Source organism: Delphinapterus leucas, chromosome 4 (genome assembly GCF_059928025.1).
Source record: "Delphinapterus leucas isolate spDelLeu-1000000601 "Yukka" chromosome 4, BTC_Dleu_Yukka2, whole genome shotgun sequence".
In the NCBI taxonomy this organism is placed as follows: Eukaryota; Metazoa; Chordata; class Mammalia; order Artiodactyla; family Monodontidae; genus Delphinapterus; species Delphinapterus leucas.
In genome coordinates this window covers 129,925,664-129,997,752 of record NC_143132.1, presented here as the reverse complement: position 1 = coordinate 129,997,752, position 72,089 = coordinate 129,925,664, and the positions used below count along the sequence as shown (strand labels likewise).

Sequence of the window (72,089 nt, the reverse complement as noted above, 5' to 3'; positions counted from 1 at the left end):
TGGGGTGCAGGACTCTGCAGTGGGAGGCTGGCTCAGAGCAACGCCACGTGTGCAGCTCCGCAGCTGTGCCGCCCGGGAAGACTGCAAGGGGAAGAGCAGAGCAAATGCGTGTGTGGTGTGTCCTGCTGGTGACCACCTGGGCTGGCCCTGCCCAGAGATGACTGGGGAGGGCAGCCCACACTCCCCAGCTCACAGCTCTGCCCAGCACCCTGGAGTCTGGGAGTGGCCCCACCCTCTAGAAACTTCTGAGAAAAAGGGACTCAACAGAGGTGGAGGGAGTGGTGGCTGGCTCATGGTCATTACGACAAGGAGGCTAGTCTCAGGAGAAGATTGCAAATAAAGATGGGAGATGGGGCTTCCCTGGTGGCGCAGTGGTTGAGAGTCCGTCTGCCGATGCAGGGGACACGGGTTCGTGCCCTGGTCCGGGAAGATCCCACGTGCCGTGGAGCGGCTGGGCCCGTGAGCCATGGCCTCTGAGCCTGCGCGTCCGGAGCCTGTGCTCCACAACGGGAGAGGCCACAACAGTGAGAGGCCCGTGTACCGCAAAAAAAAAAAAAAGAAGGGAGATGTTCCAAATGGGATCCTAATGGCCTTGCCTCGGGAAGACTTCAGCTGAAGAAGAGGGTGCAGTGTCTAGGGGAGAGGCACTGGTGTCCAGCTCTGTGCACTCTGCTTTTCTGGCTCCCTGGTGGGAGGCCCTGGCTCAGGCCACCAGGACATCCTGGGCAGGGCCATCCACGACTCATGGATGCAGAGCCCAGAGCCAGGGCATGCGGTCACCCTGGCTGCCTTGCTGCCTCATCTGGGCTGCAATGGGGGCTAGCTCAGAAGCATGAAGCTCACATACCCCAGCCCCGTAACTGAGCTCCAGCTTGGCTTCCCCGGCAGCCCTGGCTCTGTGCTTCAGGACTCAGGGCCGGTCCCTGGTACCCACTGGCAGCTCTGTGGAGTGCCTGCCCAGCCCTCTGCCCCGGCCCCCGTGCCCAACACATCAGAGTTTTCAGGGTCTCTTCTGATCTCCAGGGCTGGCACTTGCCAACCTCCAGCTGGGCGTTGGCCTCAGAGCCACATGCTCCTGGATCAACATTCCATCACTTACTAGCTGTATTCCCTGGGCAAGAGACTTTATCTGTGCTACTGGTTATTGAGTTCTTATCTCTCAGCTCCAGACCCACCCTGTGGGATGCTACAAGTCAGGTTTATGCCCTGCCAGGGACTCTCTAGGCTCTGCCAAGAGGGGACACCAGAGGGAGCCCGCCAGTCTGGAGAAGGAAGAAGGGACCTGCTCCCTGTTCCCACCAGCAGTCGCCTTGCACTCCAGCAGCAGATGCTGGTTCCAGTTGTCTGTGTCCTCCACAGGCCTCCGTGTACCTTCAGGGTCTGTGTCCCACCCTCAAAGGCCCCTCCTCCAAGTGTCTAGGTCTTTATAACCCCCCGAGTCTCACCTTTGCTCCCCCAGCCCCGGGAGCTATTACCGATATCGAGCACCTTTTCATGTGCTTAATTGCCATCCTGTATTCCCTTTAAGGTATCTGTTGAAATCTTCTATTTTGAAAAACTGGATTGCTTTCTTGTTGTTGAGTTACAGGAGTCCTTTCCACATCCCTGCTGTTACTACTTCTGTGATATCTCTGTGTTCCCTTTTGTCTTTTTAGTTCTGCAGTTCCTGGTTAACAATGCTTACGTGAAACTGGCTTTGTCAAAAAGACATTTTCCATCTCCTGATGGACACACCTGTTCATTCTTCAGAGTCTGCATCCGTCCAATGGGGACTCCACGCACACAGGTGGTCATGAGGGCTCAGTGACGAGATGCCTGTGAAGGGCATCACGGACCAAGGTCTGGCGCCCAGGGAGGACTTGGTTTGGGTGCCTGAAGGCTCAGCAGCCAAGGGCCCCCAGTGCAGCGCCCTGTGTCTGTTTTAAGCTGAAGGAAGAAGGAGAGTGCTCTCTTGGGTTCCTCTCATCTGACAAAGAGGCAGTTTTTTTCCAGCCAGGAGCTCTTGTGAGAACTGATGGAATAAAAGACAGACCCGGACCTGCGTGTCTCTCCACCGTGGAGTGGGGCGGGGGCCGAGGGAAACCCGCCTTCTTACCCAGACCGAAGCCACGTTTAAGAAGGGCCTCAATGAGAAATCAAAAACTTCTGACCTTCAAATGCACTGATAAGAAGCAAAAAAGCAAACTATAGACAGGGAACAATGAACTCACTAATAAGTATACAAACAACCTAAAAAAATGGGCAAAAGATTTGAATAGCTACCTCACAAAAGAATGTATCTGAATAGCCAGCAGGCACATGAAAAGATGCTGAATATCAGCCATAGAGAAATTCAAATTAAACCACAGTGAGATATCACTGCATCCCCCATTAGGATGGCTAAAGTTAAAAAGACTGACGATACCAAGTGTTGGTAAGGATATGGAGCAACTGGAACGCTCCTCCTTTGCTGATGGGATGCAAAAAGATACAGCCACTTTAGAAAACAGTTTGACAGGTTTTTATTTTTTTGGCTTTTTTTATTTTTTTGGCCATGCTGCACAGCATGTGGGACGTGGGATCTTAGTTCCCAGAACAGGGATTGAACCCCTGCAGTGGAAGCGCAGAGTCTTAACCACTGGACTGCCAGGGAAGTTCCAACAGTTTCTCATAGAGTTAAACAACACTTACAAAATGACCCAGCCATCCCACTCCAGGCATTTGCCTGAGAGAAATGAAAATATCTGTCTCTACAAAGCCTTGTATGCAAATGTTTGTAGAAGCTTTACTCACAACAGCAAAAACCTAAAAACAACCCCAACGTCCATCAACAGGTGAAGGAATAAATTGTGACATATTAGTACAATGGAATACCAAGTCAGCAATGAAATCAATGAACAACTGAACACAGTAACACGGATACATCTCAAAATCATGCAGAGGGAAAGAAATCAGACACAGAAGATTACACACTGTGTTCTTCCATTTATATGAACCTCTAGAAAAGATTAACGGAGTCTCTAATGATAGAAAGCAGACCAGCGGTTGCTTAGAGCCAAAGTGGAAGGGAGCATTGACCGGGAAGGGGCATGGAGTACTTTAGCGTGATGAGAATGTCCTGTACGTTGATTATGGCGATGGTTACGTGGGTGTATAAATTTGTCAAGACTCATCACAATGTACACTTAACATGGGTGCATTTTATTGTGTCTCAATTATACCTTAAGAAAGTTGATTTTAATACTGATTTTTTGTTGTTTTTTTTTTTTTTTTTTTTTTTTGGCCGCACCGCGAGGCATGTGGGATCTAGTACCCTGACCAGGGATCTAACCTGTATTAGATCTTCCCTGCATTGGAAGCGCAGAGTCTTACCCACTGGACTGCCAGGGAAGTCACACAGAAAGTTGATTTTAAAGATATCACTCAGGCAGGGACCCATCACCAGAGAGAGCCCCTAAGTAGCACCCCTCACGTACTCCTCACACCCCTGTGCTGGGTATCTCTGGGTACCCTCTCCCCACTCCATCCTGCTCTGTGTCCGGCAGGCTGACGAGAATGGACTGCATGGACAGCCCCTTGCCAGTTGTCTTCCTATTAACTTCAGCCAATGACAGGCACCAGCAGATTCGAAGGAAGAGGAAGGTTAGTAGGAGTATCTCTTCCTCTAGCAGATCCTGTAGGTGCTCCTGGACTGTAGGTCACAGGCCCCTCAAGGCAGTCCTGTCTGGACCACTCTCCCTTCCAGGTTCTGGTGACCCTTCCATACTCCCACTCTTTCAGCGTCTGCACCGTCCCTGAGGAGGCCCTACACTTGTGCACAACGTTTGAATGGTCCATTGGTTAAACCCCTTCAAATCATCCTAATTCGAGTGTGCCATACCTTGCCTGCTGGGATCCTGACTCATAGAGCACATGATCTTTTTGGTAAAACAAATCAGAGGCTCTGACACTGGCAAGAGAGTCTGGGAAGCAGGTGGAGGTGGTGAAAGCAGAGCCAAGGGGCCCTAAATTTCCTGTTAATGTGTGAGTTCTCATGTCATCGCCCACTGGAGTTGACCCCCAGTCTTCTTCCAAAGCCTTGGCCCAGGCCTGGAACCAGATTCCTTCCTTCCTTCCCTAAAGGGGCTGTTCGTTTTTAAATTAGTCAATACCAAGGGACATTAGCAGGGAAACAGGACACAAGAGGCCTGAACCACGGCGGGTGACACAGAGCAGGTTGAGAGCCCACAGCAGCCATCACCTTTGTGTTACTCAATATGGCAGCAGTGGTTCCCAGCTGCCACGGTAACAGCCACTACTATGCCCTTGAAGCTCGTCTGGCCGTCTTACCTACATTAGCACATCTTTTCCTCTGCGAACACTATGACTGAGGCACCTCTATTTCCATTTTTTACACATAATGAAGCTGAGGTTCAACAAAATCAAGTAGCTTGTCCAAGGTCATACCACTTATAACTTGCACGTCCAGATTCGAACCCAGGTCTCAGTCTGAATCCCAGTACTCTTTACTGCTGCCCTTCCTTACTAATCTTGGGTTGTAAACACTCAGACTTTGTCTGGATGGTGCCCCCACCTGTGGAATCCAAGGACCATAAGGATCTACCTCCTGACCGCCCCCGCCCCCGCAAATGCCTTGATGAAGCCCAGGAGACCCAGGCCCTCCTGAGCAGAGAGGAGGGGAGGCGGCTGGCCAGGCCATCGGTCCACCCGGCCCTCCACTGACCTTGCCGTGCCACACAGTGCAGCAGAGCCCAGAGAACTCACCTCACTGGGCAGGGCACTTGTCCTTGGCATGGGGAGCCCCTCTGTGTTCTAGTTTCTTGGAGGGGTGTTGAGGACACATGTCGGGCTGCCCAGGTCTCTGAAATGCCTTCTGAGGGTTGTCCCAGCAACAGTACTGGTCCCTGGCCTCCCCTTGCAGCTGGAGGCCAAGGCTGACCTCATCTCATGCACCTCCATCCTCATCCCCCAAATGCCCAATTGCATGCTCTGGGATTATTTTTGGCACGTATAAAACATCATGTAGAGTTTATGGGATATATATAAAGTGACCACCTTTGTACATTGCCAAGATTTTAGAAGCCCTGTGTGAGCCACCCTCCTTGTCCCCTAGATCAAGGTGTCTCAAGGGCAGCACTGTGAGATTTGGGCAGGATAATACTATGGGGGGTGTGTATGGGGGGAGGGGCCTTAGCAGCATCCCTGGCCAGTAGCACGCTCCCCTGTCCCCCACAGTTGTGGCAATCAAATGCTTCTCCAAGCACATGGGGGGCAAAGTCACCCCAGCTCAGGACCTCTGCCGTGGAGGAAGCCACTACTCTGACTGGCGACAGCCACAGCTTTGCCGTGTAGAGTTGTAGCACCCACGTGTGCATCCTTAAAGCAACGTGGCTTTGTTTTGCTTGTTCTAAAACTTGGTCAAAGTGGAATCATGCATGTGCTATTCTGTGTCTGTGTTTGTGAGATTCGTCCCTGCTACTGCTTGTACTTGTTGCCACCGTGCATTTTCGTAGCTGTGCAGCCTTGCATCGTGTGACCCTGCCACACGTTACTCACCCACATCCTAGCACTGGTGGCCCTGGGGGCTGTTTGGGTCTCAGGCTATGGCGAGCAGTGAGACTGGGAGTGGCCTCGTGCAGCCCTCCTGGTGCACAGACCTGGGCATAGACTTTCTCCTACGACCACAGGGAATGGGCATCTCCAGTGGTTTTTGAGTAGTTGTACTAAATCAGCTTCCCACTGGCAGGGTGTGAACGTTCCTGTTGCTCCACGTCTTTGCCGACGTTTGCGATGGCCAACTTTACCATTTTTGCCAAGCTGTTGACGCACGTGTGCCTCCTCTATTATCCTGCACACCCATTGGTCTGCACACCATTGGGAGCCTGCCCCCCATGCTATCCTGAGTGACCCGAGCCTCCCTCTGTCTTAGCTCTTCCTACCTGCGTTGCATCTGCCTCATTTCAGGTCCTCCCTCTCTCAGGCCTGGAAGCCCCACAAAAGCAGGGATGTGTCTTCATCGCCGTGTCCCCCGGTCCCACGAGAAGTCTGTGTGTTGGGTGAATGAATGAATAATTCGGGGGGGGGGGTTGTCCATGTGTTTGGAGACGCTGCAGCCCAGTGGAGATAAAGAATGGGCCAGGGGGGCTTCCCTGGTGGCGCAGTGGTTGAGAGTCCGCCTGCCGATGCAGGGGACACGGGTTCGTGCCCCGGTCCGGGAAGATCCCACATGCTGCGGAGCGGCTAGGCCTGTGAGCCATGGCCCCCGAGCCTGCGCGTCCAGAGCCTGTGCTCCACAGCGGGACAGCCACAACAGTGAGAGGCCCGCGTACCGCAAAAAAAAAAAAAAAAAAGAAAAAGAAAAGAAAAGAATGGGCCAGGGCTCCGTGGAGGAAGGCAGAGGCTCCCCACCCTTTAACCCTGCCCCTCCCGGTGGGACACTTGGCCCCAGCTGCACTTGGGGCTGAGGGAACAAAAGCAGAAGCCCCCCAAACCCTCCTTCTTGTAATTGTCCTCTGCTCACCCCCATCCCCCAATATACTTTGTCCTGAAAGCCACTTGGGGTCCCAACAGGGAAGCAGCAGACAGCCCCACCTTGGGCACCTGCCCTGCTTCCCTCAAGTGGCTGGACTTCTGGGATGTCTTGGTTGGGCAGGGAAGGGAATAAGCTGGTGGTGTGATTGAGGCAGTGTGAGCTAAGTTTGTCTGTTTTTCTGCTGCACTTGGGGGACAATGACAGTGACCAGATTCCCATCATAAGAGAGGGTATCCAGTGTGGTTTGGGGAGGGGCAGACAGATGGGAGATAGAAGCTGGCAAAGCTGGTAGCTTGGAGTCCTGAGAGTGTGGGAACATATAGGGGGAGGCAACGGTGAGGGAGAGCCTTCCTTTAGACAGAACACTTGGGGGACTGCCAGCAGCCCAGCCTGGTGCGGCGGAGGGCGGGGTGAACAGGTGGAACTGGAACTGGCCCACTGTGTGTCCACTGTGTGCCTGGCTCCATATTAGGTGCTTTGCCAGCATCATCTTGTTTTCTTATCTTAAAGATGAGCTAGGGTTGGCATCTTCCCATTGTGCAGGTGAGGACTCTGAAACTCAGAGACAGAAGTAGCTTGTCCGAGGTCTCTGCTTCCACAGCAGAGCACGCGCTCCAGCCAGGGCTGTTGCCCGGACCCGGGAGCCTCCCCACTGCATCACACACTCCATGAAGGCCAAAGTCACGTTGAACCCAAGGTGGATTAAGCCCAGTGCGCAGGACCCAGAGCAGAGGATGATTTCAGCTTCCAAGAACCCAGGGAGCCTCTCCAGGACCTGGGGGTGGAGGAGGTGTGCGAGCCAGAGGGGAGCAGGGCTTAGAAGAGCAGGGGAGTCCTTTAGAGATGAAGAGATTCCACTGCAGTGGGAGTGGGTATGGATGCGGGGGGCGGGGAGGGCCTTGGGCGTTTCAAGATAAAAAGCCTTTTTGGTTGCCAAAGTTACCGTCCACCATCTTTCCAGAATACCTCCCAGCCTGTACTTTCAAAGCATTTACAGTTTGAAGCCCTTTCACCCAGATGACCCCTGTAAAGTCTTCCAAGGGAATACAGTTGCCAAATAAAATACAGGAAAATTTGAATTTCAGGTAAACATCAAATAATGTTTTTTTTTAGTGTAAGTATGTCTCAAATATTGCATGGGCTATACTTGTACTAAAAGATCATATGTTCATTATCTGAAATTCAGATTGATCTGAATTTCAGAGGAGGTGGCGTGGGCTGGTGTCACCCCCATTTTATTCACAAAGGATGGAGGCACAGATAAGTTGTGTGGGGCACAGCTGGCACTGGCACCGCGCACCCTGATTCCAAGACCGGGTCCTTTCCACTCCACACAGCTGCCACCTCTGAGAGCTAATTGCCAAGTGGAGCTGCAACCTGACATCTGGGGCATGTGTCAAACCACAACAGAGCCTGTCTTCCCTTTTATCAAGAGCGGAGCGGGGAGCTGCCGGAGCCCTTGGAGGGAGGGAGAGGCCTCACTTCAAAGGCCTCCTCGCTGAGAATTCCAGCCACAGCCTTCCAGGTTTGCTTTTGGCTTCATTTCTTGGACCCGCTCGGCTCTGGGGACTAAGGTTTTACTTCTATGTAGTGAGAACATATTGCTTCTTTTTCCCACTGGGGGGAAAAGTACCACCTTCACTAAATGGTACCAGGCCCTTTTCCAAATTATTTTACATCTATCTATTAATCTCCACAGTGACCCCATGAAGCACCTTTGTGTACTGTTGTCCCCATATTACAGATGGAAGAATTGAGCGCAAAGCTCGTAGGGGGCTGTCCAGGGCCCATAGAAGGCTTCTCTGCCTCTTTTCTGGATCAGAGGTCTTCCTGGCTCCCCTGGGCGGGGGCGGGGGGGGGGAAGCCATGTGCCATGGGGAGTTGCTCCCAGAGCTCAGAACAGAAATCTCACTAAGGCGGGACCCAGCAAACCAAGTCTCCCATTGTCCCACATTCCACCGCCTTCCTCTGCCTTCTCCATGAATGCATGGAGAGAAATGAGATTCGACCTTCCCCCCAAGGACGGAGTCCTCAAATGCATCCTCAGGCCAGCCCAGCTCCTTCCCTTTCTGAAGTCCTTGTGTTGCTGGGGGTTCAGAGTTAACATTCAAGGGACATTTCACCCAGAGCCACCAGCAGTGATGGGAGTGCTGGGATTTCAGAAAGATTATCAGCCACAGGCTGGGAAAGGCAAGCGACTTCAGGTGCCCCCTCTCCTCCCCAACAGAAGAGCCCACTGCCCCAGACCTCTGGCCAGCCGAGGCCTCCTGACCCACAGTTCCACGGCTCGGCGATAAGGTTGCTGTGGAGGAGATACCAAGGAAGTAGGTCCTGCAGAGCCTTCTCCTTCTGGTGGGTAGCAGAGGAGATGAAGCCCAGAGACGTGGGCACATCTTGTGGCCCTGTGGTTTTTTGGCTTTCCCTCAGAGCAGAGATAGCCCTGTCCTTCATACATTTCATCCCCCGCCCCACCGCTGTGTGTGTGTGTGTGTGTGTGTGTGTGTGTGTGTGTGTGTGTGTGTGTGTGTGCGTGCCGGGTTGGTGCTGCCATGGGTTCTGTGACCAGCCCCTCTCTCTCTCTTTTTTTTTTTGTGGCGGTACGTGGGCCTCTCACTGCTGTGGCCTCTCCCGTTGCGGAGCACAGGCTCCGGACGCGCAGGCTCAGCGGCCATGGCTCACGGGCCCAGCTGCTCCGCGGCACGTGGGATCTTCCTGGACGGGGGCACGAACCCGCGTCCCCTGCATCGGCAGGCAGACTCTCAACCACTGCGCCACCAGGGAAGCCCCAGCCTCTCTCTTTGAGACAGCCCAGATAGGCCTCAGCTGGGCTCCCTGCCTCGCTGGGAAGCAGGAGGGGAAGCCTTAGGGACACTCTCCGTGGTGTCAGTGCAGATGGAAAAACGTGTGTGAACAGCCCTGTGTCATCCGTCAAGTGCCACCTGCCTTGACCCGGCCAGTCCCGTCCTTGGGCAAACCTCGACTCTCAAGCCCATTTCAATACTGTAGTCAGGAAAAGTTAGAGGAGGAGCAGTGCTTCCAAAATCACAATTAAGAACAGGGTGAAAGCACGCTGATTTCAGTAGCCTCCAGGCTGCCTTCCCATCCTCTCATCCCACTGCTGCCAGAAGGATCTTTGCAAGGGCTGCCCCTCTTGGGTAGAAGTTCTCTGATGGCTGGAGGACTGGTTCAGCTTCAGCAGTCAGGCACTCAGGTCCCCCTCTCAGACTGCATCCTCTCCTTCCAGCCTGTGGACCAAGCCCCACTCACCCCGCACTCTGCAATCCCCGTGCTGCTGGGAACCCAACCCCCATCCTTCGTCCCAACCGCCTGGCTCAAGGCCCATCTCTCCCTTCCACCCTCCTCCGGCCTCCCTGGCCCTTGCTGCCCACACCAGCTATCCTGTACATGTCCCAAGGCTGTCCAAGTTTGTTATCATTTTGTGATAAGCACCTCACACAGGTGCTCAGAGCTTCCCAGTGGACAAAGCACCTCCACAAGACACGCTCATTCCTCACTGCAGCCCTCCAACGCAGGGCTTCCTCTCCCCACTCTGCAGACAAGCCTCAGAGAAGCTGACTGATTCTAAATCACCCAGTTTGTGAGGCTGAGCTTGCTTCCAGGGCTGACGTTTCCTGACCCACACTCTCTCTGTTATCCCACATTGAAAGGTCCACAGCCAAGCCGTGTGGGCACAAGTGGGGTCCCTCAGTGCCAGATGCGAGGAGAGTTGGTCCTCTGGTTCTCCTGAACAGGCCCGTTTAGAAAAGCAAGTCTCCCCAAAGACAGGGTTGCAGAGATTTATCACCAAGCTTCCAAAATTAGAAAGAGGGGTTAGCATGCCTGGATGTGGGCTTTGGGCATTTAGGAGGTAGACTGGTCTCTGTAGCAAGGTTTCTGTCTCCCCCAAGAATGGTGCTGCTGTCTGCTCCCTACTTCCTCCTCCATCCTCAGAGACCCAGTGTCTCTCTCTCTGCGGGAAGAAGGGAGGGTGAGGATTCTCTCTGCCCACAGGGCCGTTGGAAAAGGAACCAAGAAGCTGCATGAAAAGGGAGGACACAACTATATCATTCCGAGAGAAGGAGAACAGGGAGAGGGGCCGCCCTGGCTTTACGAAGGACCAGGTGGGAGAGGGCTCCTCCAGGGCTGAGCCAGCCGGCAGGACCCTCATTGCCTGGGGCCCGGGGGCTGACAGCGGTCCCACAGCACCACCTAGTGTCGTCCCAGAATAACACGTGTCCCTTCACCCTGCAGAGGTGGGCGCTGGACAGGAACCCAGAACACGTCCTACCGGCCACGTGAAAATCTGGATCTACACGAATGAAGAGCACTAGAAATGGCATATATGGGTATGTGTGTATCTATCTCTATCTATCTATATGTATATTCTTATTACTTAAATATCTTTAAAAGGTAATCGTTGGGAGAGTTTGGCTGTTTCCTACGAAACTAAATATATTCTCACCATATTACCTAGCAACCATGCTCCTAAGTATTTTCCTAAGTGAGTTGAAACTTATGTCCACACAAAAACCTGGATATGAATGTTTATATTGGAATGCTTGATTGGAAGCAATCAAGATGTCTCTCATTACGTGAATGGATAAACAAACTATGGTACATCCGTACAATGGAATTATTTTTCGGTGACAAAGAGAAATGAGCTATCAAGCCACAAAACAACATGGAGAGATATTGAATGCATATTACTGAGTGAAAGAAGCCCATCTAAAAAGGCCACATACTTTATGATTCCAACTATAGGACATCCTGGAGAAAGCAGTGGTTGCCAAGGGTTTGGGGGAGCAGTAAAGTTTGACAAGCTGGAGCACAGGGCATTTTTATGGCTGTGAAACTATACTGAATGGTACTGTAATGGTGGATACCTGACCTTATGCATTTGTGAAAACCCATAGAATGTATAACACAAAGAGTGAGCCCTAGAGTAAACTATGAACATTAGCATTTTAAAAAATGTATCAAGATTGTTTATCATTGGTAACAAATGCAAAATATTAATAACTGGGGTGGAGGTCAGGAGAGAGGGTATATGGGAACTCTGTACTTTTTAGGTTTTGTAAACCTAAAACTGCTCTAAAAACTAAAGTATTAAAAATGTAAAGGGTAATTGACTGTTTAAACAAAAATAGTAACCACCCACTCTGGGGTCTAGAATATATGTATGTAAAATATATGTATATATGTCGATATATATGTGAAAGGTATGATAAAATAGCATAAATACTGGAGGGGAAAAAACAGAAGTATACTATGGTGTGTAATATCACACCAAATGTGTTATAGATATATACTATCCTAAAATAATTACTAAGATAAGAGTACAATAAGCCAACAAAGGACATAAAGTAGGTGATGAAAAAAAAATGAACACTTTGGGAAAAAGCAGAAAATTAAGGAAAAGAGATCATGAACAGTCTGGACAAATAAAACCTAAACAGGTTTCTGGTTTAGCATGTAAGGAGCTTAGAAGTCATCACTCTATCCTAACAATTAAATGGGTGGACAAACTGAAAATCAGCAGACCTTCTTAGGTCTGTCAGAGAAGTGAGGTCACAGGGCAAACTGCTACCCCCAAATTGGAGAGACAGATAGGTGGATACATAGAATCACAACTTCTGCAGGAACTAGCACAGAGGTGGGAAAACTTGAACTGTAATTGACAAATTGCTGGAGGCTCAGTGTAGACTAGTATGAGGGTTAAAAACACTTAGGGATATGTCTGACAAAAGATATGATCTGTACATTGGAAGCTACAAAACATTGCTGAGAGAAAGTAAATAAGATCTACATAAATGGAGAGATAAACCTTGTTCATAGATGGGAAGACTCAATATTTTTAAGACCTAAATTCTCTCCAAGTTGATTTATTGGAGAGAATAGGTTTAATTTGACCTGAGATCTTAGATTTGATCTGAGATATGATATAATCTCAATCAGAATTCCAGGAAGGATTTTTATAGAAATTGAATACCTGATTCTAAATTTTATAATGGAAATGCAAAGGACATAAAATAGCCAAAACAACTTTGAAAGAAAAGAGGACAAAACTGGAGAACTAACACTACAAGATTTATCATAAAACCACAGTAACGATCAGCATAGTATTGACATAAAGATGTAAAAGTAGATCAACACAATAGAACAGCTTCCAGAAATAGAACCACACATATACAGACAACTGACTTTGGAAAAAGTTGCAAAGGCAATTCAGTGCAGAAAGGACAGTCTTTTTTTTTTTTTTAATTTTATTTATTTTTCTCTGCATTGGGTCTTTGTTGCTGCACGTGGCCTTTCTCTAGTTGCGGTGAGCGGGGGCTACTCTTCACGGTGGTGCGTGGGCCTCTCATTGCGGTGGCTTCTCTTGTTGCAGAGCATGGGCTCTAGGCGCGTGGGTTCAGTAGTTATGGCCCGCGGGCTCTAGAGCACAGGCTCAGTAGTTGTGGTGCACGGGCTTAGTTGCCCCGCAGCATGTGGAATCTTCCCGGACCAGGGTTCGAACCCGTGTCCCCTGCATTGGCAGGCGGACCCCCAACAACTGCACCACCAGGGAAGCCCCAAGGACAGTCTTTTAAACAATGATTCTGGAACAATTGGCATATATATGCAAAAATATACTTCAATCCATACCTCATTATATATATATATATATATATATATTTTTTTTTTGCCATGCCACATGGCTTGTGGGATTTTAGTTCCCCTACCAGGGATTGAACCCGGACCCCCTGCAGTGTAAGCATAAAGTCCTAACCACTGGACCTCCAGGGAATTCCCTATATTTCAAAAATTAACTCAAAATGACCATAGACCTCAATGTGAAATATAAAACTATGAACTTTCTAGAAGAAAACATAGGAGAAAACCTTTGTGACCTTGGATTAGGCAAAGCACAACCCATAAAAGAACACAGTGATAAATTTAAAATTTCTCCTTAAAAGATACTGTTTTTGTTTTTGCGGTACGTGGGCCTCTCATTGTTGTGGCCCCTCCCGCCGTAAAGCACAGGCTCCAGACACGCAGGCCCACCGGCCAAGGCTCACGGGCCCAGCCACTCCGCGGCATGTGGGATCCTCCCAGACCGGGGCACGAACCTGTGTCCCCTGCATTGGCAGGCAGACTCCCAACCACTGCGCCACCAAGGAAGCCCGAAAAGTTAAATATACACTTGTCATATGTTTCAACCATCCCACCCCAAATATTTTCCCAAGAGAAATGAAAACATACATCCAAGCTTGTACACAAATATTCATAGGAATTTTATTTGTAGTAGTCAAAGGCTGGAAACAACCCAAAAGTCCCTCAACAAGTGAATGGATAACAAATTGTGGTACATCCATATAATGGAACATTATTCAGCAATAAAAAGGATTAAACTGACATGACAACATGGATGAAGCTTAAAATAATTATGCTTAGTCAAAAAGCCCCCCAGAATTCATGCTTATGATTATAATCTGAAGATTATAGAACTCTAGAAAATGCACACCAGTCTGCAGGGAAAGAAAGCATGGTTGCCAGGGGGAAGGGTTGTGCCAGGAAGAGTGGGAGGAAGGGATGGGGTGATGGACATGCTCGTTATCTTGATTGTGGTGATGGTTATATGGTGTGTACATAGGTTAAAACTTACCAAATCATATGCTTTATATGCGTGTAGTTTATCGTACGCCAATTATACCTGAATGAGCCTGTTTGTTTACTTGTTTATTTATTAAGAACAACAAGACAACTGCACTGGAAATTGTTAAGGTCAGGGATATGTGTATTCTCTTCTCATATGTTCCATGGAGGCTATGCCAAGCCTGGGTGTGCAGAAAGTGGCCAACAACCATTTGATTACTTTCATCTCTACAAGAGGTACCAGCATAGAAAGAAAACTCATTGAGCAGGGATGGTTGTTCATGTCATTTAGTTGATGGGGATATTATTATTCACTGATGTAGCCAAAGTCACAGTGGGTGAGGGGAATTGGTGTGGTCACCCACTTCTCTGGACTGCTAGTTCAAGTTAGTTCATTTCCATCTGAAATGTTTGCAGCCCTGGATGGTTTTTTTTGTTTTATTTGTTTTTTGTTTTGCGGTATGCGGGCCTCTCACTGTTGTGGCCTCTCCCGTTGCGGAGCACAGGCTCCAGACGTGCAGGCTCAGCGGCCATGGCTCACGGGCCCAGCCGCTCCGCGGCATGCGGGATCCTCCCAGACTGGGGCACAAACCCGTGTCCCCTGCATCGGCAGGCGGACTCTTAACCACCGCGCCACCAGGGAAGCCCCCTGGATGGGTTTTAAAGAGACAGAACGGATGCCACACAGCCAGGGAACAAAATAAGATGAGACAAGAAGGATGATAATGGTGGTGATGAGAGTCATAGTAATAATATTATCTACCACTTGCTGGGCACTGACTATGTGCCAGGGCAGTATCTACTTCATGGCTGTTAACCCTCACCCTGCTCCTAGGGGAAAGGTGGTATCATCCCATCTTGGAGAGGAGGAAGCCAAGGTGGTGAGTAGCAAGGGCTCATATAGCTAATAAATTGTAGAGTTAGAATTTGAACCCATATCTGTCTGATTCCAAAGCTCTTACCATTAAACCGCCCCATTCCCAGGCCAGCATAGATGTGTGAACACATGCATGTCCATCTATGCATACACAGGACCACACACACACACGTTCAACACACATACACATGTGTACACACATACACACACATTTGAATACACAAGCACACTCACACCAATTGACCACCACCATATACATACACATATGCACAAACACATGTCCCCTGGAGACAAACAAACATGCACATAAACATTTGTGTGATGCACACAGCCAAACACCCACTGCATGTGCACCTACACACAGACACACACTTAGGGCATCCTAAGAACATACTTTCTGTCCTTTCTGGCTTCCCATTAGTAGTGGCCAGTGCATCCCACTGCCAGCTTCTCCCAGCCCAGGCCCCAGGAATCTTCAGGAAACTGCAGTCCTGAGTCTAAAGTGAAATAATGCTCAGGCCTCTGATCTGGGAACTGCATGCAAGTCAGGGCAGTCAGATGCATCACATTTTCTCATGAAAGAAATTTCTGATGTGCTTATTAACCTTTGAAAATACCAGCTCTCAGTCCCAAAGACTTCCTGAGTCCAGATCAAACTGAAAAATAACCTTGTGACAGACCACCCGGTTCTGAGCTGATGGGAATTACTTTCAACCCAGGCCAGCATGTCCCTCAGACAAAATGTTCCACATACCAAACCTGACAGCAGCCAGCTCTGGGGAGTAGGGGAGCCAAGTGTCAGCTATGATAGATCATGTCCACAGTGCCTGTGACATGGGATGATTGCCCTAGGCCTGCGTCACAGTGGGGGCATCTGGGATGGCAGGAAGGAGCCGGCCCAAGTGCCTTTGACATTTATGTCCCTGTGCTATAGGGCAGAGAGCCTGCCTGTCATCATAGACAGATGTAGCCTTAGCCTTGGGCAGTTATTTTCTGTTTTGAGTGTTCAGTTTGGGGTAGAACTGTAGTTCAGTAGGTGTTGTCAGAAGAAAAGAGACAGAGTGTCATGTGGAAAATTGGGGATAAGCTGATAATTCCAGGGTTGGAAGAACTGACTCATTCACCGCACCATCTCGTGGTGGAGGACAGTCTCCCTGCCTGCTCTCTTTTGGGCCACATTCTGGGCTCGGAAGGCAGTCTCTATTATTTTCACAAGTCTCAGTGTTTTTCCTACCCCAAGAAACACAAGTGAAACAGAGCTTTTCCATTGTAATAGCTGCCAGGGACCACAGAGTTTAGCCTCATCTCTGCTTTGAATAAATTGGGTGGCCTTGGTCAAAACGCTTAATTCCAGAGCCTCAGCTTATATATAGAAGGTGGGACTATCAGTGCCTGCCTTGTCTACTTCACCAGTCTGCCATGAGGACACACAGGGCTAATGAGAAGACTGTGCTCTGAGTGATCAGGAAGGACTGCCCTGCAGTGCTACAGACCGTCCCACTACTCGGTGGGCTGCGTGGATTCAAGTTCTAGCATCACAGCCACGTGCACAGCCCCCAGCAGCTACTTCAAAATTCTCACTCCTGCAGCTCCCAACACAACCCTACCTCTTCTCAGCCAATGACTTTGCTTTCCATTGCTCAGAGAAGAGAGAGGCCAAGAGGCAGGAAGGCCCTCTGATTCTCTACTCAGAACCTATCCACACTCTACCCATCTTTAACTCCCTGCCTGCTGGTTCAGAGGCCCCTTCCCATCAATGGACAGCATCCCCACTTAGAATCTTATTTCCTGATACTTCCTTGGGGACCTCCCCTTATCACGTATCCCTTCTCGCTTTACTCTTTCTCTTGCTACTGGTCCCTTCTCGGCGCACAACGGGGCTTTGACCAAGGAATTTGTGTCTGTAGGAACCTGTTGGGGGTTTGGACCATGAACAGGAACAGGGGAGAAACACTCTGGGTGAGGACAAAAATGGGGCAGGTGTGGCCCTTGGGAAAGGCTTCAGAGATAAGGTTTTGAAGACTCTATGGAAGTTGCAAGGGTGTTGATGAAAATTGCAAGGGTTCTTAGATTGTCCAGACTGTCACCCTTCTCCCTCAGTCCCTGTTCTTTCTGTCTCCGTCCCTCTCCCTGACATCTATCCTCATACCCTCATCTTGAAGAATTAAAATCCTAGTCCCTTTAGGGAAATAATGAAAAGTTCAGACTTTGTAAAATCACTGGCAGTTGAGTAATTGAAACATCACTTTTGTTTTACAAATAATAGGACTCATTCTTGCTGCACAGAGCTAGGCATCCCTCTCCCAGATTTGACCTGATGAATCCTACCAGTAGATGCAGCCAAGTTGTCTTGAAACTGTCAGTCGGAGGACCAGCTCTCTCCATTTCCCAGGGGTAAATAGAACCCCACCCAGGCCAATCAGCTTCTTTCACCAGAACTTGAATTTGATGGCAAGCATGTAAAGTCATCCCTCAGAATCCGTGGAGGATTGGTTCTGGGACTTCCTTAAATACCAAAATACAAGGATGCTCAAATCCCTTACATAATATGGCATAGTATTTGCTTATTGCCTACACACATTCTCACTTACACTTTAAATCATCTCTAGATTGCTTATAATACCCAATATAATGTAAATGCTATATTAATAGTTGTAAATACAATGTAAATGCTTCGTAAATATTTGCTGGCACATGGCAAATTCAAGTTTTGCTTTTTGGAACTTTCTGGAATTTTGTTTCTTTGAATATTTTCAATCCACAGTTTGAACCCATGGATGCAGAAGTCGTGGATGTGGGGACTTCCCCGGTGGCACAGTGGTTGAGAATCCACCTGCCAATGCAGGGGACACGGATTCGAGCCCTGGCCCGGGAGGATCCCATGTGCTGCGGAGCAACTAAGCCCTTGCGCCACAACTACTGAGCCTGCGCTCTAAAGCCCGCGAGCCACAACTACTGAAGCCCGCGCACCTAGAGCCCATGCTTCACAACAAGAGAAACCACCCAATGAGAAGCCCACACACTGCAGCGAAGAGTAGCCCCCGCTCATCACAACTAGAGAAAAGCCCGCATGCAGCAACGAAGACCCAACGCAGACAAAAAAAAAAAAAATGTCGTGGATGTGTAATGTGTGGTTTCAAAGGGCCAACTGTAGTTGGAACCATGTCATTCTGACAGCAGCCTCCTGGAGAGGTTTCTCTTCAGTTCTTGCCTGGAGCTTCCATCCTTCAAGTCCTTCTTGAAGCTTGGCTGTTCAGCTTCCCCTTTAACTCTGTGAGATATTAAGCATCCTTCCCATCACTTCCATCTCTGTTTTATAGGAAAGATTTCAGTCGCCTGTAACCAGAGAATCTTAACTGATAAGCATATACCTCTGTAAAGCTCTCCCTCTGAAGATCTTCAGAAAGCCACCGACTTGGCTACCACATGACCTTCTTGTACCCTCTTTGGAAACACTAGGCATTAGATCCTGAAAGTACTTTATCCTCAGAGTCTGCAAGATAAGTACTATCATCATACCCATTTTTCAGGTGAGAGACTGAGGCTCTGAAAGATGTGGGCATCTGCTGAGGATTAAAGCTGGGACCAGGAGACTTGGTCATCCTATTAGTAAAATTTAGTGTAGCCCAAGAAAAGGAGGTTAACAGAAGGAAAGTGGGAGCATCTCTGGCCAAGATAGCACCTTCCTCCATCTCTCTCTTTCTCAGGCCTCCTACTCTGCCATTTCTGCTTCTGCTCCGTTTTCCTGCCTTCCTCTGTAGACTGGCTTTCTCTGCTCACTTATTAGTGAGCACATTGCTGAAAAAGGCTGTTCCAAACCTAACTCTAAATAGTTACTCACTTCAAGCTTCTACCATCAACTATAGTTTCTGTGTTTCTTAGTTTGAAATATTGAGATAAAATCTGCTTGGTACCTGGACAGCTGGGGTCAGCTGAAAAATGTCCACCCTCCTGAAAAGATATTTATTTCCTAATCCCTGGGACCTGTGAATGTTATATGGAAACAGGGTCTTTGTAGAAGTGTTAAGGATTTGAAGATGGAGAAATTACCCTGGTTTATCTGGGTGGGCCCTAAATGCAATCGTATGTATAACCTTACAGATTGAGGCAAAGAGAGATTGGGCACAGACAGAAGAGAAGGTGATATGAAGCAGAGATTGGAGTGATGCAGCCATAAACCAAGGAATGTTTGCAGTCACAAGAATCTGGAAGAGACAGATTCTCCCCTACAGCCTCTGAAGGGAGCACAGCTCTGCTAATACTTTGACCTGAGTCCAGTACTACTGATTTTAGATTACTGGCAGCCAGAACTGTGGGAGAATAAATTTCTGTTGTTTAAAGTAACCAAATTTGTTATGATTTGCTACAGAAGCTGCAGGGAACTAATACAGCAGCCAGTGGATTCACTTCTCCTGCGTTAGGTGTCCACTCATTGTCCAATCAGTTATATCCAGGGGGATGTTAAATGAACAACCACAGAGGCCTATCCTCTGGGAAAGTAGTTGGTATATTCTCAGAGAAAGGACATAGCTGGGAGACACTTGCATGCATCCCACTACCACTCCCTGACACCTTTTATCCGATAGGTGTGAGAGGAAGTGTTGGGACACACTGGGCAGCGGTCATGCCTGACTGCATCACCAAGCCTAGGGCTCTCTCCTTCCCTGCCTGAATAGGGAATGAGTTCATAAACAGAGCTCTTACTGGGCAGTGGGTGAGGTGAGGTTAGAAGATGAGTCTATCTGTCTAGCTAATTCAAACAATCGTTTACTTAACACCCTTCTTTAGCCAGGTGTTGGGACAAGTTAGTACAGGCACCAGCCTATAGTCTGGTGGAGGGCAAAACCTGCACATCCTGGACAGCTGGGAAGAACTTAATGGGATCCTTTCATTGTTCAGTTAGTCATTTACTCAACAAATGTCTGCTGTGTACATATGTACCAGGCTAGGTGATATTATAATACAGTGTATAAAGTCATTGTCTCCATGGCATGAGAAAAATAAGCAAGCAGATAAATGAGCAAATTAATTGAGCACAAATTGAGAAAAGAGCTACTACAGAGGACACTTAAGATTCCAAGACAGCAAACGGTGCGTGAGTTGATGGGGAATGGTGGTGGCAATCAGAGCTTGGAATCAGGTGTTATTTGGCGGGGTTGGTGGGGTGGGGCCCCGTGAGAAGTCTGAACTGAGAAGTCGAATGGGCAGTTGGATTTAAACCTGGGGCTGGGAGAAAAGGTTTGGGCAGGAAATTTGTTATTGAGAGCCATGGAAACGAAGGAAAGGTCTAGGAAAAAGAGCACATAAACACCTTCTACTTGTGAACAAGCGGTTTACAAGAAACAATCTATTGCTTCATAAGCAGAAATTTATTGTTTTATAAATAGAAATTGCGTAGCTTCCGGCAGCCTCCTCCCTCCTCCCTCTTCCACACTACATTTCCCAGAATGCCCTAAGAACCGCGCGAGACCCGGGATCGCTCTCAGACGCTTCCGGCGTGAGTGGCCCGGATAAGTATGGCGATCCTCGGAGCGTTTGTGTCGTTGTTCACCCCGCAGGCAGGTTCTCGGGTCACCTGGCGAGTCTGCTTCCGGGCCCGCGCTCGGCCCCGGCCCGGTTCCCTGTTCCGGTCCGTGCCCGGGGTCTGCGGGGCTGGCACGCCATGCCGTGGGCTCGGCTCCGAGGCGGGTAAGTGACCTGCGGGGCGTCCTCTTGGACGTTCTCCTTGGATATCTAGAGCCTGCTTCAGGCTGGCGAGACCCACACGGGGGCCCCGGCTCTTCCTGCAGCGCGACCTTAGACCCAGTCGGCTCTCTCCTGTACCCGCGGGGTCTGTAGTCTACCGCGTTTGTTCATTAATTCCTTCACTTAAGCGTCAGTGCCTGGGCTCCGCTCTTTGTAAAGCACAGAGCTACGTTTAGGGGATACGGTGGACTAGGACTGACATGGGTTTTGCCCTGAGCTAACTGGCGGCCCAGTGGGGACTGGCAGTACAGTGTGACCCGGACTGTGATAGGGGTCGCAGAGAAGAGTGGCACTCAGACTAGGTTGAAAAGGCAAGGAAGGATTCCTGGAAAATACGGCCAAAGCTGAGACCTGGTTAATCGTGTCAGGGAGAAAACAAGAAGCATTCCACGCGGAGGAAACAGCATAAGCAAAAGTCCAGAAATGAGACCGAACACAGGTAGTTTGGGAACCCACTTTGGAGGCAGGATTGATGAGGCTGGTTATGACTTTGAATCTGGATATTAAAGGAGAAATCAATGTTACTTCTCAAGTTTCTGACTTGAGCAGTTGAGTGGAGAGTAGTCCCATTTACACCAAGACAGAGAAGATTAATTATAGGGCAGTTTTTTAGAGGGGAATGAGAGGAGGAGAAATGGGGGAGAAAAGGCAGGAGTAGATGAGGTAAGGAGATGGGAAGGGAAGCAAAGTTAAACGTCTGTTTTGGACGCATTAAATTTGAGGTGCTTTTGAGATTCAAAGTGGAGGTGTTGGGTATGCAGTTACATAGACATTGAGAAGTACTGGAGTAAAAATGTTAACTGAAGCTGGCGGAATGGGAGGGACTGTCTGAGGGGAGAGTAGTGCTGAGCACGACTGTGTGCCAGGCACTGTAAGAGACCCTGGGTGCCAGAGACCAGTACAAAACAGGATTGTGGCCTTGGGAGAACACAGAGTCTAGTGGGGACACGGTGCAGTAAGCAGATCACCTTAACTTTTTTTCTAAATGGTGTTGAAAGCCATTGGTGAGTTTTAAGTATGGGAGTGACCTTGATTACAGTTGAGATAAAAGTTTTTTTCCAGTTTTATTGAGATATATTTGATATACAGCAGTGTATAACTTCAAGGTGTACAACATAATTTGATTTACATATATCGTGAAATCGTTACCCCAGTAAGTTAACGTCCATCTTCTCATCCATCTTCTCATACAGATCCAAAAAAAGGAAGAAAAAGGTTTTTTTTCTCATGATGAGAATTTTTAGGATTTACTCTCAACAACTTTCATGTATACCATACAGCATTCCTAGAATTTATTTATCTTATAACTGAAAGTTTATACCTTTTGACCGCCCCGCCCCCCCAGCACCTTGCACTTCACAAAGGTCATACGGTATTTGTCTTTCTCTGCCTGACTTATCTTAGTGTAATGCCCTCAGGGTCCATCCATGTTGTCACAAATGGCAGGATTTCCTCATTTTTTGTGGCTGAAAAATATTCTGTGTGTGTGTATTATTTTACATATTAAATTTTAAACTTCTCTGACAGCCATGATTTTCTACTAGGATGTGATCTTTGGGATGCTTTTCTTCTCACTAATAATATTCTTTCTTAGTAACTGTAAAGACAGGATGCTATCAGGAGTGCCTACTCTAACAGAACCACCTTTTACATGTTTTTAAACTATCATTCTGGAAAAATTCAGAAGTATCTGTAACAAAATTATATGTTATTCACTATATTTTACACGTGTGTATGTATATGTTTATGTGTATATAAAGATGTGAGGTATATAACATATCTCACTCTTGTGTACACATAAACATATACGTATGTATGTAAATATGTATGTATGTAAATATGTATCGTTTATCAATCGGTACTTAGGTTGTTTCTGTGTCTTGGCTATTGTAAATAATACTGCTATTAACATGGGGATGCAGGTAATCTCTTCAACATAGTGTTTTCATTTCCTTCAGATATATTCCCAGAAGTGGAATTGCTGGGTCATATGGTAGTTTTTTTTTTTTTAGGAACCTCCATACTGTTTCCATAGTGGCTGTACCGGTTTACATTCCCACCAACAGTGCAGAGGGGTTCCTTTTTTCTGCACATCCACACCAGCATTTGTTATCTCTTGTCTTTTTGATGATAGCCATTCTAACAGGTATGAGATGATATCTCATTGTGGTTTTAATTTGCATTTCTTTAATGACTAGTGATGTTGAGTACTTTACATGTACCTTTCATACATCTTCTTTGGAGAAATGTCTGTTCAGGTCCTTTGCCCATTTTTTAGCTGGATTATTTGGTTTTTTGTTATTGAGTTGTATGAATTCTTTATATATTTTGGATACTAATTCCTCATCAGATATATGGTTTGCAATTTTTTTTGCGTTTTGTAGGTTGTCTTTTCATTTGTCGGTTGTTTCTTTTGCTGTGCAGCAGCTTTTTAGTTTGATGTAGTCCCACTTGTTTATTTTTAATCTTGTTGCTTGTGCTTTAGGTGTCATATACAAAAAATCATTGCCAAGACGAATGTCAAGGAGCTGTTTTCCTGTGTTTTCTTCTGGGAGTTTTATGGTTTCTGGTCTTACATTTAAGACTTTAATTCACTTCGAGTTAATTTTTGTGAATGGTGTAAGCTAGGGGTCTAGTTTCATTCTTTTACATGTGAATATCCAGTTTTCCTAGCACCGTTTATTGAAGAGACTGTCTTTTCTCCTTTGAGTATTCTTGGTTTCTTTGTCAAATATTAGTTGGCTCTATATGCATGAGTTTATTTATGCACTCTCATTTCTGTTCCCTTGGTCTATGTGTCTGTTTTTATGCCAGTACCATACTGTTTTGATTATATAGCTTGAAATCAGGAAGTGTGATGCCTCCTGCTTTGTTGTTCTTTCTTAGGATTACTTTGGCTATTCAGGGTCTTTTGTGGTTCCATACAAATTTTAGGTTTGTTTTTTCTGCCTCTGTAAAAAAATGCCATTGGACCCTCGATAGGGGTTGCATTGAATCTATAGATGATGTTCGGTAGTATGGACATTTTAACAATATTAATTCTTCTAATCCATGAACACAGGATACCTTTCCATTTATTTGTGTCTTCTTTGATTTCTTTTCAGCAGTGTTTTGTGGTTTTCAGTATAGCAATCTTTCACCTCCTTGGTTAAATTTATTACTAAATATTGTATTTTTTTAATTAATTAATTTTTTTTTTTGCGGTACGCGGGCCTCTCACTGTTGTGGCCTCTTCCCTTGCGGAGCACAGGCTCCGGACATGCAGGCTCAGCGGCCATGGCTCACGGGCCCAGCCGCTCCGCGGCATGTGGGATCTTCCCGGACCGGGGCACGAACCCATGTCCCCTGCATTGGCAGGCGGACTCTCAACCACTGCGCCACCAGGGAAGCCATAAATATTGTATTGTTTTTGATGCTTTCTTTTTCAGATAATTTGTTGTTAGTGTACAGAAATGGTATTGGTTTTGGTATATTAATTTTGTGTCCTGCAACTTTACTGAATTTGTTGATTAGATCTAATGGTTTATTGATGGAGTCTTTAGGATATTTTTATAGATAAAATCATGTCATCTGCAAATAGAGACAGTTTCCTTTTCAATTCTGTTGCATTTTATTTCTTTTTCTTGCCTGAGTACTCTGGCTAGAACTTCCAGTACTGTGTTGAATAGGAATGATGAGATTGGACAGCCCTGTCTTGTTCCTGATCTTGGAGGATGTTAGCTGTGGGTTTGTCATATATGGCCTTTATTATGTTGAGGTGTGATCCTCTTGTACTTAATTTGTTAGAAGTTTTTAATCGTGAATTTTGTCAAATGCTTTTTCTGCATCTGTCAAAGTAATCATGTTTTTTTCCTTTCATTCTATGAATATTGATTGATTGACCTGAGTATGTTGAATCGTCTTCGCAGCCCAAGAAATAAATCCCATTTGACCATGGTGAATGATCTTTTTAATGTTATGCTGAATCAGTTTGCTAGTATTTTATTGAGAATGTTTGACCTGTAGTTTTTATTTATTTATTTATTTATTGTTGGGTCTTTGTTGCTGTGCGTGGGCTTTCTCTAGTTGCAGCGAGCGGGGGCTACTTTTCATTGTGGTGTGCGGGCTTCTCATTGTGGTGGCTTCTTTTGTTGCGGAGCCTGAGCTCTAGGCTCACGGGCTTCAGTAGTTGCAGCATGTGGGCTCGGTAGTCGCAATGCGCAGCCCCTAGAGCACAGGCTCAGTAGTTCTGGTGCATGGGCTTAGTTGCTTCGCGACTTGTGGGATCTTCCTGGACCAGGGCTCGAACCCATATCCCCTGCATTGGCAGGCGGATTCTTAACCACTGCACCACCAGGGAAGTCCTGGCCTGTAGTTTTCTGTTAGTATCCTTTATTGGCTTTGGTTAATGCTGGCCTCATAAAATGAGTTTGGGAGTGTTCCCTCCTCTTCGATTTTTTGGAAGAGTTTGAGAAGGATGGGCATTAATTCTTTAAATGTTTGGTAAAATTCATCTGTGAAGCCATCTGGTCCTGGGCCTTTCTTCATTGGGAGAATTTTTTATTGCTGATTCAGTCTTTTTACTAGTAATTGGTCTGTTTTGATTTTCTATTTCTTCCCGATTTTGTCTCGGTAGATTGTATATTTCTAAGAATTTTTCCATTTCTTCTAGGTTGTCCAGTTTGTTGGCATATAGTTGTTCGTGCCTCTTACGATCCTTTGAAATTCTGTAGTATCGGTTGTAATGTGTTTTTCAGTTACAATTTTGTTGGTTTGGGTCCTCTTTTTTCCTTGGTCTAGCTAAAGGTTTGTCAATTTTGCTTATCTTTTCAATGAACGAACTCTTTGTTAATCTTTTCTGTTGTTTGAATTACATTTTTAAGAGATGACTGTGATTGTTCTGTGGAGAACGGTCAGAATGGAGGCAGGGGGATAGGTTAGGAGGCTAAGGCAAGAGATAGGATGGCCTTGACTAGAGTAGTGGCAGTGGGAAATGGAGGATTAAAGACCGATTTATGAGGTGTAACAGGCAGTATGTGTTGTGTCAGTATCCTTTTTTGTAAAATGGGGATAATCGTAGTATTTGTGGGGTTGTTAGGAGGATTAAACGTGCCAAGTATGTAAAGTAGTTAGTACCGGCACATAGTAAATATCTAACAAGTGTCAGCTGCTAACATTACTCCTGCTGTTGGCTAGATGTGGAGGGTAAAGGAGAAATCAAGAATGACTGTAGGCTTCTGGCCCACGTGACCTATTGGATGGTGCTAAGGATAATAGGAAAAGCAGGTTTGTGACAGGAGAGAAGTTATGGGTTCTGCTTTGGCAGTATTGAACTGCATGTGAGATATCCATTGGGTAGTTGGATGGAAGATGATCTTGGCTGGAGATTCAGATTTTAGAGTCTCCAGCATATAGAAGTAATTATAGGACTTTAGGAGATCATCCATCAAGAATGTGAGAAGGGAGAAAAGAAGAATGTAGTTCAGAATCCTGAGGGACACCAGGACGCCAGCATTTATAGGACTAGCAGAGGAAGAGGTGGTTGGGAAGGAATGGCTTTTTTTTTCTAATGGAAATGGAGGTTGGGCAAAGGGATAGGCAAGCTGCATAAGGCAGAGCTGAGATCTTAGTCTCCTCCTCTTCTGTCCAGCTTTCTTCTATGATGCCACATGACCTCTTCAGTGTCATGTCCAGTGACCCAGGCCTCTTTTTCCTAGCTGGATCCCCTCAGCCTAGAATTTCCTTCCCTTTTTCTCTGCTCTATTCAGGCACCTGGGAAGCCTTCTTTGACCCTACCATGCCCTTCTCTGCTCCCAGGCTATGTTTAGTTTCTGCCTCTGTAATCACACAACCCCCTGTACCTTCCTTGTATGTAGCACTTGCTCTAAGGAATGTAATGGAAGAGTGGAATTGATCTAGGCTCTGGCATCAGATAAACTGCAGTTTAAATCCTGGCTCTATCATTTAATAGCTAGTTGTCTTTAGGAAGACTCCAATATCCGATATCCTGATTTACAAAACTGGGATATCAGTATTTTGTGGGTTGTTGTAAGCATTCCTGAAAATGTATGTAATGAGCGGCATATAGGAGACAACTCTGTAGATGGTAGTAACCATGATTGTTGTTAATGTTGCATTAGCTACTTTTTTCATGTTGCTTTCTTCACTAGACTTTCAGTGCCTTTTTGGCAGAAACTGTATCTTTATCATAGTGAATGCTCAGTAATTTTAAATGAATGAATGAAGGAATCTTGTAGGTATTAGTATTATGCATACTGAGGTAGACCTTGTGTTAATAATTTTTATTGTTGACTTTTCCATTTAGAGGTCTTGTTGGTTTGTCATTTTTGACATCTTATTTACTAAAAATTCATTTTAACAGAATCTGGTAGCTCAAAGATCAAGAAACCTACCTTTATGGATGAGGAAGTCCAAAGCATACTCATCAAGATGACAGGCTTAGATCTGAAGAAGATTTTTAAGCCAGCTATACAAGAAGTGAAGCCACCAACTTATAAGCTAATGACCCAAGCACAGTTGGAAGAGGTATGTGAATGTAAGAATATTGGTATAATACCTTCCTTTAAAGGATTAAACAAGATTTCCAGGACCCCTTCAGACGCTGGTAGCTGCTCTTCCACAGGTGCTAGTGAGGGGGAGTTGCAGGCACAGAAGTGAGAAAAGAAATGTGAGCAGGCAGGCAGAGAGGAGCAGGGGGTGTGGCCAAAATTAGGCAGACTGGGCGTGTGGTCCAGGCCTGGCTGTCCGGCAGAGCCGCCTCTGCTCCAGAACCAGCTTGATCAGCCTCCCTTTGTGCTGCCTGTTCCAGCTTCCTTCCTAGAGGAACATTTGTTGTGAGTACTTTGAGGCTGAGGCTTTGGTGAGATTATGAGATCCTTCTGGACAGTGTCCAACTCCAGGCAAGGGTCCTCCTGGAGTCGTGGGTATTGAGTGCTTTGTGGAAAATGCTTTGATGTATGAATATGTGAAGAGCAATAGCTCTTCTTTCTAATTCAAAAATAATTAAGAGTCATAGCAAAAAATTCAAATACCCAATAGCGTATCACACGAAGGGCCCCTTTCACCTCTCAGAGGTAACCACCGTTAACAGTATGGCATGGAGCAGTGTGCTCAGTGGTTAAGGGCAGGGGCTCTGGAGTTAAGTTGCCTGGGTTCAAATCCTAGTGCTGCAGCTTCTTAGCAATTTACTTAACATTTGTGTACCTCTATTTTCTCTCTCATAAAATGACATAACAGTAGCACTTAGCTCATAAGGTAGTTGTGGGCATTAAATGAGCCAAATATAATACAAAATATTTAAACATATAGTAAGCACCCAATAAGTGAAATCCTTTGTCCTATTTCGGGCAGCTTTTGTGGCCTGGCTCTGTCTTTGAGCATCCCTTTGCTGTTTTGAGAGTGGTTAAGCCTGTAGCTAGTGCTCTCAGCCACACCACAGAGGCAAAGACCAGGGCCCAGGAGCCCAAGTTTGGCTTTTTACTCACTTATTCATGGCTACAGCTTCTTCTCTTTGAAGTCTTTAGCATTTTTCATTAGTATCTGCTTTTGTCAGGTGATCCTTTTGGTCTGTAACCTTGCGGCTTTCCCAAGAAATATTTTATTTCATTAGGCTACAAGACAGGCAGCCGAGGCGGCTAAAGTCCGATTAAAAATGCCACCAGTTCTGGAAGAGCGAGCGCCAATAAATGACGTGTTAGCTGAAGATAAGATTTTGGAAGGAACAGAAACAGCCAAATACGTGTTTACTGATATATCATATTGCATACCACACCGGGTAAGTGTATGTCTAATTGCAAAATGATTTTTATTTGAAATACTGTGTAGAGATGGGCCTGAGGGACGAGGGTCAACATCGTGTGACCCAGCTGTCTCTGAATCTTCCAAACCAGAATTTCTGCGACTGAGTGAGACCTGGCAGACACAGCATAAAGAAGAAAAATGCAAACCAGCACCATATCATCATGTCACCATTTCCTTACAGATTATGAACACAGTATTTCCAGATTGACTGCAGAAAAAGAGACAGGTGTGCTGAGACAGAACAAGACAGAAACCTACCCTCAAACCACAAATAGGAAAGTATCTTCAAGGCAATATAGGAGAAGGGAGATTCTGCCCAAGTTAGACTGATTTCCGTAGCTGAAGCTTTTTAAGATGGAAATTCTTGCTGATGCCCAAAAAACTCAGACTTCCTGAAGGATTTTCACTGTTCAGAATTTGCAGTAAAAATGGCAGGTTTCCCCAGATAATTTTCAGGCACCACTTCATCTGTTGTAGTTTTTATTGTCTAGCTCCTCTTCCTCTGATTGCCAGTTCCAAAAGAACACTCTGGCACTTACAAAATATATTAGTTGTTGTTTGAGCCTTTTCAAGTAAAGAGTAAAAGAGTAATTTACAGTTCAGCCCACAAGATGCAGTAGAATATTGCATAGTGATAGGGCTGGGAAAAGGGCCACCCTGTACTAATCTTTTTATCATATGTGATTTTGGTTAGAAGACATGATTTGAGCAATGTCCATGTCTGTACATCAATCACCTGTATATCTGACATAATGAACAGGGATCAGTTTCATTTTTAATTAGAGTTTTTGCTTTTATATATGTTTGCAGTGCTGTGCAGGCTGGTTGTGGGAGCATTCTATAACCTGAGAGGGAGAAAGGAACTTGGAATTCAAATTACCAAAATCCTTTTGAGGAACAACTGTGTTACTTTGCCATCTGCTATTTTTTTTTCTATTTGCAGTGCTTGATGAAAGTTTTAATTATATTATCCTCAGAACACATTCAGAGACCCATAACATCTCTCAAGAGTTGAGTGTCAGTACCATCTGGTTAATTTAAACATTAATCAGATGGGTCTCATTTATCTGCTATGTGCAAAGCTCTGTGTAAGTCACTCTGGGTGTTGCAAAGAATTGTAATCCACAATTCCTGACCTCTTCCAGTTCTGTAACAATATTAACAATATCTGAGAGGTGTTAAGAATCCTGCACGTGATAAATTGCCAGTTGGGTGGTACACACAGTGGGTGGAATTCAGTGGAGGAAGCAGTCCTGTGGCCTGGGATTTGGCAGGCGGACCAGCCAGTCTCTGACACTTTTGTCTCGAGTATGAGGCATCGCAGAGGTGTGGGATTAAGACTCCACACCTTTGGGTTTGTTCCTTCAATCCCTGGGACTTTAAACATAAATCATAAAGTAGTAAAGTCTGTCTGTGTGAGACTTTAGGATGGGGAAATGAAATAATTCAGAAAGGTTTTATAGCACTTCTTTCTTCTGAAATGTATTTAGATGAATCTCAGGTCACCTTTTTTTAGTTGAACCGTTTTATGTATTGAACCCACTTGACGGCTATAGATCACATTTAGTACATACTTTGATTTAGGTTTCTGCTTGTCAGAGGCACGGCAGTGATCAGTGAAGGGAGTGTCAAATCTCGCCAGGTCTTTGAGGCTTACAGTTATCATTGAAATCATACAGATGATTGCATCTTATGTTTCCCGGTTGCATTTTATATTGTTGATTGCAAGTTATTCTTATAATGGTGCTTAGTGAGACACTGGAACTAAAAATTAAGTCCTCACGGACTCATCCTTGACTACGTTTTCTATTTCAGGAGCGTTTTATTGTTGTCAGAGAACCAGGTGGCACACTACGCAAAGCCTCTTGGGAAGAAAGGGACCGGATGATTCAAGTTTATTTCCCAAAAGAAGGTCGTAGAGTTTTAACACCAGTAATTTTCAAGGAAGAAAAGCTTCAGGTAAGGTGATTTTGGTTTCATAGAGGTAGTGCTGATGGTTTCTTTGTTGAACAGTTGGCTCTGGTGCTGCTGGGCATTTTGCTTTGATAAACAGACATTTCTAATGATAAGGAGGGTTATTTATCTTGTAATTGGCTTAGGTAGGATTTGAATCCAGGTGTGACAGTTACGAAGCCTGTGTTGTTTCTGCATCCCTCTTGCTGGGCACAGATGTGGCCTGTGTGTGGATGGGCAGGTCCGGCATGGCGTCAGGACAGGCATTGCACTCTCATGTTCTTCTCATCTAATTCTGCGTGTGTTGGTTTAGACCATGTACAGCCAGGACCGGCATGCTGATGTCCTCAATCTCTGCGTTGCCCAGTTTGAGCCAGATTCTGCTGAATATATCAAAGTGAGTATATTCTGCAGTTTCTAAAGTATGGGCTTAAGTATGGTTATGAGTATGATTTTTTAATCCAGCACAATGAGTTCGGTTATAAGCTTTGATACAGGGGGAAGAGAAGGGAAATGCCTGAACACCTATCAAGTGCCTGATGTACACCAGATAGATATTTTCATCCTCGCAACCCTTGACTGAAGGATGAGAGAATTTAAGAGAGTTAAGTAACTTGTTGAAAGTTGCACAGCTAGTCAGTGGTAGAGATAAGACCCAAGCTTGATGGCAAAGACTATTCTTTTTTCAGTTAATCACACAGGAAAACAGTTGTTCACAGAAATTTGCCAGAATGCAGTGTATGTATCTTACAGTTCAGTTTAATAAATAATCATATAGTACCTTCCATGTATAAGGTATTGTGGAGGTGTAGGTTATGGCATGAACTAGGATAGGGAGCCCTGTCAAAGTCCACAAATGATTGTGGGGAAGAGTGCTAGTTAAGTATACAGATAATTAGCACTGTAGGTCTAAGATGTTAGGTGCTAAGAGAAGGTTACAACCTGCTCTCAGGCGTCATAGGGCTCTTGAAGAGGGTTCTAGAAGGGCAGGGAACATTATGGCTGGTGGAGTTGGGTGAGGAGAGGTGTTTCAGGTAGAGGGGAAAGTATGAACAACAGGCAGGAAACAAAGTATACTTGAGAAATGGCCAGTCATCTGGTTTGCTTGTACATGCAGTGTATAGGTAGGGGAGTGGTTCAAGATTAAGCTAGAAAGGTAGATGGGGCCATATCACAGGTGACCTCAGATGCTAGGCTGATGAATCTGGACTTCAGTCAGCAGCCTTTTGAACACAAGAATGCCCTCATCAAAGTCCTCATTTAGGAAGATCACTCTAGAAGAACTGAAGGAACATTAGTTAATAAGTTAGTGTGGGGTAGTTGATTGGATAGGGAAAAAAGGGAGTGGTGGCCCATTATTTCCAGTGGTCCATATATATATATATATGTAATAGGAGCTTCATAAATAGTGCGTGGCTGGGCTTCCCTGATGGCGCAGTGGTTGAGAGTCCGCCTGCGAATGCGGGGGACACACGGGTTCGTGCCCTGGTCCGGGAGGATCCCGCATGCCGCGGAGCGGCTGGGCCCGTGAGCCATGGCCGCTGAGCCTGCATGTCCGGAGCCTGTGCTCCGCAAGGGAAGAGGCCACAACAGTGAGAGGCCCGCGTACCGCAAAAAAAAAAAAAAAAAAATAGTGCGTGGCTGCTGAAGAGTAATTGATCTGGCTATAAATGTTTGGCAGACTTGTTCCAGGCCCTATATACTTTTACAGTAGAGGGCTGGTCTAAATCATACCTGCTGGTTAGTGATAGTGGAGGTCGGTATAAGTAGACCTCGTTTACTGATACTTTCTTAGGCAGCTCACATGCTAGTAGATGTATACCCAGTAATGCTGCTCACTTCTATTTATTTTCATATTTCTGAAAAGTTGCATTTTGTGTGGATAGATTCATCATCAGACCTACGAAGATATAGATAAATATGGAAAGTATGACCTTTTACGTTCAACAAGACACTTCGGTGGAATGGCTTGGTATTTTGTAAATAAGAAAAAGATTGATGGTTTACTGATTGACCAGATTCAGAGAGATTTGTAAGTATGATCTTAGTAAGTAAAGAAATTCTTATTATCATTAAACTTGTATTTAATCTATGTTATTTTTCCAGTGATAACAATGTACTGTCCAGTGATAGATTTCACTTACCTCAGTTTGTTTATGGGTTTGTTTTTCCAGTATAATCCAGTTTTCTCAGTCTTTGCTTCTGTGTTGTGTAAACAGGGCTGGATTCTTTGAAAGAGTAAATGGCTTTGGATCTGTACTGTATACCCTAGATATTGACTTACCCCTGGCCTTACTGGTGCTCCTGGATACCAGTGAATTTTCCATATACTTAAAGGGGATTAAATAGGAAATGTAAAGAAGTAGACATAAGCTCTGATGGGTGCTTTTCAGTAAAAGTCATTTAATTTATGAAAATACTCTTGCTTTTGATCCTCCTTGTTTTTGCAAGATTTTTAAGGCATTAAAAAGGTTACAGGTTTTTTTCAAAGTTGCGTGAAACAAAGAATGTCTGTTGTATTTTAGCATTCAACTGGTGTGCACCCAGCCTTCTAGCTGAAATAATACTTTACAACTTGTGATGAACTGAGGAGAAGATTATTTTCGAGTATCTTTCCATTGGCTGAGTTAGAGAAAGGCCAAAATAACAAGGAAAAGAAACCAACACGGCTGTAGTAAGAAAGTCACCAGAGAGCTTAGTGATTATTGCCATCTTGAATGTAAGGAGTTTTGACTCAGACTATCCTCCGTGTAATCTGAACCGTTCACACAAAGGTAAAGGCATTTGGAACTAGAAGGTTCCATATTGTCTAAGAATTACAGCCCATGTGGAAACAGTGTCATTTCTCATAGAAACATCATTCCTAATGGTAAGTGATTTCCAGGCTAGCCCTCTTCTCCAGCATATGTAGTGTAATCCAATTGAGAGGGCAGAAATATACCTTCATCCCACATAAGCAAGAGGCTGCTGGTGGTCATGAGGATGCTCAAAAATGACTTGCCTTTAGGTGCATTAGCAGTGACATCTCCTGTGAATGAATTTTCTTATAAAGCTCCTCAAATGTAAATATTCTGAAATTATTTTATTATAAAAAGAATTTAACTTTTTTAAATTTTTTGCGCTACGTGGGCCTCTCACTGTTGTGGCCTCTCCCGTTGCGGAGCACAGGCTCCGGAGGCGCAGGCTCAGGGGCCATGGCTCAGGGGCCCAGCCGCTCTGCGGCATGTGGGGTCTTCCCGGACCGGGGCAAGAACCGGCGTCCTCTGCATCGGCGGACTCTTAACCACTGCGCCAGCAGGGAAGCCCGAATTTAACATTTTTTATAAGAAATTAGAGCAACACAGAAATGTACTTGTGGACTTCCCTGGTGGTGCAGTGGTTAAGAATCCACCTGCCAATTCAGGGGACACGGGTTTTATCCCTGGTCCAGGAAGATCCCACATGCCGAGGAGCAACTAAGCCCGTGCATCACAAGCCTGCGCTCTAGTGCCTGCGAGCCACAACTACTGCGCCCACTTGCCTAGAGCCCGAGCTCTGCAACGAGAAGCCACCGCAGTAAGCCTGCGCACCGCTGTGAAGAGTAGCCCCTATTCACCGCAACTGGAGAAAGCCCATGCACAGCAATGAAGACCCAACACAGCCAAAAAGGAATAAATTTTTTTAAAAAACTGTATTTCTTCGAAAATTAAGGTTCTTTATCGAGGAGTACTAATATGCGATATTCTAGTAATACTCATCACACATACGCTTTACCTCTGAAGCAGTTCATTTGCATACTGGGAGGGAACGTTGAGTTCCCTGAATTTCCTGATCTGCTTAAGTAAAACTTCTGTGGGAATGCCGAACAGGACAGTTTGCTGCAAATCCCAGGCTAAACAGTAGAGGGTGCATGTCCTCAGTGAACGGAGCCCAGGCCAGAATTGAGATTCTGCACATTTATTTCAAACTGAAGTTCCACTGTTGGTTTTGAATTGAGATGCCTTTAAAATCTTTACATGTAAATTTATTTTTTTTTAATTTCAAATATGGGCTGGGTGTGAAGCTAAATTATTCTGTGAGACACAGGCATCGTACTGTAGCATGAACGTAAAGAAGCCCTAAGCATGACTAAGATATAGAAACCCATTTAAGCTCTTTATGGGTTCACATGGTTATGCTCTAAAGAGAATTACTGTTATCTTTTGTTGTCACGTTTATTGGACTATTAGATTACAACAAACACAACAGATTTATACTGAACATTTAAAAAATATTTTTCCTCTGGAAAGTTTTACTTTCTCACTTCTGGCTTCTTAGTTCTACCAAGACATGGCCTTTAGGGTGGATGGGCCTTGGAACGAGCCCAGAGCATCTCTCAAAGGTCACCATGTCTTGAGAAATTCTTTACCCCACTCTAGAAGGGTTTTTATTTTTCCTTTAACATCTTTATCAGAGTATAATTGCTTTACAATGTTGTGTTAGTTTCTGCTCTATAACAAAGTGAATCAGCTATATGGATACATATATCCCTATATCCCCTCCTTCTGGCATCACCCTCCCACCCTCCTTATCCCACCCTTCTAAGGTGGTCGCAAAGCACCGAGCTGATCTCCCTGTGCTATGCGGCTGCTTCCCACTAGCTAGCTATTTCACATTTGGTAGTGTATATATGTCCATGCCACTCTCTCACTTCGTCCCAGCTTACCCTTCCCCCTCCCCGTGTCCTCAAGACCATTCTCCATGTGTGTGTCTTTATTCCTGTCCTGCCCCTAAGTTCTTCAGAACCAATTTTTTTTTTTTTAGATTCCATATATATGTGTTAGCATACGGTATTTGTTTTTCTCTTTCTGATTTACTTCACTCTGTATGACTGACTCTAGGTCCATCCACCTCACTACAAATAACTCAATCTCGTTTCTTTTTATGGCTAATATTCCACTGTATATATGTACCACATCTTCTTTATCCATTCGTCTGTCAGCGGACACTTAGGTTGCTTCCATGTCCTGGCTATTGTAAATAGAGCTGCGATGAACATTGTGGTACATGACTCTTTTTGAATTATGGTTTTCTCAGGGTATATGCCCAGTAGTGGGATTGGTGGGTTGTATGGTAGTTCTATTTTTAGTTTTTTAAGGAACCTCCATACTGTTTTCCATAGTGGCTGTATCAGTTTACCTTCCCACCAACAGTGCAGGAGGGTTCCCTTTTCTCCACACCCTCTCCTGCATTTATTGTTCATAGATTTTTTGATGATGGCCATTCTGACCGGTGTGAGGTGATAGCTCATTGTAGTTTTAATTTGCATTTCTCTAATGATTAGTGATATTGAGCATCTTTTCATGTGTTTGTTGGCAGTCTGTATGTCTTCTCTGGAGAAATGTCTATTTAGGTCTTCTGCCCATTTTTGGATTGGGTTGTTTGTTCTTTTGTTATTGAGCTGCATGAGCTTCTTGTATATTTTGGAGATTAATCCTTTGTCAGTTGCTTCATTTGCAAATATTTTCTCCCATTCTGAGAGTTGTCTTTTCACCTTGTTTATGGTCTCCTTTGCTGTGCAAAAGCTTTTAAGTTTCATTAGGTCCCATTCATTTATTTTTGTTTTAATTTCCATTTCTCTAGGAGGTGGGTCAAAAAAGATCTTGCTGTGATTTATGTCATAGTGTTCTGCCTATGTTTTCCTGTAAGAGTTTTATAGTGTCTGGACTTACATTTAGGTCTTTAATCCATTTTGAGCTTATTTTTGTATAGGTGTTAGGGAGTGTTCTAATTTCATTCTTTTACACGTAGCTGTCCAGTTTTCCCAGCACCACTTATTGAAGAGGCTGTCCTTTCTCCATTGTATATCCTTGCCTCCTTTATCAAAGATAAGGTGACCATATGTGCGTGGGTTTACCTCTGGCCTTTCTATCCTGTTCCATTGATCTATATTTCTGTTTTGGTGCCAGTACCATACTGTCCTGATTACTGGAGCTTTGTAGTATAAAGTCCGGGAGCCTGACTCCTCTAGCTCCATTTTTCTTTCTCAAGATTGCTTTGGCTATTCGGGGTCTTTTGTGTTTCCATACAAATTGTGAAACTTTTTGTTCTAGTTCTGTGAAAAATGCCAGTGGTAGTTTGATAGGGATTGCATTGAATCTGCAGATTGCTTTGGGTAGTAGAGTCATTTTCACAATGTTGATTCTTCCAATCCAAGAACATGGTATATCTCTCCATCTGTTTGTATCATCTTTAATTTCTTTCATCAGTGTCTTACAGTTTTCTGCATACAGGTCTTTTGTCTCCTTAGGTAGGTTTCTATTTTATTCTTTCTGTTGCAGTGGTAAATGGGAGTGTTTCCTTAATTTCTCTTTCAGATTTTTCATCTTTAGCATATAGGAATGCAAGAGATTTCTGCATTTTGTATCCTGCTACTCTACCAAATTCCTTGATTAGCTCTAGAAGTTTTCTGGTAGCATCTTCAGAATTCTCTATGTATAGTATCATGTCATCTGCAGACAGTGACAGTTTTACTTTTCTGATTTTGATTCATTTCTTTTTCTTCTCTGATTGCTGTGGCTAAAACTTCCAACCTATGTTGAATAATAGTGGTGAGAGTGGGCAACCTTGTCTTGTTTCTGATCTTAGCGGAAATGGTTTCAGTTTCTTACCACTGAGAACGATGTTGGCTGTGGGTTTGTCATATATGGCCTTTATTATGTTGCGGTAAGTTCCCTCTATGCCTACTTTCTTGCAGGTTTTTATCATAAATGGGTTTAAATTTTGTCAAAAGCTTTTTCTGCATCAATTGAGATGATCATATGGTTTTTCTCCTTCAACTTGTTAATATGGTGTATCACATTGATTGACTTGCCTATATTGAAGAATCCTTGCATTCCTGGGATAAACCACACTTCATCATGGTGTATGATCCTTTTAATGTGCTGTTGGATTCTGTTTGCTAGTATTTTGTTGAGGATTTTTGCATCTATGTTCATCAGTGATATTGGCCTATAGTTTTCTTTCTTTGTGACATCTTTGTCTGGTTTTGGTATCGGGGTGATGGTGGCCTCTTAGAATGAATTTGTGAGTGTTCCTCCCTCTGCTGTATTTTGGAAGAGCTTGAGAAGGACAGGTGTTAGCTCTTCTCTAAATGTTTGATAGAATTCGCCTGTGAAGCCATTAGAAGGGTTATTTTTATATACCCTCTCAGCTTTGAGGTGGCAAATGGTAGGAAGGTATTGACTGTGTGAGAGCACAGAGATTATTTAGTTTGGGGAAGGCTAAGTTTTAAGGTTGATAAACATTGTTTATAGGTTTCACAAAAGGTAAGTACAAACTGTAAGACTTGAGCTTTTTTGTTATGGCTTCATCATAGATAGTTGTGTGACCCTAGATAGGCTGCTGAGGTAGAACCTGACTTTCCTTTTGTGTGGTATGCATAATTGCACATTTGCTTCCCTAGGATGCTGATTTTTAACTGATGGGTTCCTGTGAATACGGGAGGCCTGGGAGTCTTGCCTTGGACTCCTAAAATGCTTCATACAGAGGCATCTGTCTCAATGAACATTTGTTAGCAGATGTCACTGCAATGGTGGCACTGAGCAATCCCCATGACCACCAGCCTCCGGCTTATGTAGGATGAAGGTACAGTCACACCCCCTGAGTTGGATTATGTTACCTGCTGATGATGCGGGCTGGCTTGGAAATCATCTACCATTAGAACGCTGTCTCTACAAGAAATGATGTTCTGCTTCCAAAAAGGATACAGCCACATTTAGAATACATTCACTGTCATAAATTGGGCCCTGCCTGTATTGACTCCTGCCCTACCTATCTCAGAGTTGAAATGAAGCCTAAATTAGACAGTATTCCTGAAAGTGCCTTTGAAAATATGAAACTGAAGGCCATAAAAATTTTTTTCTGGCCCAAGGGAAGTTTGAAATGTAATTTAAAGTTTGGCACATTTTATAGGACTGTGAAGCAAAAGAAGAAAACAGTACAAACAAAAATTTAAAAAGAAGAAAACAATAAACCTTTTTAACAGTAAACCCTTTCCCTCTAGAGTCGATGATGCCACCAGCTTGGTCCAGCTCTATCACATCCTCCATCCAGATGGCCAGTCAGCTCAAGAGGCCAAAGAGCAGGCTGCTGAGGGATTACATTTAGTTAAGGTAAAGGGACTTTTTTCACATTAGCTACTGTGTGGTGACTGAGTTGGAAAGAATTTTTAAGTGGGTCATATTTAACGGTAACTAAACAGATTTGTGGCCTTGAACCAGAGTGATCGGAGCTACCATATTTCTTTAGCCTGGACAGTAGAAACAGAGCTGCTGCTGGAGTCCAAGAAGTTCACACAGTGGGGCAGTAGCCCCCTTGTTTTTTGCAGTACTGGCAACTAAGTGGTCAGGGCACCAGCAGGGCGTGGTGGAGGACTGCTGGGTAGTACACATCCCCAGTGCAGCTTCCTGTCCTCCAGTTCGGTCACATTCCTGTTCCAGGTGTCCAGAAGCTGGGAGGGTAGTGCTTGTATAAATACCAAGCCTTAGTTGTGCTATCATTTTGGAATTGCATACCTCTCAAGACTATGGGCTAACATAGATGTCTCTGTAAATGTTGAGAGATGATTTTTTTTCAGGAAGGGAAGGGGAGACCATTGTATAATTTTCATCTCTAGATTCTAATGCTCAGGATAGACACGTATTTGTGGATCTGGCTTCTATCCCAATATTACTTCATGCATACTTCAAAGCAGTTACAAAGCTTACTAAGGATAAAAACAACCAGTGATGATGACATCATAGGTGGGGTAGAAAAGAAACCATTCTTTAAAGTGAAAAATCAGTTTGCTAACTCTTATCCTCCAGATTTCTCTTGAACCTAATGGTTTTTATTTTGATCCAGCAATGTCAGGTTTCTTAATTTTTTCCTGAAAGATGGCATCCATATTTGGATACCTCTGGTGTTTGTTTAGTTTAGAATTAGTATTGCTTTAACTGTGATACTGTTTTCTGTCCATGTAGTATGCTTATTGTTTGGTAATCAGAAAAATACTGGAAATGTGGAAGGCTTTTTAAACTGGGACTTTCCTTTGCTACTACAGAAATGTTAGTGATGTCTCAAAACTAAAAACTATCAATAGTATATGCTCTATTATTATTTTCAAACTTTTTTTTTAAACAGGTCTTTGCAGAAACAGAAGCACAGAAGGGAGCATATATAGAATTAACACTGCAGGCTTATCAAGATGCATTCATTAGCAATTCTGCAGCTTCCTAAAAATACTTTTTAAATAAATTTCATTTTACTAAATACTGGCTAGTTTTCTCTGTTTGTTAATACTGAGTGGTTTAAAAATGTCAAAATTGGGAGTTCCCTCCCTATAAAATTACTTCTTTTGTTTTTTAAATTCCAAGTAGTGCCTCTATCAGAAATACAAAGAAAAACTTGTTACTCTGCTCACTTTCCTAGGCTACAAGGGGATAACTGAGAAGTACATCTTAGTGCCTGGTTATGAAGTTTTCTAATCATGTCAGATGAGTACAGTGTAACAAGAAAGGAAGAAAAAAGTACTATGCCTCTCTGTGTTACCAAATGGGCCAGTCAGTCGGTAATTTAACTAGAGCCCAGCTTAATGAGGTCAGAGGAGCTGGAGTTTCAGACCCCGATTCCAGAAACGGGTACCTACCAGACAAAGTCAGGGCAAGGCATAAGAAAGCTACATAGAGAGGAATAATGCCATGAGGTCAAGGAAAATGGTTTAGCACGGATATTCAGTTCTAAGAAAAATGTGATTGATGGTATTTGAAAATACTTATTCAAAGAAAAGAGAATGTGGGCTGATCCCTAGGTGAGGTGTAGTTTTGGCTCAGCCTTCTAAAACTAGAATCCTATTTTCATTATGCAGAAAGGAAACTTTGAAGTATCTTCATTAATTCAAAAGATTTTATGAGATATGGTCTTAATGACAGTATGAAAAAAATCAAAGCCCACAGCAGTCTTAGTTAACAAGGAAACATTGTGATTTAGATGCTGCACATAAACTCCTCCGAAGATGAGGGCATTGTGCTCCCAGTGGGCCACAGCGTCTGCGTATAAAAATCTAAGGAGTTTCTCAGAGTCCAAAGCACTGTGGTCAGGGTGATGATCAATACCTGTCCATAATAATGATCTGTTTAGTTGAGTAAATGGGAAACATTATTCAGTCATCCAAAATATCTTCATCCAGGTTGATATCTGTTGTGTCAATATCTTCTAATTCCAAATTATCCAAATCTACTTCCAGTTCAAGTAAACTCTGCAAAGAAAAGGAAGAGGGTGACTTACATAGTACTGTGTTAAAGCAAAGTTATTAAAGAAGAGTTATCTGTGATTCATGAACCAAAGAGAACTAAAACAACAGTCAAAAGGGGGCATTTTCTCATTTCAGAACCCCTGCTCTGAAACTGATACATCACTTAAACGCAGAGGCCTGCACATCCTGCAGACATTTGTGAGGAGGGAGGGTGAGGCTGGGGTCCAATAGGAAGTTGGGTATGATGTCCGTACCTTTTCTTCTTTGTTGTCTGTGGGGGGGGCCACAATAACAGGAGTAGGAGAAGCAGGTTTCCCATCAAGTTCCTGAAAACCCAAGTAGAAACACACATAAAAACAAAGGAATCTGTTTAGGAATTTGAAATTTTTCCCGAAGGGAAGGCAGACGAGGATTAGGAAGTGGGAAATGGTACTTAAAATCACCAAATCTCAACCAGACTTCCTCATGTCTGACTGACCTGCTGAGATGCAGATCTTGAGGGCTGAAAGCCTTTTGCCTCTTCCATAACATTTCTTTCTTCATTTGGCTATCAGAGAATAAAGCAATGATGAAATGAGATATTCTGAAAGCATAATTCATCTATAAACTTGGCCTAAATCCCAGATACTAGCTCCTAATCAAACCATAATGTATGTGGTGCAGTTCAAAACCTTAAGTCGTGAATGCCTTTCCACCCCGTAGTCACACGGGATGAGGCACCCCACGCGCTCACCGTGACAAGTGGATATTGTTTGGCCGGCCACAGGTCAGCATGTGTTTCCTTCACCCATTCTTCTACAACGAAGGCTTCTTTTAATCCAGGGAAAAGGTTTTCATATTCTGTTGGATCAGCAAGGGATTCTGCTGCTTTCTGATTGACTTTTGAGAGATTTTCTCTCCAGAGTTTCACCACCCTATTACAGATATCATAGAACCATTGGGAGACTGTTAGGGGCTCTGTTTTTATCTGAAACATATCTTCCTAAAATGAAAAGTCTGTACCTTGAAACCTGACTGGGTAAGTAAGTCCGTGCCAGGAAGGCAGCTTCTGGCAGTCGTCCAGTTCTAATCAAGAGCTCCAGGCAAGCATCAAGCCTAAAGATTAAAAAGGAGAGGCACTGTTACCAAGAATAAACGCTATAATAATGGCACTTAACACATTAAAGAAATGTGGGTTTAGTGCTGGCAAGTCAGCACTCCCTCTCCAACTCTCACACATACACCTCTTTTCTGTCACTGAGCCACTAACTTGTCATCACCAGTGTGTTACATAACGGGCTCCAGGAGTGTGAGAGATTTTTCAATCTCCTTAACTTCCCTAAGAAGAATCTAAAGGGGCTTTTTAAAACAAGGAAGCTTAGATGAGCACATTTAAGGGCTTCAGAATATGAAGAGCAGAAACTCGGTTTCACAAATACAGTTTTGAGGGCAGCATCTCTAACATGGACTGTGCTGGACAATCCAGTGGTGCCCAGTAGGAAAATATCCAGGTGTCCATTTTCTTTTTTTAATTTTAACTTTTTCCTGGGTAAGTCTGATAAAGTGGATAACATGCTTTAGAACTCAGAATTTTTTGGATTTTAAAAATACCTTTTGGATTTTAGAAAGTACATATACCATACGTTACATAATACCCTCAGCATCAGAGTCACAAACATCAATATTCTGCTATAACTCATGAATACTAAATGCAATAAAAACAAACCAAGTGGCATAAAAGCAACTAATAATAATACTTCAGCGTTAGGCCAAGTTTTGCCACCAAATAAAATATTCTCAGAATGGTTTTGGGTTTTTGAGTTATTGATAAGAAATAGTGGACCTATTCTTACAGGTATATAAACTTACACATACATATGTTATAAAAAACACATTCAAAGTTTCTATGATTAAGTGCGAGGTTTAAAAAGTATGTAGGGCAAAGTTAATGAATACTTTTGTGTTTTATTTCATCATATGGTCAACTAATGATCTGATATGCACTAACTGCTAGACTTTTTAATACATGACATTTTTATGCTTTATAGCTGAAATCAAATCTGAAAGTAACTGGCATCCTCATCCACCTTATTTTTGTTGTAAGCAGATCAGAATTATTCAACTTGGGTAAAATGAACTGCCACTCAGGTACCAAATGCAGCAAGCAGCCCAACAGCCTCCTGCCTTCATTAAATAAAATACCTTCGCCAGTAAGTGGCAGGGCTGTTGAGAAAGGGGTTTAACATTTCTCCCAGTTGAGCCTCCCTGAGCAGCTCATTTTGCTCAAACATCAGACCTAATGTTAGTGGTAAGAGCATCCTTTGCTGAAGAGCATCCTTTGCGTTCTTCCAAAGCAGCACTGTCCTCCTGCCTGCTCCCGTCAGCAGCACCACTTGGCCAGGCATCAGCGCTCTCTCCAGGGTTCCTTCTTCATGTTCCTCTCCAAAGACCACCCCTGAAGTCAGTGCTTTATTACTGTGCCCACCTCTTTTAGACCTTGGGTTAATACTTACTTGCCCTGTAAAAAGTAGCTCATGAATGCCACATTATTCTTGCCGTCTCTCTCCGCACCCTCTGCTAGCTTGTTCACCATAGTAGCATTTCCAGAGGCAGTGGCCAAAAGCAACAGACCCCCATAATCCTGTGCATGGTGTAGGCACTCCTGGGCTAGGCCAAACTGGCATTTACTAATGGCAAGTTCAGCAAGTTGTTTCCACTTCTGTTCTGACTGTAAGAAAAGAGATTCCACATTAAAATATCTTTTAAATAAACATTTGAATTTCCAACATCAACATTATTCTGTTAGTCTGAACATTACTGTAATAATAATTTTATATTTTCTATAATTATAAAATACATATTTTATGTATACTGAGCTGTGCTTAAGTAGGTTCTATCAAATTAAGAACGGAATGACAAAATGTATAATGAGGAAACTGAAATTATTCACATACATAAGATTAATTCAAACACAAATTTAATGCTGCATGTGAATAACCATCAGCCCGTTATATTTTTATTTTGTAATTACACAGTGAAACTAAAACTAACGAGTTTTACGGTAATTAGACTAATTATTTTAAGGAACGATTTAATACCATTTTTTGAAAGCAGAAAAAACTTTTTATGTCCTTAAATATTTAATAATAAATATTATTTCTGTCATTTGTAGCTTCTCAGAAATCAAATAAAATGCTGCTCATTTGGATGATCTTAACATAGCTAAAATTTATTTAGTACATCTGAAATGAATTTACCAGTAAATGCTAGACTTAAACCACAACTGGGAGCCCTCAGTATACAAAATATACAACGATCCATAAAAATGTCATCAAACTGTCTCAAAATGTCAGAACCCTTCTTTAAAACCAACATCTTCCTCACTAGTTTGGGATATTGGCAAATTACTGCTGTGTCTGCATCCTTTTAGAGTTCCAGACTCCTTTATCTACTATCTTCTAGCTTTCCTTCTCTTCCAAAACAGATCTCATGTAAGATTAAAAAAAAAACACTTTTTCTTAAATTAGAATGCTAAGAATATATTAAGAATATAATAATACATATCTCCAATATAATCCATTTAATTTATGCAAAGATGAACGTAATTCATTTTTTAAGAAGACCAAAGGAAGGCAACAACCTCACCAAAATGAGTCACTAATTTGCATTTCAGAAAACTTTAAAACACAACTTATATAAACACATGTAAGTACCTACTGACCCTTCCATCAGTTACAAAAAATCATAAATTAGTACATACCTCTGCTTCCACTGCTAATTGGTACGCAATTTTTAGTTCTCCAAGCTGAAGAGCAAGTTCGAAGCGATGCTCAGGGTCTGTGGATACTGTAAGAGCTTGCTGCTTGAAGCCCTAAACAGATAAAATACGTGTTTATGTACAGAAAAACCTGTGTGTGTAGTCTACATATACAGTGCACACACATGGCAAACAATCCATTGCTCTCTCAAACTAAACAGGCTGCTGACATTGGAAGCCCCATTACTTAAACAAAGTAACAAAAAATACTCTTCAATTAGAAGACAGAAAAATTAAGGAGTTGTTAAATTAACTGGTAAACAGGGCAGACAAAATTCAGTCACACAACATCTACTGTTTTCTAAGCAGTGGGAGCTGACCAATGCTTGATAAACTCAAGTAAAATAACCACCAGTAAAATTTAGAAATGTAAAAGTAAATGAATGTCAAAAAGAAAAGGATTTTGGAAAGTTGACTGAACAAGAGCCACTTCAAAAAGAGAAAGACAGACACAGTGGTGTAAACCTAGCTGTCCGTAATCTCCTGAGCTGGGCCTTAGAGATCTAGTCCAGTGCCTCAGAGAAAAGGAAGTCGAATATAAAACCTTCCAATTTTCTATCATCTGCAGGTCGTTTAGCAAACATTTTGCTTTCAGGTCCTGATACTGATCTGGTGTCATTACCTATGCCTTTACTGTTGGTCTCATGTCCAGTTTACTCATGAGCAAGTATTCCAGAGCACAGAAGTCTAAAACTGCCTTCCCATGCTCCAGTCATCAGCAACAAGCTTTTAAACCAACTACTGTAATGACTATATTAGCCTCTCCCTCAAGACAAACAGGGCTGATGGGGTCTGCCCTATGGGCAAGTTCTCCAGCTCCAGGGATGTGGTACATGAGACAAAAAGCTCAGGCTGCAGAAGACTTCCTCAGACTGAGAGTGAATGCTCTGTTAGGGGTGGTCAGGATGGAGAAGCTGGACAGCTGTCTGAGTTCTGTCTGGGTAGATATTCAGTACTGCTGTATCACTGTGTTTAAAATAACTTCCCAGACTATACAAGCTGCCCCTCCCTCCATTCTCCCAGGAGTACCATGTAACAAGGCATTCTGAATAATCTGCATTACTCCCTTTCTTCCCTAGCACTGATGTAGACAATATAAAATCCAAGAGTGGAGGATGGAAGATCTATAGAACTAGTCAGATATAGGTGAGGGCAAAGCAGATGAAATGAGGTGGGCTATATACACTTACTTTTGCTTTCCTGCAAATCCCCACTGAAATGACACTTAGGGGGTTCTTTTTTAAAAGCATAAACTCCCAAGGACACACAGAAAGACAGCAGAGACATTAGTAACAATTTTGGAAACTTGAAAGCTGGTGGAGGAGTATAAACATTCAAGTTAAAACACGAGAGAGGACTAATCCCTAAATCAGGAGTGAAGACAGCAGAGAAACAACCTGATTCACACCTCAGAATCCCCAGAGGTGTCTCGTGAAGGGTAGTGCTAAAACCAGCAAATAAACAAAACTGCCTGAAAGTCTATATAAGAAGCAGTTAGATACCCCAGGTCCCCACTCCTCTCCCTGCCCCGACCTCTCGACACACACAGAAGACAGGAATCTTGTTCTTTGGAGAGGGTAAACTAGAGGGTCTCCAGTCTGAGGGATCCCTGCACACCCAGAAGGAGTGCTCAGTGGCAAAAGGAAAACAGGAGATTATAAGAATAGATGTTGAGGCTAAATATCTGAAGTACTAAATACTGAGACACCAAGCCATACTCTGCTCAGCCCGCACAAGGATGGTGATTGGGGAGCTTCTCTGTAAACTAACCAGTCAAAGGGGTAAGACTTAAAAATACTAAAATGTCAACGAGGGCCATATGCCAGCCTGAACAGTGCCTGGTACAATATTAAGTGCTCATTAAATTCACTAAATGAGTAAGTTAAGAGTCATTAAATTCATTAGATGAAGATACTGATATTGATTGAGGCTCCCCAATCAAAAGGCCCAGCCACATCACATATTTTTAGTCCAGCCAATAAATTCACCCATAAACTCAGATCTTTTGACCTGCTTCTTAGACCTCCACTCTTAAATAAGTGCCCAAAGATCATCAGATACCGGAGGAAAATCTTTAAAAGGAAAGACAGAGATCAAAATGAACCAATAACAGCAATCTGAAGAAAGCATACCATATAAGGGGAAAAGAAAACGCAACAAAACTATCATTCATACCCTTACAGAGGGTATGAAGACAAACTCTGATCCATAAACAAGATTTAAAAAGTCCAAGAATAACAAAATGAGAAAACCAGTGCAAGAGGTCCAACATCTGAATAACAGTTGCACAGAGACAATATAGAAAACAAAGGAAGGAAATCAAGAGAGAAATGATTCAAGAAAATCTCTCAAAAATGAAGGAATGACCTATACACTAATGATGAAAAATCTGAAAGTGAAATCAAGAAAACACTCCCATTTACCATTGCAACAAAAAGAATAAAATATCTAGGAATAAACCTACCTAAGGAGACAAAAGACCTGTATGCAGAAAATTATAAGACACTGATGAAAGAAATTAAAGATGATACAAACAGATGGAGAGATATATCATGTTCTTGGATTTGAAGAATCAACATTGTGAAAATGACTCTACTACCGAAAGCAATCTACAGATTCAATGCAATCCCTATCGAACTACCACTGGCATTTTTCACAGACCTAGAACAAAAAGCTTCACAATTTGTATGGAAACACAAAAGACCCCGAACAGCCAAAACAATCTTGAGAACGAAAAATGGAGCTGGAGGAATCAGGCTCCCTGACTTCAGACTATACTACAAAGCTACAGTAATCAAGACAGTATGGTACTGGTACAAAAACAGAAAGATAGATCAATGGAACAGGATAGAAAGGCCAGAGGTAAACCCACGCACATATGGTCACCTTATCTTTGATAAAGGAGGCAGGAATGTACAGTGGAGAAAGGACACCCTCTTCAATAAGTGGTGCTGGGAAAACTGGACAGGTACATGTAAAAGTATGAGATTAGATCACTCCCTAACACCATACACAAAAATAAGCTCAAAATGGATTAAAGACCTAAATGTAAGGCCAGAAACTATCAAACTCTTAGAGGAAAACACAGGCAGAACACTCTATGACATAAATCACAGCAAGATCCTTTTTGACCCACCTCCTAGAGAAATGGAAATAAAAACAAAAATAAACAAATGGGACCTAATGAAACTTCAAAGTTTGCACAGCAAAGGAAACCATAAACAAAACCAAAAGACAACCCTCAGAATGGGAGAAAATATTTGCAAATGAAGCAACTGACAAAGGATTAATCTCCAAAATTTATAAGCAGCTCATGCAGCTTAATAACAAAAAAACAAACAACCCAATCCAAAAATGGGCAGAAGACCTAAACAGACATTTCTCCAAAGAAGATATACAGACTGCCAACAAACACATGAAAGAATGCTCAACATCACTAATCATTAGAGAAATGCAAACCAAAACTACAATGAGATATCATCTCACACCAGTCAGAATGGCCATCATCAAAAAATCTACAAACAATAAATGCTGGAGAGGGTGTGGAGAAATGGGAACCCTCTTGCACTGTTGGTGGAAATGTAAATTGATACAGCCACTGTGGAGAACAGTATGGGGGTTCCTTAAAAAACTGCAAATAGAACTACCATATGACCCAGCAATCCCACTACTGGGCATATACCCTGAGAAAACCATAATTCAAAAAGAGTCATGTACCAAAATGTTCATTGCAGCTCTATTTACAATAGCCAGGACATGGAAACAACCTAAGTGTCCACCATCGGATGAATGGATAAAGAAGATGTGGCACATATATACAATGGAATATTACTCAGCCATAAAAAGAAATGAAATTGAGCTATTTGTAATGAGGTGGATAGACCTAGAGTCTGTCATACAGAGTGAAGTAAGTCAGAAAGAGAGAGACAAATACCGTATGCTAACACATATATATGGAATTTAAGAAAAAAAAATGTCATGAAGAACCTAGGGGTAAGACAGGAATAAAGACACAGACCTACTAGAGAATGGACTTGAGGATATGGGGAGGGGGAAAGGTAAGGTGTGACAAAGTGAGAGAGAGGCATGGACATATATAAACTACCAAACGTAAGGTAGATAGCTAGTGGGAAGCAGCCGCACAGCACAGGGAGATCAGCTCGGTGCTTTGTGACCGCCTGGAGGGGTGGCATAGGGAGGGTGGGAGGGAGGGAGACGCAAGAGGGAAGAGATATGGGAACATATGTATATATATAACTGATTCATTTTGCTGTAAAGCAGAAACTAACACACCATTGTAAAGCAATTATTCTCCAATAAAGATGTTAAAAAAATAAAAAATAAAAATAGTGCCAACTTCACAGGCACTGTATCAGAATTAAAAAAAAAAAAAATGAAGGAATGAGTTTCCAATTAAGAGAGCTCATCTAATACCCAGCAGAATGAACAACTGACCCCTACACCAAGGCCCACCATCATGATAACATTACAGAACAACAGGGACAAGATCCAAAAAACTTCCAAAGAGAAATAAACAGATCAGGTACCAAGAATCAGGCATATAAATGGCTTTAGACCTCAACAACTAGCAGCTAGAAGGCAGAAGGCAAAATAAGAGTTTCGTCTTCAAAATTCTGAGAGAAAATCATCTCCAACCTAGAATTTTATATCCAGTTAAATAGCCAAATATGTTTTAAGGTAGAACAATGGCACTTTCAGATAATCAAGGTCACAAAAATATTTACTTGCTATTAATAAATAGCCCTTTTCTCAGGAAACTACTGAAGGACATGCTCCATCAAAATGAGGGAGTAAACCAGGAAAGATAGGGAATATAGGAAACAACGGATCCAACTCAAGAGAGCCAAAGGGAAGCCTCAACACGATGGTGAGGGGATATCCATATCCATGATGAGGGCAGAAACCAGTTTAGCCTGAAGCAGACTGAACATACCGAAAGGAGATTTCAAGGAAATCTGGAGAACCATCAGAGTAGGGAGAATAACCCTAAGCACATAGAAAAATAAGCAAAGTTTTAAAAAAAGAAACAATTATTAACTCCAGGGAAAACAAACAACTGCAAGAAGAGAAAGCTATTGCTATATCACATGGCTCAGCTATGAACAGTGTTTACACAGCCACAATAATGTAAACAATGGATACCAATTTAATCAAAATTATGATGTAACTATATTGGGAGGATAAGGAATAGGAATGTGGCATGTATGTAGTAGAAGCAGGGGGAGTGAAAGGTAAATTCCTCATCTTGTATAGAGTGGAAAGTCCCAAGAAATGCCTAAAGCTGAGAAACAGCAATATAAACATGTTAGACATGTGGAAATAAATGCCAACAGAGTCAGCTAAAAGAATTACAAGTGATTACCGCTAGGGAGGAGAAATGAGAGAGGGAGGGCTGTTTTCTTCCTAAGCCTTGCAAAACGTTGTACTTTGTGCACATATAACTTTGAATTTATACTAAAAAGTGCTACATTAAGGAATAGGCTTATCAGTAATGGTAAATTTTATGTATATTTTACAGAGACAGAGACAGAGAGAGAGAGAGAAGCCAGCTAGGATAGAGAAAAATGCAGCATAGAAATGAAAATATTGATAGAACGGAAAAGAAGTCTACAAAAAGGGAAGACTAGTAATCACCTCCAACATTTAAAGAGGATGTGAAGGGCAATGAGAAAGGAGGAGGAGGAGTGTAACAAGTGACTTAAATTTACAAGAGAAATTCCATTGCCATAAGGAAATCAGTGGCAGTTAAGAAATAAAGTTCTTCAAATTTGTATTAACATTCTTTCAAATTGCTGGTTTTCAAAAACACACACAAAACAAACAAACAACCCCCACCCCCTTACCTGCTTTTCCAAGAAGTGAGCAACTCTGGTCCTCTGCTCTTTGGGAATGGTCGGAAGGACCTTATCAGCCATGCTGAAGTCTCTCCGCATGACAGCTGTCTGGTATTCCAGCACTGAAACCAGCAGGGAGTAGCTAACGATGTTGAGTTCCTTATCCCCCAGATAAAGCCTGTTGTCTTTAGGAATATAGCCCAGGAGATACATCGTCCTGTAAGAGAAACGGAAACTAATTTAGAACTAAGCCCAAGTCAGTACATACACACACTCTCTCTCTCTTGCAGTCACTCACTCACTCTGCCCCTTGCTCAAAATCTTTCCATTTGATTGATGCAATTTTCGTTAGCAATTGCCATCTATTAAAACGATAACACTGAAAAATCAGGCCTATCATTGTTAAAAGCCAGCAATTGGTTTTGTTTATGTTTAAAAAGTATGCTTTTAAATTTAGGATGCTAAAGACAAAAGCAAAACGATACTCAGCTACCTGTCCAAGTGGGCAATGGTGACTATTTCTCCTCCGACATAATAATTTAATCTGTTCACAGAACTTGTGTAAATGAAGCAGTCGCCTACCCACAGCCCGGTTTTCACGATTTCCTGAATCTCACCAAGAACCTGCAGGAAAAAAATAAAGTCTATTATTATCTTATTCAGCAACAGGAATCCTGTCAATGACAAAAAACTGAATTAGAGGTGATACGTAAAATAAGAAATGCAAAGAAAGAATCCTATTTCAAGAAAGAAAATCTTTCCTTGGAATTTCTACTTTCTTCATTTAAGAACAGATTTCCTGGATGAGTATCTGTACTGTAAAATCTCACTGTTGCGTCAAAGCTGTAATCTAAGAATGTGTTGATCTAAATTCCTAACATACATGAGACTGGCATAATAAGTATTTCAAAATGTCTTCCAAGACACCTCCACAATGGACGATTTATCTTTACATTTGAGAGCTCATTTCAAATAACTCTGGCTAAACTATCTTAAGACCAAAACACCTTCTAATTTCCTTACTGAAAGATAATCAAAGTTAGTCTAAAGGTTTCCTAAAATCAAAGCACAAATTTCTTTTGAACAAATACTTTCAGACCCTGACCTCTGAACCAAGATTTTAATTTTCACATTTTACCGTAACTCCTTAAATGCTTATTAGTCTCCCCAAACCTATTTTATAGTAAAATGTTACAATGAGTGAAGTTCTGCTATAAGAATATAAATCATTTAAAAACAAAGCTAAAGTTGTGCTGATGCAATTACTTCAAAGCCATCTTCAATGCCATCTTCAGTAACTCCCTCATGTGTTTCCTGTGCAGCCAAAACTTTTTCCGACAGATATTTAAGGATAAAAAATGACTCTTCAGTGGCAATACAGACTAGCTCTCCAGAGTCAGACCAGAAAATCTGCAACATGACAAACAAAAACACAGATAAATGATTTCGGATTTCTAAGTGGGTATGACAACCTGCATACACTTTGTTTCCTACAAGATTTATCTTCCTACATTAAGATACTAAGTATACACCTAACAATTTTGTCATGTATATACACACATATTTGGGAGGGTGGACAGGGCACTACTGTTCCATTCATAGACATGGAAAGACCTAAGTGAGGCAGCAAGGAGCGCTGGCAGTGCCAGGTGTGCTGAGATTCAGAGGAGCACTAGCCTGTTCCCTATTGCTCTAGAATAGTGTTTCTCACTCTTTTTTTTTTCCCCATTATGACCCCCACCCCAAACTTCTTTTAGGCATTTTTTTCCCAATCATCTTCCCCTAAAGTTTTAGTATCACAGATACTATATGTTTATACATATATTAATACATAAACATATACATAAGGTACACAAACACATAATGTGTATGAACATATGAGCATCTATGCTTTGTAGATAAAGAGAGTACCTTTTTTCATCAATTGGTTTCAGGAACCAATTTCTTCCCCCTAGGGGACGACGTCCCCCTGCTGAAAATGCATGCTCTAGAAGACAGAACCAGGACCCTGGGGAGGTGGATTTGCCTCCACAGATAATTTCCTGACAGTTAAAGCTGTCAAAGAAGCAGGCAGATCTAAAGGTTGAAAACTTTGTCACTGGAGAACGGCTACCTAAATTTTAAATAGCCATTATCAGGTAAAGTATGAAAAGGCTTTCTGAACTGAGTGGGAGACCTGTAGGCCCTTCCAGGTCAAGAACTCCCTGGCTACTTATCTTCAAAGCATTAAAGCCATTTAAAATATGAATAGCACTTGGCATTTGTATAACTTTTTATACTTTTCAAAAAGCCCAACATCTACTGCCTCACTCAAATACCACGACTCTACTTTTCTAAGCAATCCTGAGGTACATGGCACTGTGTCCAGCACAATGGAACAGGGACAGCAGGGTATAAGGATGTTTTTTGGCCTCAGGGACTCAGAGCTTGTCACAAAGATGTACACTCCAAAAACAGCAATGGAGGGAGCTCACGTGTTTGGGCTGAATTTCAATTCTGCGTATGAGTTCTGTATTGTCCCAGTCATAGAAAGCTAAGCCATTTACAGATCTGACTCCCAGTAAGAAGCCTCCATAGATACCTAAAAAGAACAAAAAAAATTTTAGATCTTTAGATGTTTTTGAGCCATTACAAAGCTTCTAAAATTGTATCATATATAAACAGCACTCACTTTCAGCTCCAAAATCTGGTTTAAATGATTTTTTTTCCTTAAAGTTCTTAAATATCTTTACAACACTGTTGCTCTCTCTTATTGCATATCTGGGGGGTGGGAAAAAAAAGGAAAGCAAACATAGCATATTATGTATATACTAAACAGCAATTCCACCAAATGTTACAAATATCTTCAAATATATGTGAGTAGTGAATTATGCAAAAATATAAAATAGTTGAAAATTCAATATTATATTTTTTCCTGAGAGATCAGTGACCTGCTTACAGTTGGACAAATAATGAATGGGTTTCACAAGGTCTATTACACAAATTACTAGGGCTTACAAACTATTTTAGAAGCTGAAAAGATCCAAATGTTCCTCAACAGGTGAATAACTAAACCAACTGTGGTCTGTTCATACAATGGAACACTACTCTGCAAAAAAGGGAACCAATTACCCATCCATGCAACGACATGGATGAATCTCAAAAACATGAATGCTGAGCAAAACAAGCCAGACTAAGAGTGCACACCACACAACTCCACTGACATGAAACCCTAAAGAAGACAAATCTAATCTACTAGGGAGTAGGGACTGGGGTGCTGACTGTTAAGGGACACAAGGGGATTGTTTTTGAGATGACAGAAATGTTCTATATATCTTGATTGTGCTGGTGGTTACAGATTATATCCATTTGTCCAAATTCACTGAAATATACATTTAAAACAGTGCATTTTATTTGGTATAAATGATACCTCAATAAAAGTAACTTAAAAAATAAAACTTTTATTATAAAGGGCTCATTAGTCAGCCATGTTTGGCAACAACTTAATAAGTCATATATACTCAGGCCTCTGCCTTGAAAAGGGGCTGTGGTTGGATACTTGGGAGTATATGAGGAAGTGATCTGACAAGTGCTTTGCTCAAGACGGGAAAGATGCTGAACAGGGTCTGGGCTGGATAAAGCTGAAAAGAGGAAACTATCAAAACAGAGAGGTATGTTGAGAGAGGTAAGGCGACCATGCTTAAGATGGTAACTAAGTACCTACAAAGTGCCTTTTAGTATATGGAACTGTGCATGAATGAGTTTATTTAGGAAATTTATGAAAAGATCTTACCTTTCAGTGACCTTTTTGTTAAAAAATAAAAAGCATGCATCTTACTATGCAACACTGAGGCTTACGTTACCCACTGCTGGCAGAAGAGGCAACACAAAATATGGGGAAAACAAAACTAAGAAAACTGTAAAGATGTAATTCAGTGTCTGAAAAAAACGTGTAAGCCCCGAAGTTTATGACATGCACCAAACAGGAATCAAAATGGAACCGATCAGTGACTATAATAATTGAGACGTAACTTTTTCCTGTTTTTAATGAGACTATTTTATGAACATTTTGAATTCTGACAGAATTTGTTAAGAATGGGACGTGAGTAAATACTTTTATTTGAATTACGCAGCTAAATGTGGTTTTTCCCCTTTTCTCCACTTTATTTAGAGATGTATAAAATTTGAGGATGCTTAAAGTTTATGCAAGGAATGAACAGACTTAATTAGGTATAAGTTCCTAGAAGGCATTCTGTAAGCCCATTACTGTTTTGAGGAAACAGGTTCCTCTGTGTTGTTCTGTTTCATTTTCAAATTAGGATCCCAAGTCCTTGATTTAGATTCTCAAGGAGGGTGATGATATATTTAAATAAAATTAAATGGATCCTAAGATTGTAAAAAAAAAAAAGAATGGGAGGTAACATTACAGAAAATGAGGTTTTTTTTTTAACATCTTTATTGGAATATAATTGCTTTACAATGCTGTGTTAGTTTCTGCTGTATAACAAAGTGAATCAGCTATATGCATACGTATATCCCCCTATCCCCTCCCTCTTGCATCTCCCTCCCACCCTCCCTATCCCACCCCTCTAGGTGGTCACAAAGCACGGAGCTGATCTCCCTGTGCTATGCAGCTGCTTCCCACTAGCTATCTATTTTACATTTGGTAGTGTATATATGTCCATGCCACTGTCTCACTTTGTCCCAGCTTACCCTTCCCCCTCTCCGTGTCAAGTCCACTCTCTACATCTGTGTCTTTATTCCTGTCCTGCCCCTAGGTTCATCAGAACCTTTTTTTTTTTTAAAGATTCCATATATATGTGTTAGCATACGGTATTTGTTTTTCTCTTTCTGACTTACTTCACTCTGTATGACAGACTCTAGGTCCATCCACTACAAATAACTCGATTTCGTTTCTTTTTATGGCTGAGTAATATTCCATTGTATATATGTGCCACATCCTCTTTATCCATTCATCTGTTGATGGACACTCAGGTTGCTTCCATGTCCTGGCTATTGTAAACAGACCTGCAATGGCAGGGCAGGAATAAAGACGCAGACGTAGAGAACTGACTTGAGGACACGGGGGCAGGGGAAGCTGGGATGAAGTGAGCGAGTAGCACTGACATACATACACTACCAAATGTAAAATGGATGGCCAGTGGGAAGCTGCTGCATAGCACAGGGATTCAGTTTGATGCTTTGTGACCACCTAGAGGGGTGTGACAGGGAGGGTGGGAGGGAGGCTCAAGAGGGAGGGGATATGGAGATATATGTATACATATAGCTGATTCACCTTGTTGTACAGTAGAAACCAACGCAACATTGTAAATCAGTTATACTACAATAAAGATATTAAAAAAAAAAGATTCATTGAGGTTTTCATCAAGATTACATCAGAATTTAGCATCTCTCCCCAGTAGCTCAGAAAAGGGCAGCTGCAGCTCAGGATGCCAGGTGCTGGGGAGGGCCTGCCATGGTCTTGATTTGAGGGCCTACTTTGCCTTCAGCCCATAAGTACCAGGCCCTGCCATGGGCTCCACCAAGGAAATAGGTGCTGGGTCCCCGGTTTAATGTGATTATTATATCAGATTGAGTGCCCGCTCAATACTGAACACAGAAAAGGCAGAGGCAGCTCAGGCTGCATAGCTGCCCCTGACCAATCTTCCAACACAGCTCTGGTGAGAACTGTTCTTTAACATGGTGAAGAACAGCCTACACTGAGCCTTGCAAACCTCTTTAATACAGCTGCACAGAGAACACACATTGGCAATCAGGGCAAGCTGGATATGACAAAGCCAAAACTTACTCTGAAGAATCGTGGGCCCAGGCAAACTCCTGGGCAGACCCAAAGCTCTTGTTTCTCAGTGCCATTGCTGTGTAGATGATATATTCGCCATCACCACACACCACAACAAACCTAGAAATTATAGAACCCAGGGAGGGAAGTACAAAGGACCAATGACATGTAAAATTTAAGTAACAATGATTCATCTTTATGGTGAAATATTTCTAATAACAAACGTTATTTCAGTTGACTGTTACAAATGAACCTATTACCTTTTAAAGTTATATATTTCTCTGAATATGGAGCTAGACATAAATATTCCACCCAACAAATCAAAAGCAGATTATGAAGAGGGGGTTACTACTGAAAATGTTACTGCAGTGGCCTCTCTTACAAACAAAGGGTCAGGAAGATGAGAAAGGGTGGAGGCACACAGGGGAAGATTCCCCTAATTCAACGAGCACCTATTGAGCACCAAGATGCTTGGCAGTTTGCTCATTACATTTACACCATAGGAAGGCACTACCTTGTTGCAAGGCTATCTTCATTTTAAAGCTGATCATTCAAATGAATAAAGATGCCTTACCCCAGTTTTTAATGACTGTTAAATTTATCAAAATAAACAGGATATTTTAACATTTAAATATAAGAAAAAAAGAATGTTCCATAGTCAAAATTTTCTCAATAGACATACTGGCTGTTATTAGATTGCCAAAGGTGAAATGTAAAACTTCAGCAAGAAACATTTTATGATATTAAGGGGAAAAAATGCAATGCGTTCTTACTCTTCATAAGAAAATTTTATTACAAGTAATTATGGATACCATTTACTGAACTAGGCAGCATACTTGGTTTATATACTCTGTCTTTTTTAATACTCAGGACAGCATTATAAAATGCCAAGATCTATTGTAAAATAATTTTTGAAACTCACAGGTTTAAACTTATTGTACTAGAAACTCTCCTCTCACAAGATGTTCAGTGCTTTACAAATCTTAAGGGAGAAACAGAGCTGACGATTCAAATTACAGAGAAGAAGCAGAATTATTAGCAGTCCCCAAATGTTTTCAAAAGACAAAGGCCTCACAACTCTTCTTCTTAAGAGCAATGAGTCAGCAAGTATTTAGAGAGCACCTACTAAGTCTCAGGATAAGACATGATTCTATGCCTTGAAGGAGCGGAAGGACACGTACCAACACATCTGAAATAAAGAGTCAACACAAAACTATTCAACTGTTCAAAACTGCGTGGTGGGATAAGGCCAGGAAGGCAACTATACTTCACCTTGCATGCCAACCCGATCAGAAGCATGGCTGTCTGCTGCTGTGTTGAGGACTGTGAGGCCACGGCAAAAGCTCAATGAGGAATGCCCACCAAAGGGCAGGGGTGGGATATGCTGTGGATATGCAAACATACACAGAAGCCCAGAGAGAGATTTTGGTGGTGGCTTACCGCCCATTAGGATTGTGCTGGATAGTCTGAGGGTATATTTCACAACTGCCCATATCCTTTACTGCCAGTGGCAATCTTTCTCCATCTTTAATTTCAGCATCTCCCATTGCTTTTAGGTTGGCCTGCTGGACTTCTGAATGTTTGGCCCAAATTATCTTTCCATTGGCATCCATGGACATGGCAGGTTCCTCCCGACCAAGCTGGAGGAATGACAAATGACTCTTAGCAATGAAAAGGAAAACAAAATAAAACCACAACAAAATAAAACCATGACAAAATAAACATTTTCTATTTTCATTTAATGGAGGGCTCCTTTCTTCCACTTTAAATCTCCGGTGCTAATCTCTTGAGCTTAATGACAGAAATGCCAGTTTAACAAAACTGGTGACTTGGAAGATAACTGCTTCCCCTAGGTCCATCTATTCAGAGACAGTGTAATGAGAGATTACCTTCACAATGATGCTCCCTTCATCATAGCCCAAAGCAACGTTGTTGGACCCTCGCAGGCTGGCCACACACCATACCCTCTCCATGCCATAATTCAACGTGCTCTCAAGGCGATAGGTGCTTGAATGCCAAATACGCACGGTTCCTGAAAAGAACCATGTGAATATGCCCTTTTGATTTGAACATCCAAGAATGAACTGTGAGGTGAACCAGCCACATGGAAGTCTTTATATTCAAGCAGAACACACTTCCTGACAGCTTAATTTCTTGATCTATATATAGTCTGTGATTTTATAAAGCAACATAAATAAATAATAGAAAATTTATAAGAAACTAAAACTAAGAAATGTGATCTTAAGTGTGAAATAATGACAGGATTCCTGGGTACAGTGCCCACTATGTGCCAGATGCTTTCTATACATGATTTCTTCACATCCTTTCACTGTAATCCTATGAGGCAGATATATCTATGCCCATTTCATAATGTACCCAAACCACACATCTATGAAGTGGCAGAGGCTGAATTTGACCCCGGGCTTTTAGACTCCAAGGAACAGGCTTTTTCAGCTTTTCTCTAGCACTTCTGGGTGTCCTCTTATTTAAGTAACAGAGTCAAAACACATTAGAATGATGCTGATAATAATGCCCCTTTACTCTTTTATAGCTTAAGTAGTCTCTACTCTAATAAAAATATCAAAATCCTTTGAAACTTCCAATGAAAATGCAGGGCACTAGCCAGCTTAAATATCCACTTAGTAATGATATTAAACACAGGAATAAATATTCATTTCTAACTTACCATCTTCTGAACCTGTGATGATAATTGGCAGCTCAGGATGAAAACTGGCACAAGACACATTTTGGGCGTGTCCCTCCAGTGTCTGTACACATGTTTTATTCTGTAATCAGTACACAGAAAACACTTTTATTAGTGGCAAACAATAACTCATCCTTAATTTTCTCAGTGCACAGATACATAATAAATAAGAGTGGTTATGACATCTTAACAGTATTCAATACAGAGATTTTTGGAATAGAACCATCTTACCGTGTACACATTTTCTCTATTTGATAGTACAGGCAAATGTAAATGTAATTATCACATTTAAAGAAGAAAACACAACACACCCCTGAAAGATGTGGTCTTCATCTAAGTGTCATTCCCTCAAATTCCTAAGATAATGTCTTTAATATTTTTATCCTGTATTTAAACACAAATTTGAGTATCTCAGTACAGCTGGTTTCTAGGCCTCATTTTATTAACTGTTTATTGAAATTTTGATGTGAGAAACAAAAAAATAAAAATTTAACATACTCTTGGAGATAAAAAGTGTAGTAACAGGGCTTCCCTCGTGGTGCAGTGGTTGAGAGTCCGCCTGCCGATGCAGGGAACACGGGTTCGTGCCCCGGTCCGGGAGGATCCCACATGCCGCGGAGCGGCTGGGCCCGTGAGCCATGGCCACTGAGCCTGCGCGTCCGGAGCCTGTGCTCCGCAACGGGAGAGGCCACAACAGTGACAAGCCCGCGTACCGCAAAAAAAAAAGGCCCGTGTACCGCAAAAAAAAAAAAAAAAGTGTAGTAACATACCTAGGTTTACAAGAGTCTTTGTGGCAAAATGATTGTACCATGGTAATGTCATGACATTATTCATTTGTCTGCTAGTTTTCAAATATAAATGAAAGTCTGAGACCACATTTTAGGTGCAAATTCTGATGCCTTAAGTTATTATGCTATAAACAGAGTTCAACAACCCAAGTTTGAACTGTCCTGTAAGAAACAGTAAGAAACATATCTAATATATGGCAAGTAAGTTATGAAAAAACTGTACCTGATAGTCCCATATTTTCACAAGACGGTCATCTGCACCTGAAATGAGGTATGGTTTGTCGCCCCCACTGTAGTAATCAATGCAGTTCACACCTTTTTCATGTCCCTCCAGAGTGAAGTTTGGTGACGAGGAGCCCAGCTGCCACACCTTCAGAGAGCAACAGCATCTGCCAGTCAATATAGGGCCTTGCTTTTCAGAAGGCAGCTCCACCACACCCCCGACAGGTCATATAAATGCCAAAGCCGGGGGGGGGGGCTGAAGAAAGCTCATTTTTTCACCCACTTGTTTTTGTTTTTTCTCACTTTCCTTGAATTTCCAGGGGGCAGAATCACTATAGCATTCTCTGAAAAATGCCGATTTCCAGGCTTTATCCCCAGAGATTATGACTCAATGGATCTACAATGAAGCCCAGGAATCTAGATTTTTTTAACAGACACCCCAGGTGTCTTGACTCTGAGAAACACTACTTTAAGGGCAGGAAATGACTTCATGAGAGATTTAATATAAAGCTAATGAAAGTGGACTTAGTAGGACGTATTAAAAGGAGAAAACTACTGCTTAGTCAAAAAATTAAAAGTATGGAAAAGTAGTCAAATATTACTACAGCACTGGTATTGAGCTTTACCTTTACAAATATTTATTTTGTATGCCTACTACATGGGAGGCCCTGTGGGGAGTATAAAGATGTGTAAACAAACTTTACTAGAGCCAAAGATAAGATAATTTTTGTCTTCAAGATATACCTAATTTAGTGAAGAAAGTTTAAAACTAATTTCAAAGTTTCAACCTATGTCAAAAGCAAGGACAATCCAGTGAAAGGAAAAAAAATAAAGTAAGCCGAAGTCCTAAGATATTCAACATATAACATTTAATAATAAATTGTCAGACAAACAACATATAACATTTTATAAAAGTTAAAGGAAAACTAATAAAAATGTTATATAGATGTAAGCCTATACATGCAAACAAAAGTTTATGTATATTTTAAATCTATGCATACAGAAATAATTTAAATACTACAGTGGGAAAAGAAAAGTATTTACACTCACTGCAACATGTATTAAGCATCTAGTATAGGCAAGGCACTGTGCTGCTTGCTAACGTGTGTCTGTTTGGGGGAGGGAGTAACACACAGTTCCTGCCCCAAACATCAACATTTCAGGGATAAAAATTTCCGGAGACACGTTCATTGTTATTCAACATGAAGGTCATAATAGAGGCAAAAAGTGATGGAAGGAACGGGATGAAAATGACTGGCTCTGTCTAGAGGTGAAATGTATGTCTGAAGAGAGCTTCTCACAGTAAATAACTGTGCTAATAAGCCTTGAAAGATGAGTAATTAATTATCCAGAGGAAAAGAAATCAAAATGGCAGAATAAAGAATACTGCAGGCGGAAGGACCAGCTGAATTAGGTAAGGTTCTGTGAACATTCAGGGCTTTTCTAGAAAATGGTGAGTAGACCAGGGTTACTGGAGATATCTCATAACATTAGCTAAGGCTAGTCTTGGAAACGCTTATATTCCACACCAAGGCATTTGGACTTTATCCTTAGACTGGGAACTGACAAGACGGAACCCATGTTTTAGAAAGATAACTGGAAGCAGTATGGAGAAATGAAGTAAGAAAAAGCATGGAGGCAGATGACATTTAAATGTAAAACAGATTAATAATCAGCAGAAGTCAACAACACATATACTAAAGGAGAGGAAACAGTGACCTAGAGAAGATACAGGCATTTTCTTATTCTGGATGTGCAGAGGTTTAAGAAGTCTTACACCATATTGCTTCCACGTGGAAAAACACTCCTTCATTAAGGACACTGAGCTGCCACACTGTTCTTCTCAACAGAATATGATGCCCTTCTGGTTCAAAATGAGAAGTCCTATTTTGCTTCAAAATGAGCTTTTGAGAGAAACTTCTCAGGAATAACTTTCTGGGCAGCCAGTAGTAAAATACCTGACACAACTATATGTCACCAACAATCATAACTGACACCAACAGTGGACATCCTACCTTGATAGTCCTGTCCAAAGAAGCGCTGGCAAACTGATTGTTATCTTTGGGGTTGATCACGATCTGCATAACATAATGGGTGTGTCCTTCAAACACTTGTGAGCAAGACCATTTTTTATCCCAGTCCCAGAGTTTAATAAGCATGTCATCTAGACCAAAAGAAAGTCTCCAGTTAGTTGCAATTTCTATTTCTTTCATTCAGAACTAAGGTGCGGAGTCTCTGTGCCTTTTAAGGCAGCAAATCTAACACAAAGCATATATTCCATGTCTTAAAGAAACAGAATCGGAATTGAACAGATTTTTCAATATGCTTATTTATTCTAAGAATAAATTTAACTCTCTAAAGAGTGGAGATAAAAGAGAGAGATTACTAATAGCAAATATACAAATTTCATGGAAAAAAATTTAAGACAGACTCAATGGGCTTTACAGAATGATGAAAGAGGAAAAAGTCTGATTAGAGTCTAAGTATGAACGAATAATGATGGCAGTGACTATTTCAGAAATAAGCATTTCTCTTTTAATACAAGATTGGTTAAAAAAAAAAAAGTTCTGAGTTACTTCTCAATCTCTAAATTAAAATGTTTCAAAGAGCTATTACCAGTTCAGTGCAACTGGTTTTAAATGCCTTCCAAAAGCACCACTGTTTTATACATAATACCAAGGAGCAAACTAGTCTGAGTATAAAGATAAAATTGACTAGGGTATATGGCAATCTGCCAAAAACTCACTCAATCAGCATGTAAATTAGCTTTCTGTTCAGCAGACTTTTCAGCATCTAGACCTTCAGGTCTTCCCTGATGGGAATTGGAGCAACTGCTATACAAATCCTAAGTAGAACTGATATTCATTAAAATACAAAAGTAAGCAGCACTGACAGCACGTTAATGGATTTAAATAGTTTAAAGGCTGCTTGGAATTAGAACTCTGCTTGTAACAGCAGTAAAAGAATTGCATGTCTCACTGAATGAAAATGAATTACTCAAAGAGACGCACATGACCAAAAGGGGTCATCTCTTACCGCTGCTAGTTAGAATGAAAGGCTGGGCTGGATGAACAGCAATACAGCGAATGTAGTCTGAATGAGCTTCAAACATATGAACTCTCTCCAGAGTGTTGTAGTTGAACACTCTAATCTGCATGTCATCCTGGAAATGGAAAGTTTAACACCATCATTACTGTTATGAAGTAAATTGCACAAAAAAGTATATTATAGGCTCAGGGTATAAAGCCCAGGTTCCAAAACAATGCACTAATTAACAAAACAAAGCAAGAGCCAAAGCTCTTTGACTCGCCGCCGCCAAAGCAGCCACTGACAGGTTCACGGATGGGTTAGAAGCGCAGGGAATTACTTACCGCCCCCGTCACAGCCCAATTCTTCCTCGCAACAAACTTGGCAGCTCGAACAGGAAGATCACATACTTCAAATGTTTTCACCAGTGTCTTAAAAATTTCACAAGAATACACTTTGAGTCATGAGAAAATAACTGAAAAATCTATCCTGTTATATTTAAAACATCCGATTTTTTATATCACTACTAATCATAAAATGTTCTCAGGCTAAAATATAAAAGTGCAACAGTCAAATGAAAACAACAGACCAAAGATCTTTTCTTTAACAGATTCAAAGTGCAAATACTTATAAATGACAAAAGAAAGCAAATGTCAACAAGATGAAGTTCCCCATCCTCTGTGCTCCAGCTTCATCCTTGGCTACTCCCAGTGCCTTCTTTGCTCATGTTCCCTCCACCTGAAAACCCACCCAGAGGACCTTATACTCCACTTTCACAACATAGCACCTGCATAATTACATGTTTAACGTCAATCTTTCCTGCTAAGTCCCCTGAGGGCAGGAATCTTGTTCACCACTGTATACCTAGAGCCTAGAACAGCTGCTGAAAAACAATGAATGTGTAATAAGTATTTGTTGAATGAATTAGCCCCTAGTTTTCTCCTTTTAAAAATTAAACCCATAAACTCGTAAAATAAATTTATAAACAAGATACAACTCTTTTGTACACTTCAGCAATATGCTTCCGTACAGATGCCATTTCCTTTTAGTGAAGTACGAGAACACAGTGATTCAGATGTCCCTTAAAGCTGCTCAGAATAGAATTATATACACAGGATAAAGGTGGAAAACTAGGAGACCCTGCTAGAAAGAGCAGGGATGAATGCATCTCTTTGTCCTCCCACTTTGATGCTTTGTTCTTTAAAATTCTGAACATCAAACTATCACTTTTCAATCTCTCTTTCTGTACGAGAGAATAATGAAAAGAGCATATTCTGATTGATTAACTATGTGCACCAAATTTAAAAATAGGGACTGGTTCACAAGAACTGTTGAGCCCACTCTGGCTTCCTGAGCAAGATTTCAAAGATTCTTCAGTCAAAGGCTGAATGAGTGGGGACATAAGCTCCAACCTGCACGGCCACTAGCAGCTGACTGTGATACAGACACTGCAAACAGGTAGAACATGCAACCTACAAGATGACAGACAAATCCACGAAGGCTTGTGAGGGGCCAACAAATTCAGGGATCTGCTGAGCAGTAAAAAATAAAGCAGCTACAGAAGTAACAGTCATGTTTCAGGTCCACGTTAAGTGCTGTGGCTGATACAAATGACCTAAGGGATGGTCTTCCCACTCCAGAAGCTAAACAAGCTAAACAGGAGGAAACGCTACACACTCAACATGTAAACCAGCAGCGAAATGTAAGAAAATAAAGAAACACTTGTATGGGGCCTTATAGGTCTCCTGCACAATTTTATCAATTTGATTTAACCCTTCTGACAATCCTGCGAAGTAAAGAAGGCAACATATCATCTTCATTTACGTAAGTAAACCGAGCCTCAACGTGGTTAAAAGGCTTGCCCACATCATTTAATTAGCAGGGAAACTATGTAGCAGTTTCCCACTAGCTGTCTATTTTACATTTGGTGGGGTATATATGTCAATGCTACTCTCTCACTTCGTCCCAGCTTCCCCTTCCCCCACTGTGTCCTCAAGTCCATTCTCCATATCTGTGTCTTTATTCCTGCCCTGCCACTAAGTTCTTCAGTACCAATTTTTTAGCTTCCATATATATGTGTTAGTGTACAGTATTTGTCTTTCTCTTTCTGACTTACTTCACTCTATACGACAGACTCTAGGTCCATCCACCTCACTACAAATAACTCAGTTTCGTTCCTTTTCATGACTGAGAAATATTCCATTGTATATATAACATACTGATTTTTTAACTGCTGCACCCATCACCTCAAAGAGTATAATATCTCCTTATTTGAAATTCAAGTACATTTGAATTTACTTCCAAAAACATTTTTTGGCTCTTTCAAGAATTTTGCTCTCAATACACGAGTGGCAAGTAACTTCTGTTGGTGATAAAAAGAGGAGGAAAAGCAGGTAGAACCAAAAATAGACCAACCATTCAACAAAAACTTACTGAGTATCTACTATGAGCCTGTCTGCCAGGTACCCACTTGGAATAACAACGGGAATTAACACTAGGATAATCCCTGTCCTCATAAAACCTCCATTTTTGAAGGAAATTAAACAAAAACTTACCAATGAGATGAATTATGAAAGGGGAAGTAGGTGGCCCTGCAGGAGGGCACAGAAGGGTACAGAAAGAAAAACGAAGCAAAGTAGATGGCCCAGATAAAGCAGTTATGTTACAGTAAAGCCTGGAGAAAGAGAAGGGAAGTACACCAGGGCTTTAGAGCACAACTATAGTGAAATGACAGAGCTGAGAAATGGTTAAATGGAGCTGACAGAGGGGACTCCAGGGAGCATCAGGAAGCAAGGTGGCGGTGGAGCAGGTACCAGTGTATCTGCTAAGCATAAAATCTGAAAGGTTTTAAACACATGGAGAGAGTAGATCCTCCCCCCGACCCCACCCACACAAAAGCAGTTAACAAGCATACTCTCCGCATCAAGGCAAAAGGAATTCATGAGATAAAGATTTGAAGTCGCTGGACAGAAATTCTGAATTAGTGATATACTGATAAAAGGAAAGTTTATTATTCACTAGGTCAACAAATAATTACTGAGCCCTTACTGTGTGTCAGGTAATGTCACAGGCACTGGGATACAGCAGAGATCAAAGTGTTAATGTGAATAAAATGTCACTGGTGGGACTTGGCTGACTGTGTACTCCTTACTGTTTCATTAGAGTGATATAAGCTGTAAGGGTGTTTTTAGGTTTACTCCTGAACTTGGTTCCCTAAGGCCTATTTTTGCCATCTTAAGTCCCTCAAATGTGAATTTTATCTGGATTTTAAGAACTTAACCTTGGATGTTGGGGATAATTACTGTATAAATAGACTCAAAACTATGATGTGTTCTGTACTTTGAAAGAAAAAGATTAAGGATGGCCAACAAAGACTGGAAAAGATAAGACAAACTAAGCTGAAAGACCTATTATTTACTCAGATGAAAGCATTTAAGGGAAATAATCTGTAAAAGGCACATTCTCATGTGTAATGAAAAGCTGACTACAAATCTCTCTCTGATATAATCTATAATTTGTATGGCTGACTGGAAGTTACCTGCATCATGCATTACAGTGAGCACTTGGGGAAAATTTAATAAAAGTAAAAATCCCATTCTTAAGATGGTTAGAATACTCACTGAATGGAAAATTAAGTACCATTAAATACTTTCATCTAGAGCAAGTGATCTTATATTGGTGTCAGTTTCCTTAATTTCAAAGTAGAGCTAATACTACCTATCTCAGAACTTAACACTTAAATATTGGATATAATGAGCCCAGACAGTTTTTCCCACAAGCTCTACCCTCATAAATGTTAGTTTATTAAAAATACTACATACCAATTTTATTTAAGAAAGCAGTAGGCATATACTACTGAACTCTGTTATATTTCTTCTCTTTCATTGTAAACAGATTAAGATAGTATTTCTAATAAAGTCTTTAAAATTCCTACCTGTGTTTCATGATTCCAAACACACACACTGCCATTGTAAAGACTCGCCAACATCCACGGCTCTGTAGGATGCAAATCCACACTCTTAACTCGATCAGATCGAGCAGTTAGCTTTCTCTTGATATCCAGTCGCAGAGGCTAAGGACAAACATAAAAAACAAACATTAAATTGCTATGCCAAATAAAACATGCTTGAGATCTTAACTAAAAACAGTGCATTAACATGCCTACAAAACAATTCAGTTTTTACTTTGCTAAATTACAGACACAACTTGAAGTCTAAAGCACCTACTTATTCACTCATATATACAAAAAATATGAGTATTTAAGAATTTTTAATTTGTAGCAGGACTTGTCAAACTTTTTGGTCTTAGGACACCTTTACAGTCTTAATTTTCGAGGACACTAAAAAGCTTCTTTTTAGGTAGATTATATTTATTAATATTTACCATGCTAAAAATTAAAATTGAGACATTAAAATATTTGTGTATTAATTCATTTTCAAAAATGAACTAAACCCATTACATGTTAACTTAAGTAAGATATTGTTATGAAAACTAACTATAGTTTCAAAAGAAATTTAGTGAGAAGAGCAGCAATGTTTCACATTTTTGCAAAACTCTTTAAATTCTGACTTAATAGAGGACATTTGTTTTCCCATATCTGCTTCGGCCCTCAATATGTTGTGATATATTGTTTTGGTTGTTGTATATGAAAAAAACCCAAAAAAAACAAAACTCAAAAACCTGGCTCACAGATACTGAGAACAGATTGGTAACTCCCAGAGGTGGAGTGTGGAAGAGGGAGAAATGGGTGAAGGGGGTCAAAGGGTACAAACTTCCAGTTATAAAATAAGTAGGTCATGGAGATGTAATGTACAGCACAGTAGTTAATAATACAGTGTTGCATATTTGAGAGTTGCTAAGAGAGTAGATCTTAAACGTTTTCATTGCAAGAAAAAACACATTTTTGTAACTATGTATGGTGACAGGTGTTTAGACTTATTGTGGTGATTGTTTCACAATATACACAAATATCAAATCGTTATATTGGACACCTAAAACTAATATAACGTCATATGTCAATTATACCTCAATTATTTTTTTAAAAAATTGAGTTCTTCAGAGAAAAGTATTAGATTTATTTTGGCAATAATATCAGTAAATGCTAGGCAATGTAATGTGGGATCAATAGGGGTTATATCCATGTCCATGAAGGGCTTTGGAGCCAAATGGGAATGTTTATAATGTTTTAATGTATTTAAGTTACAAGAACCAAACGGAAATTACAATTTTAAACCGAAGCTAAAATACTCTCTCGAGTCATAAAATACTAATAGTTTAAAACAGCCTTTTTCAACCTGGATTCCTCATCTAAACCACAGAAAGAAAATGATCTGAATAACTACTTTCTCAATTCTCCCAAGGATACCTCTCTAGGAGAAAAGTTAACTCATTATATATAATGATGGCTTAGGGCAGTAGTCTTAATTCTCTCTTGGAAGCAGATCTGAGGAAGACTGATTTAAAATATATTTCTCCTTCAACAGGTTTTACACACAACCTAAAAGTTTATTTGGCAAGTTGCGTTATCATCCAATTTTTATTTTTGCGATCTTCCATGATGATCATGAATTGGACAGAAATTTAACGTTACTTTTCTACACAAATGAAGACTGCTACATAATTTCCGCAGAGATAATTTCCTGAGACAAAGCAAACACCTCACAAGGCTTTTATTCATCGTTTTGGATCTCTATCAAATCTGGGTCACTGACTGCTTCGAACCTTGCTCTGACTTCTATACAGGCCTCCCTCACTTTTGGCAACAACCTACACCTCTTACTTCCATTTAAAAGATCCGAGTTCTCTGGCTCTTCTCTACAATAGCCACAAAAATGTTTCCACTGTCTTACCTTCTTCTCCATCTCAAACTTGCTACTTTCAAACCATCATCTTCACATACCTTGCTGAAGCAGGACCTCTTACTTCACCCATTTCTGAATTTTGTCCCATTAATTATCATCACAAATGTTAACTCTTTTTTTCTGGTCTCTTCAGAGTCAGCAAACATTATGTGTCTATTATATGCCAGGAAGCACGGTGGAGGCTTTTTCCTCTAGTAAATGAGGAAACTGTACACTTATAAACTATGTATATTTTACCATTAAAAATATTTTAAATGCTTGATTACTGAGTAAAAGTGATGCTTCAGGAAGGTGGTCCAGGGGACTGAGCAACCCCAGTATAACTCTACATACCCCCAATGCACAATCTCAGTTCAAAAAGCACAGCCAAGAGCTCCTGCTGTATGTCTCCCAAGATTTTAGTGCCTACTTTGAATGAGACATTGTACTAGGCACTGTGGAATACCAAAATGAGTAAGGTACTCATACTGCAGCCTTAACTCTAAATGTCTCCTTATATCTCCCAAAAGCTGGATGCATTTAGGACTCAGCTTAAATGCTACTGCCACTACTATGATCTTTCAGATTACCCTACCAGAAGCATCCTTTCCTACAGGATCCTACAGGTTTTAATTTTAACATTTAACATTTGTGCACATGTCTGTTTTTGCTTTCTAGAACAGATGCTACTTAAGGGCAGGGTCACTGCTTATTCATGTGTTTATCTCCACAGCATCTTATATATTTGGGTATAGAGGTTTAAGTACAGACAGTATAATCAAGGTCTAAAGAATCATGATGGACTCAAACTTCAGTTCCACTACTCATTTCAAACGTACAACAGTGGGTAAATTTACTTAACTCTCAGGTTTGAAAAATGTAAAACCATTGACTATTATCTACCGCTTAGTATAATGAGAATTAAATTCAGTGTTAAACAGAACAGTGCCTGGCCTATTGTAACCACTCCATAAGCATTTATAATTCACTCTCCCAGCTGTTGTGAGAATTAGGAGGCAAATGTTTAGCAAAATCCATGGCACATAGTAAACACTCTATGGTAAATGAGTGAATAAATAAATTCACATTTTGTAGTTTATATAAAAGATTTTAAATGTGTTAAAGAATGAAATATGTAATTATAAAAATACTCTTAAACATTGCAAAAGAAAACTAAATTAGGCAGATGCAAGGGCTGTTTCCAAAAATGTCCAGTGCTGAAAGCACAGCACACCCCAGGGTAGGTGGCTGGTAATATGAGGTGGCATAATTAAGTGACTTCAGTATTGTTCAGAGGCTCTTAACCTGGGAACCCAATAAAGTTCATGGATGAGGATTGTGGGGGGAGGGATGGTATCTGTGAGTGAACCCACTAAAACACAGCGTGTTTCTCTATGCATTTTTCTGGAAGTATCCATAATGTTCACAAGTTTCCCCAGGAAATCAACTTGCTGTAGTTAAAACTCTGCAGCAATGAGCCTTAAACTAACTTGATTTTAAGTTTTTATTTATTTTTTTTCCTTTAACAGCAAGGCGAGGAACTTGGACTTATTAATCCCTACGGTCTTCAAGCTCCAAAATCCTTGAACCTGTGCTTCCTAACAAGTGAAGAAAAGCAGGAAAATGTTTAAATACAAAATATTGAATTTCTTACATCTTTTTGGAAAGAAATTCTCACACTATCATACTGTTTTTCTTACTATTATAACTCTTTTTGTGCAAAAGTATTTTAGAGCATATTTGGGGGTGATAATAAAAAATGCTGTCATGACTGTCATTCTTATCAGCCGCTATATTTGCAAATGAAGAAAAGCACGCCAACCAGTTTTATAAACAACTCCCCAACTCTTCGTTTCTCCCTAGAAACTTAAGCTGGGGTCCCAAAGCATCTGAAATTCCACTCTTGACTCTCTATGCATTTTATTTACTTTTTTGGGGGGAGGGGGGCTTGCCTGTTTAAGTTCGTAGTTTGCGGTCAGCACATACTATACCAGAACAAACCCAACATGACTGCAAAATCAGCTGTCGTCGTTTTAAAGGCACAATGAGGCAGTTTCGCCAAAGCCTTCTACGGAGTTCAACGTTTTCGGTCTCTTCTATTTCCCTACACCAAGGATCCCGCTGCAGACCGCACGACCTCTGGCAAACGCAGTAAGCACCGGAGGAGTCAGGGACCCCTCAATTCCAGGCACTGCCTCCTCAAACCACTCCCTCCCAGAGTTCAAACTGGACCAAGACCCCGCAAGGCCTGAGGCGGCGGCCGCAGCGGGAGCCCAGGCCGCTGCTGACTACGGTCCTCAGGCCAGGAGCCCCAGGAATTGGCCTTGGCCGCAGGGGCCCCACTCCCTCCTGCAGGGCCTGGACCTACCATGGCTCCGTTGGTCCGAGCCCGGACGCCTTTACTCGGTGCGGACGAAGCAGTCCGGGAGAGACCCACCGACCAGCCGACCGGCCGACTGCTTGACGTGGAACTTCCGGGAGGAGTTCTCGCGATAGAACTCGAGTCCAGGGCCCGAGCGCCTGCGCAAACGGGGCGCGGGGGGCTGACGTTTCCCAAGCCCCGCCCCAATTTCCAAGGCAACAGGGCCTCCTAAATGGCCTCGAGCCCACCTGGTGCTGCTGGGGAAGTGGGGGTGTGGCCTCCACTATCCGCTGCAGTGTACTGGGGCTGCTGAGCTTGTACGAGAATCAGAAAACCGCGAGTTAAATGAGATGAGGAAAAGCGAAATGCTTCATCCGAATGCTAACGGCCGGAGAAACTCCCCTATAGTGGAGTTGTGTCGCAGGGGCTGAGAAGCGCTGTGAAGCTTCCTCTGATTCTGGCTCTGAGGAGAGGGCGGGGAAGAGAAGGGAAGGCGAAGCTAGGCTCTAAGCCTACTGTACTCTGGTGGACCTGAGAACGAGGCCCAGAGAGTCCTCTGCGGGGCCTGCTCGGGGCCCTGATTGAGGCTGGAAGGATGTGGGCCGGTTTCTGGGCTGAGCTTCAGGCATCGGTGGTCTGAGGGCTGCGAAGAGTCTTCAGCTCTGGAGCTCCCCAGGATATGGGAGTATCCGACCCTGCAGGATCTCCTTCTATTGAGCATCGACCGCGTTGTTCATTCATTTATAACTATTTATTGATCTTCGGCTGTGTGCCAGAGTACTTTCCTCTCAAATCTTCACATCGAATCTGAATTATCTCCATTTTACTGATGAGGAAGCTAAGGCTTGCAATGAAAACGTTTAAGATCTATTCTCTTAGCAACTGTCAAATATGCAACACTGTATTATTAACTACTGCGCTGTACATTACATCTCCATGACCT

At 42.2% G+C, this 72,089-nt stretch overlaps 2 protein-coding genes across 2 annotated transcripts; one reads left to right on the top strand and one right to left on the bottom strand.

Annotated features, from left to right (window-relative positions):
* Positions 1–20,508: 20,508 nt before the first annotated feature.
* MRPS22 (mitochondrial ribosomal protein S22) lies at positions 20,509–39,791 on the top strand. The gene is made up of 8 exons (XM_022582610.2): positions 20,509–20,711; positions 27,130–27,293; positions 28,378–28,542; positions 30,384–30,527; positions 30,835–30,918; positions 32,408–32,553; positions 38,545–38,653; positions 39,663–39,791. The coding sequence occupies exons 1-8, from the start codon at positions 20,540–20,542 to the stop codon at positions 39,756–39,758; spliced, it is 1,080 nt and encodes a 359-aa protein (XP_022438318.1). The 5' UTR covers positions 20,509–20,539; the 3' UTR covers positions 39,759–39,791.
* Positions 39,792–40,402: 611 nt separating this feature from the next.
* COPB2 (coat protein complex I subunit beta 2) lies at positions 40,403–71,281 on the bottom strand. The gene is made up of 22 exons (XM_022582609.3): positions 71,153–71,281; positions 66,879–67,016; positions 63,289–63,375; positions 62,954–63,080; positions 61,933–62,081; positions 59,919–60,065; positions 58,890–58,989; positions 58,093–58,235; positions 57,644–57,843; positions 56,213–56,323; positions 53,096–53,184; positions 52,899–53,005; positions 51,691–51,834; positions 50,918–51,048; positions 50,434–50,641; positions 44,513–44,623; positions 43,266–43,480; positions 41,776–41,868; positions 41,507–41,687; positions 41,252–41,320; positions 41,028–41,099; positions 40,403–40,776 (listed from the first exon to the last, which is right to left on the bottom strand). Exons 1-22 carry the CDS (start codon positions 71,153–71,155, stop codon positions 40,681–40,683), a joined length of 2,721 nt encoding a protein of 906 aa, XP_022438317.1. The 5' UTR covers positions 71,156–71,281; the 3' UTR covers positions 40,403–40,680.
* Positions 71,282–72,089: the final 808 nt, after the last annotated feature.

Coding starts and splice junctions, on each gene's coding strand:
- MRPS22 (XM_022582610.2), top strand. CDS start 20,540: ATGGCGATCCTCGGAGCGTTTGTGTCGTTGTTCACCCCGCAGGCAGGT. Junction 28,543..30,383: donor CATATTGCATACCACACCGG/GTAAGTGTATGT, acceptor TTTCTATTTCAG/GAGCGTTTTATTGTTGTCAG. Junction 30,528..30,834: donor TCAAGGAAGAAAAGCTTCAG/GTAAGGTGATTT, acceptor GTGTTGGTTTAG/ACCATGTACAGCCAGGACCG.
- COPB2 (XM_022582609.3), bottom strand. Junction 58,990..59,918: donor TGAAAATATGGGACTATCAG/GTACAGTTTTTT, acceptor TACTGATTACAG/AATAAAACATGTGTACAGAC. Junction 51,835..52,898: donor TTGAAATTCAGCCCAAACAC/GTGAGCTCCCTC, acceptor GTCATGTTGCAG/ATTTTCTGGTCTGACTCTGG.